The sequence below is a fragment of the Ammospiza caudacuta genome, chromosome 1, assembly GCF_027887145.1.
Source record: "Ammospiza caudacuta isolate bAmmCau1 chromosome 1, bAmmCau1.pri, whole genome shotgun sequence".
In the NCBI taxonomy this organism is placed as follows: domain Eukaryota; kingdom Metazoa; phylum Chordata; class Aves; order Passeriformes; family Passerellidae; genus Ammospiza; species Ammospiza caudacuta.
Genome location: NC_080593.1, coordinates 59,861,475 through 59,933,563, shown reverse-complemented (window position 1 = coordinate 59,933,563; position 72,089 = coordinate 59,861,475). Strand labels below are relative to the sequence as shown.

The 72,089-nt window shown below is 37.0% G+C and overlaps 1 protein-coding gene across 2 annotated transcripts; it reads left to right on the top strand.

Moving 5' to 3' along the window:
• Window positions 1–19,480: 19,480 nt before the first annotated feature.
• SLC9A3 (solute carrier family 9 member A3) lies at window positions 19,481–69,238 on the top strand. 2 transcript variants are annotated; one of them, XM_058811467.1, is made up of 16 exons: window positions 19,481–19,670; window positions 44,116–44,418; window positions 49,130–49,290; window positions 51,245–51,323; window positions 52,149–52,326; window positions 53,194–53,414; window positions 55,513–55,715; window positions 56,518–56,607; window positions 58,426–58,496; window positions 60,680–60,809; window positions 63,955–64,070; window positions 64,679–64,808; window positions 65,325–65,501; window positions 66,073–66,148; window positions 67,539–67,652; window positions 68,991–69,238. In XM_058811467.1, the coding sequence occupies exons 1-16, from the start codon at window positions 19,481–19,483 to the stop codon at window positions 69,236–69,238; spliced, it is 2,487 nt and encodes an 828-aa protein (XP_058667450.1). The 2 variants fall into 2 exon arrangements, with proteins under 2 accessions (XP_058667450.1, XP_058667459.1); XM_058811476.1 differs by having other exon boundaries at window positions 19,484–19,670; window positions 56,545–56,607.
• The last annotated feature ends 2,851 nt before the right edge of the window (window positions 69,239–72,089 follow it).

Here is a 72,089-nt window from a genome sequence, read left to right as displayed (position 1 = left end):
GTTTCTACAAAATGGGAGTAATTTTTAGAAGTGATTCACTCCACACAAGCCTTAGTAACAGATAAACGTGGTTTAACAACAAAGACACTATGGTTTAATGTCCTCCTTTGGCAAGTTACTAACTTACTGACCAGTTACTAATGGGTACTGAAAGAACACATTGCATCTGCTGATCTTTATTCAAGGGTCTGGGTACTAGCTTTAAGAAATGCAGTAATGTGTTTTGTCTGGTGTATGTGTACTTCTGTTCCTGTAGAAATAGTGCACTGAAGTGTTTTCCTCCTGGGCACAGTATAAAGACAACCATAGATGTTCATAAGTAGTTCTCACTTGTTTGTTAATGAGTGGTTCATAGGAGTAGGATACATGGGCACTAGAGATGAAATACAGCACAGGACCCAAATAAATAGACTCTGCTTGTTCTGGAGTACAGTTCTGTCTGCACCCAACATTGCTGGAAGCAGATGTGTTGAGCAGCATTGTGCAGGGATACAGTGAGTGTTCTGAGGAGCATTAGCTCATCCAGTTTGTTCAGCCTTGGAAGCCAGAAAGTGACAGCAGCAGCCCTGGAGCAGTGCAGGGTGAAGGTTCACTTCAGGAAGCTGAACCCAGTGAGATGCAGAACACTGGCAGTTGCTTTCATATTCCACAAACAGATTCAGAAACTACAGTCTGAAACTCTGCTGGTGTTAAATGGTGATGTTATAAATGATCAAATTATTGATAGTCAAATTTATGAAAAATTTAACAACAATTTATTGGGTCAATTAAAAAAAATAGAATTTCGAGCAACCACCACAATCAAGACAGCGTCAGTCCCGGGTACGGGTGCTGGCTGAGACCAGAGGTTCGTCTGACAGAGTGACAGCATCCCCTCAAAGGTTCACACTGAGTGTTTCCAGCGTCTAGTTTATATACAGTTTATTCTGCCTGAGGCATAGATGACCGCATATTTCTATTCACTTCTTCGAATGCAAATCTATTTCTATACATATGTTGAAATAGACAAAGATGGGTCCCAGTTTGTAGACAGAAGTCTGAGCACACAGGAGAAGTTTGAATAAGTTGGTATCAGTTCCTGAGTGCCCAGATGCAATCAGGGAGAGACTGAATCTTGTGAAATTCTTGGGACACAACAATTAATCATGGGCCAGGAAGGCCCCTCATGTTATCTCCCAGGTGCAGGAGACAAGGAAATCATCTCTGATGGTCCAGGAAGGTTCCATTCAGACCTTAAACAGGTCTGATGCTATCTCAATGCTGCCAGGAATTAGTTACAATTTGAATAGAGCTTTGTTCCTGGCTGGGGAGGTTAAAACATGATTCCTACAATATTGTATACTCACACATATCTGTTTATACAGCATGAATTAATTATATTACATATCACAGTGTTCTAAAGCAAGCGTGTGGCTTGTCTCTCTGACAGTAACCATGTTTTTCCTTTTTCTTTTTGCAAATGTAAAAGCACTTGTCAGTATTTTGCTGTTCTGCAATTTGAAAAAAAATTTCTCCTCCTCAGTTGCAGATTCTCCCAGCACACCTGCAATAGATCAACACACTCTTACACATTATTTTTAAGTAAAGGTTTAAGTGTACATGAATACCAACATCAAAGTGCTTTTATTTGTCTAGGCTTATTGGAGCCAAAAGATTTTATTTGAAGTAATTCACGCAAAATCTCAGTCCAGTTAGATTACTTCCATAATATTAATCTAAAGTTATTTTAAAAGATAGATTGACTTAAATTGTGGTTATTTGATCTCTTAATCTGTTATGGCCACAGGTGGGAAACATTACCACTGAAAAAGGTTTAAGTGAACTGCTCTTAGTGCTATTTCATTTTTCTTGTAGCAGACTATGTACATGCCTCTCTTTCTTCAGTGACAGTAATTTCTTTATCTACTGCTATTTTTCAAAATTCCGACTTGACTATGATGAACATGTAATATATGGTAGGGATAATTCATACTATTAATGTATGGTATAAAATATTGTGAAATCCAAAAGCATGACTTTTGACCATCCCCAGCCAGGAGCAGCTGTCTATTTAGATTCAACTAGTTCCAGGACACAAGTTAAGATAAGGATCCATGCCTTCTAGTAAGAATAGAAGCTTCCAGGGTGATAATCACCAGTTTCTCGAGTTGTCTGGAGCCACCCAAGAGCAATTATCACCTTGCCTATTGCATCTATCAAGATTGTCAGCAGCGCCAAACTGATACATCTGAATACATGGCTTCCTGGAGCCTATTGTCGCTGACTACACACCTGAACCCAGCTTTTGTCCAGCTCTGCACATGGAAACAAACATCGATGCATGTGAAGAGGCACAAAGGAAATTCGGTCATCTTTGCCTTGGGCAAAATAAACTGTATAAAACCTAGCTGCAAGAAGCAGCATTTGTGAACGGAGGGGGAGACTGACACTCTGGAGGTCAGATCTAGGTTCACCCGATGTCGACCCCAGGCTCGACACTGTATCTTTGGCTGTGGTGGTTTCAAAGACCAAAATTCAGTCTCGCAGACAAATTAATAAATCTTTGCTAAATTTTTTATAATTTTGGCTCACGATTTGATAATTTATAACAAATAGGAGATGTCAGATGAATAGGAGGAATTTCAGGAGCATCAAAGTTTGTTTCTGGAAAAGCAAAAACGTAGTGCAGGCTTTGCCTAAGAGAATTTAAGCTAGTTTTAAAGAGAAAAAACATTAGACTGAAATGGATGGGTGAACAGTGACCAGCAAATATCTGTACTTGGTATTCTTTATGCTGTAAGACACCTTTTTATTTGATCAGTGAGTAGTAGAAGAAAAAATAATTTAAATTTTCTAATGCTTTTTTTGTAATTTAATTTATCAGTTTTACAATTTTTAATAATAATACAAAATTCATTCTTTCATTGTTGCTTTACATTTGATGCTGTCCTGGTTTTGTTTTGTTTTGTTCTTGTCTAGAAATTCTTTACTCAGGTAATTTTTTCTGTCCAAAAAATGTCTACCTGTCAAGACCAGACTGTTGGATAGCTGTTGTACTCAGATATGCAGTTTGAACTATTCTGGGAGTGGCAGGTAAAAGGAGTTTAAACAACAATTCTTGCTAAAGATGTGTTCTCATGGCTATGACTAAACCAGCTGAGAAATCTCAAATGCAAGTAAACCATTCACAAAATACAATGTGTGTGAATGGGATGGCTGAACTCTCTTGCTTTCCTTAATAGCTCTTAATGGGCTCCTGAGCTATGGTAGATAAGAACCACAGCAGTAAAAGAAACAGTCAGCAAAGCCTGCTTGTGTAGCTCAAACAGAAGCATAAAACAGCATGTTGATCCACCCTCTTGAAAATAATGAAGTTACAGTAGGTTGAAATAAATATAAAAAGAATCAAATATGTATGTATTGACTTTTGAAGAAGAGTTTTCTTCCTGTAGAGTATCAGAGGTAGTATACAACTTTTCCTAGTAGAAGACTAGTTTTGGATTACTGAATCCTGCTTACACCTTTAAAAGTATTTCTTGTGTTTGAAGAGAGTTTGCATGGATAGCAGGATTCATCAAATCTGCCGAGATATTCACCTCCTCATTTACATTAATGACAAATAAAGTAAAAGAAAAAGAACCAAAGAAAGTAAAAATCTACCAAAAAATAAAGAGTTTTTTTGTTTTATCCCCCATCAGAGTTTGATAATGTGATATATTCCTTCAGCTGTAATAACTGGACAACACTATCACAAACCTTACAGTGAAAGGAAGAGAATGGCAAAAACCATTTCTTCCTGTTGTGTCTGCCTCTGTTCTCAGCTTCAGCGTCTAACACTGCAAAGTTTACCATCAATGACCTACTGAGAGGCCAGAGAGCCATTCCAGGTACAAGAATCAGTACAAAGCTGCTTCCCAGTGAGGTCAAATTATGGACAGTCATCAAGACATGAAGTGTGTGCCAGAACCATGGTCCCTAGGCCACCACACACACCTCTTCCTATTTCAGGCCATTTTCCTGCTGTCCCAAGCAAATGTTTTTCTTTTGCTCTGTGTTCATCATGTCCCTGTTTTTCATCTCAGGTTTTTCCAATTTTCTTCTCTACTCACGCTGCATATACTGTACCTTCCCTTAATACCTGAAAACCAGGTTTCTGACTTTCTCTCATTTGTATCTCCTCTCACTCTTAAAATTTTGTAAATGAGCATCTTGTGGCTACATCTTGACAGCAAAAGCTGGGGTCATTCATGCTAAGAACTACTCTAAAACCTGGGATGTATGAAAGAGAGGATAATTATATTCAGTCAATCCCATATATGCAGGCTGACAAAACCTGAAACGCCAGTAAAGCTCTTACTGTACCGTAGTTATTGAATCGTTAAATAATGACACTGTAATCATTTCTGCATCCCTATCTCATAGAGATATCTCACTATTCATAGGTGATGTGCTGTGGTTTTTCAGTGTGTGAGGAGGTGCAAAAGAATAAACTTAGATCTCAGCTTTCCTTAGTAGAGAGGAACATGCAGTGTTCTCTTTTCCTGGGATTTCTTCACGAAGTTTCATAGGCACTTCTCACTCGCTGATAAATCCTCTTTATATTACAGTTAGTAATAAACCTTACAGTGAAACAAAAATTTGTCAGAAAATATTGATTTCTTAATGAAGAACGTCAGTGGGCTTTTTTCCCTTTGGCACTGAAGGTTCTGGGAGTCTAATCTCCCTCTGCACTCTGGGGATCATGAAGTGTTAGTGTAGGTTTCATTGGTCTGAGCCTTCTGGGCAGCCTGCAGATGGGGTCTAACCTGAGGACAGGTTTTGATACCCACACAGGTTGCCTAGAGAAATTGTTATTCCTGTCAATTCTGATTATTAATTTGTTTGAAGAAAACAGAAAGCTACCGGACTTTAAATTCTTTGGGTGGCTGCAAGGCACCTGGGGCATTTTCCTTACAGCTTCAGGTTCTGAGAATACATGTAAATGAAGAGAATGTCAGACCTTTTCCAGCCAAATGTAAACAAGAGTAAGCAAACTCTGCTTTTCAAGGAACTTGACAACTCCTTGTACTTCACACCTGCTTCAGAATGGACTGTTTTAATAGTCTGGACTGCAACATTTTGAAATTAACTTATTCTGTATTATGCTAAATCTTAGCTCGCTTATTTCTTCATATACAACTGTACCAGAATAACGAGTTGTACTTAATTAGAGGCCTATCATAAATTGTAAGAATTAAGTGATATGTGTTGGGGGATCAACATTTGGAATTAATATAACAGAAGTGTGTTTTCCAAACATTACTGTTCCTATTGATCAGTGAAATTTCATTTATTTTCCTGTGTATTACAATCAATTACAGGAGAACTTAATTTTCAACTATATCCAATGGAATAACACTGGAACACTTTGATTCTTAATCAATTTTAATTGCCAAAAATGAACTCAGTACAGAGCAAATCAGCTTCTGACCAATATTTACAAACAGCTGGTGAAAATTAAAATGGAATCTGGGTCCTACTCAGGTATAAGTTTGTAATCAGAATCTATCTTATAAATAGATACCAAAAAGCTAAGAGTCATGGCAGGAAAAGAATAAAAAACAATTCTGTTTTAAAAAAAATTCTAGGGCAATTCAATAGAATGATTACTTTATATATGCTGACCATTTGCATCTTTGTTATTTATAGTTAAATATGACATGGGTTATTTTTTAATGGAAATTCAAAGGTAACCACTAGAGAAAAGCCCTAATTTCTAGATGCATTTAAGATCCCAAGCAAAAGATTGCCAAAGGCTACAAGCAAAAATACTGCTGTCTGCCTTCACAGAGTCCCAAGTGCAGAATTTTCTTTCCTGCCACGAGCTATCAATCTGCTTTCAAACGTATTTTCTATTAAAAGTATTTTAATGGTTATGATGGAATATATGTGTATGTGTGTATATATACAGTATAAAATTAAGTGCAATAAAACACTTTTTCTGAGGAAATGTCATAACAGTAAAGTGTGAATTTTCTTTTGATTGGGAGCTTTCAATTTCTTCTAAAACATTTCAAATATGCTAGGTAACAATATAGCTTCAAAGGGATAACATGTAGGAGGAAAAAGAAGTCCCACAGGTAAACAGATCTTTTTGCTTAGTGTGTATTTCCCACTCCTCTGTGATATCTTTGGTGGGGTAGTTACTGTATTCAGTTTCCTAAAGCAATACAATTTACAAAGACCCCCAAGAGGGAGAAGAATGACCAAGATTATATTAGGCTTTGTGTTTGATATATGGGAAGTTAATCAAAGCTGCAAGGAAGAACAAGAAGTGGCTTTGTTGTTGTTGCACTTGTTACATTGCCAAAATTTGAGTTTACTGACGACTACAATTTAGTTTGCAAACTAAAGCAATATCTTATTTGATCTAAAATAGGATCATACTCTCATCAGTTCAAAAGAAAATACAAGTAATTTTTATATAACTATGAAAATGCAAAGATATTTTAGCTTTGCAAATAGTGCTTTCTATTTCAAGTTTTCAACTGATATGGTTTTCTTTGTAGCAATTGGTTAAGAACTTTTGTAACAGTAGAAATTAAGCCTATTGAAATCAATCACTCCTTGGTTAAAGATGCTTTAAGTTCAAAAACACTTAAATTGTAGTAACTTCCAATTTAATACACTTTAAAATATCCAAGTGACATTATGTTACAGAAACTAGTCGGGGAAAGACATAACTGTGAGGAACCACTCAGAAAATTCTGAAGTAAATCTTATAATCTTCTGGACAGGCTTTATGTAATCATTTCTTGGCAACTCAAGAAACACCCCCCAAACCAACAAATTAAACAACCCTGGCAAGCATGTAAAAGAAATTAGAATTGTTTTAAAAAATAGGAAAAGGAGAAGAAAAAGAGAAATTGCAATCTTATTTGGAATATTTTGTTCACTATCTTTCACTTCAATCCACATTTTTCTCACGTAATAGGAGATCATCAAGATAGCTGAATTACGAAAATAGACCACTTAACCCTACTTTTAGACATTAAGAGGCATCTCCAGAAATAAGTGATTTTTTATTTTGGAGTATCCTGAGTTTCCCTATGGACTGCCTGTGTCTTTCCATTGATTAGGGAATGCTGAACTGAGTATGGTCCTAACTTTAGTGAGGTATGTAACATAAGGCTAAATTAAATTGTATCCCACTCCAAAATATTGGTGTAGTAATTCACAATGAAGCCACACTGAGGAATCTGGGAAGCATGGCAAAAATACTCACATCTAAAGAAAAGGTTCAAAGCATTATATGGTTTAAGAGAAAAGTGAGTAAGAGTGTATATGCTAAAGACACGTGGTAGAATAACACAGGAAACAAGACAGCAGAATCTTTTGTTCTTCCTATCAATAACAGGAACAAGGAAATATTCTGTGAAATTGTAGAATAATAAACTCAAAACTCATGAACAGGAAAAAATCATTCAGTCTGTTACTCCGATTCTAATAATTAGAGATAGGAGTGGCACAGAGGTTAATCAGTTCTTGTAGGCATGAGTCACATTATTTCAAGTAAATAATAAAATCACTGAATGCTCTAGTCTGTAAATATAAATCCTGTCTCTTAATTTTTTTTACAACTCTCCAGGTTTTAATGCCTATTAAAACCTATTTTTATTAAAAATTCATCTTGCTTGCATCCTATTTTTATTAAAAATTCATCTTGCTTATGTAATGTTTAATAATTCAAAACATTTTCTAGACTCAACCCCTACTGATGATTTACATTTTTTTTTAACTGTATAGCTCATACACTACTGCTTTCTATTTCAGAAACTTTCTGACCTTTCAGAAACCTCCCCTGTAATGAGAAACTGACACTGTTTAGCTTCTTTTTCCTTTGTTAGATTATTTTCTAGGTCATGAAGCTTCATGTTAAATGTTACTGATAAGCACCACTGCTAGAGCTAAATGAGATATGAAGAAGAATATAAGAAGAATATAAGAATATAAGAATATAAGAATATAAGAATATAAGAATATAAGAATATAAGAATATAAGAATATAAGAAAGGTCACCCTGACTCAAACCAGTCACCTAGTTCTCTTATAGTGGCAAGTTCCTGTTGCTTAGTAAGGACTTCAAGAATGGGATAATGGTGCCCCTGGTATTTCTTGTTGGAAGGAAACTGTGTGTTTATTCCTGGAGTTTTGTTTGACCGTTGTTTTCCACTTCTTATTACAATTTTGAGCAGCCAGCAGGTTTTGAAGCTGCTTTGATAGTAGGGATTGACTTCTTTCTCTGTAGCTTGTAGTCTAGAGAATATTAAAAGAATTTTAATGATGTAGTTCCATTGAAATACATTTGGGCCTCTTCCTCTTTCCTCTCTCCCACAGCCTACAAATCCTTACAAACATATTTCCATTCATATAACTGAAAAAGAAATATGATTTTAGGAATAGTGTCCCATATTAATATCAGCTAAATTATGATAAAACTATTTATATATAAAGATAGCAAAATTTAATCTACCACAATTTATTATGTGAGAGAAAGAAAACACATTTGTTCAAGAGAAAAATAGGAAACAGAGATGTTTACTAATATTTCTTGTAGATCTACCATCATTGATAATCCCAAGTATTCAATCTTATCTAAAGACTGTATATACCAGAATAAAGAGATTATATGATAAGTAGTTTCATTCATCCTTAGATTTGGTGATCAGCCCATAGTAGTCAAGGATGCAGTGCCCTTATCCACTGTTTTGTAACTAGTAATTAATCCAAATTAATTAACACATATGCTTTGATGTAGAAGAGAGATACGTTTTTATCTTACACTACTTACATATTGATATCTGCATTTTAATGCCACTAAGGTTGTATATAAGGACATTCCCAAAGGAACACAACATGCACATTGGGACATCATAATTTCTCTTAGCAATTTGAGATGTCTGTGTGTGTAGGGCCAGAAAATCAAATAGTGTCCTTTGATTAACAAATATGTGATCCTTGAGGTTTCAAAGAGATTAGCTGAAGACTGAGAACTTTAATATGCAGCTGGTATTCACATCTATATGGGACAACAGTTTATGGTGCATTAAAGATCCTGATCTTGCTTACTGGATTACTTTAGAAGGTACCTTGTTGCCTCAACATGACCATGGTTATTTTCATCCCTGCTCTGGCATGGAGGAGTGGGATAAGGATTGTTGTTGCAACATTAGTGGCACAGAATATGATGATGCAAGGTGATGCAAATTGATTTAGAATAAACCCAGATTTATTGCCTGACCTAATAGATGGAATGTCATAGTTGTACAAGGCAATAGGGAAGTAAAAACTTGTAGCTTGTGTGGTTTCTTCAGATACAGAATGCTGCACTGTTGAAGTGGCATTCTCCCTGTCTCTTTGCCTCTCTCAAACAAGCAGTTTAAAAAGAAGGTAAAATTGGGCATGTAAAAATAGATTATGGAAATTTTAAATTTGTTTAAGAGGAGAAATAAGTAAAGCGCATAGAATATTGAGATCATAGTTCCAAATGTTTTAAAATTATTTTACTGAATCTCAATAAGGGACATTAGCTGTACTTCTCAGTGATTCCTCTTTTCACAGTAAAATTTAAGTGAAACATAAATAAGCAGAAGCAAAAATGAAAAGTTTAATTATGCACTGTTTCCTACTCTGTCATTGTGACTGTGGTCACAAGGGTTTGCAGGATGAGAGAGAGACGAAAATGTTGACTCCATGATCAGAAGGCTTGATTTATTATTTTATGATATATATATATTACATTATGACTATACTAAAAAGAAATAGAAGGAAAAGTTCTCAGAAGGCTAGCTAAGAATAGAATAGAAAAGGATGATTACAAAGATCTGTCTCTTGGCAGAGAGCGAGACCCAGCTTTGCCGTGAGTGGCCATAAATCCAAACATCCACAGGAGACCAACTACAGATCCACTCGTTGCATTCCACAGCAGCAGATAGCCATTGTTTGCTCTTTGTCGCTGAAACTTCTCAGCTTCAGCAGGAAAAATCCTAATGAAAGGATTTTCATGAAAAGATGTCTGCGACATGTATTAATATTCATATTAATATCAAGAACAGTAAGTCTATAAATTTATCTGGATCTCTGAAATAATGTTTGATGCTTGCTTTGATAGACACTTAAGAGCTCTAGGATTCAGAGAAGGAAAAATTAAGCGATATTTATGAGAAAAGAGGCACAGGGAAAAGTAGAATTTTGTTGATGCCCAGGTGTGATCCTGGTTTCCCACTCATGCAGAGAATATGCTTAGGACATGTCAATATTTACCTCAGCTTGATGGAGGTACACCACATTCTCAGTGTTCATCTTGTCAAGGTGCTAAGCTATTTTTTGTAGACTGCAAGGATCTGTGGGGGCAACAACTATTGAAAAAGCAGAAGGATAATCAGGCTGGAGGAAGGCCCAAAGAGGAATACTTCAACCCTACAATTTGTGGCCCATCTTGTTTCCTATTTTCATTAGTGCTTTTGGCATCCACAACTGATTGCTGATAATGCAAAGTTTGGAGTGCCCATCCATATAGAAGAAGGCTGTATTGAAAGGACATGGTGATACTGAGGACTCAGGTAATTTTAATATAATGAAAAGAAAGATATACAGTAGCAATACAATAATCAGCTAGCTATAGATTCATTCATTGGAATCCATCAAAAAGAGTAGAACTTGCCTATATTATTGGATTTCAGGGTGAGAATTGTGAAAAAATTCTGGGATGTAGCAATTGAAAACAAATACCATTCACTTGTGGTTCAGGCCATATTTTTGTGATGAGGAAGTATTGCTGCCAGCCTATAAAGCTTAGCAAAACTTCATTTGTGTGTGTCCTGGTTGGCTCTGTTCAAGAAGGATTAATTAATACTTCTTTTCAAGTGTATTTTTACTCTTTAAAGGGTAAAAAAACAACAGAAGAAGAAACAGTGTTAAAGGACAATACTCAAGAATAAATAAGTTATGAACTTTCTGATTAAGTTTATGCTAGAAATTATACTAATATGCTTAGCCAGCAGAAATTATTTGAGATTAGGTTTCCAAGGCAATGTGTGACAAATGTATGCAGGAAATACGCAACGTGGTGCCTGTAGTCCCAGGAGACTGGATTTAGTGACCAGGGCAGTCCTCATAGTCTCATCCTGTATCTCTCTTCATAGCATCATCATGTATCTCTCTTCAGTATTACCCACATTTCTATGAGGTTTCTTCTCAAATTTTAAGATGAGAGTAAGGTCCCTAAAACTTGATGATGTCCTGAACCAAGATTAAGCTAGTGAGGGCCTTTGAGAACAATTACCTCTGATTTTAGTGTCACCTCACTTCAGCACTGCAGTGAGAAATGGCTTATCAAAAGGTCCAAAAAGGAAATAGAAGGAAAACTGTATGAATGTGCACCCAGGGGCCAAGTGATAGGATTGAATTCTTGGTCCCAGGAACAAAGTTTCCAGCAGCTCCCAAAACTGGATACATGCCAGTGTCATCATATCAAACAGAGTCAATGAGGTGGTACAACAGTTAAAATTTAAAAAGATTTCCCAAAGTATGCTTTTACTACATGGATTCTTATTTTCATCTAGGAGATGAAACTAATACTACTTCTCTGCAACTGTTCAGCTTATTTTTCTGTATTTTCAATAGTAAGACTTTGTAGGAAACAGCAGTTTAAAATACATTAGTCTGACAAGGCCTAGATCCACTGTCTAATTTTTTGTGCAGCTTCATGAGAGTAACAGTCTCATCATTTCCTTTCTTGTTTTCATTTTAAAGTTATCATGTTTTGATTCTAAATAGTATTCTTGAAAATTCACTAATAATATTTCCAATCAAGGCTTCCAGAGGCCAAAAAATTAGTCATAGCAGAGTGATGTAGTTAGTTATACAATATAATATTGTCAAATTATTTTGCATATTTGGACAACATCCCTTTTCCTGTTTGATTACTTATCCATTTACTGCCTTAGTCAGTTAGTTTATGACTGCTATTTTGGTAATGTGGAAGTACATGCTAAGTATACTCTGCACCTTGTGGCCTTTGGAACTTCAGTGAGATAACCAGCAATCCATTTCAGATTCCCTCAATTCAAACTGGAGTGCCCTTTGACTTCAAAGAATTTCTGTCACTTTTTACACCAGTAGTGACAGACTGACCATCTCTTCTCATTCTGCTCCACTACTGTCCAGTGGACTGCAAAACAAGTACAGAATTCCCTCAAAATTGATATTTGAAATAACTCCTGCAAACTTCTCCAAATTGATTATAACTTTCAGTGATTATTTGTGTAATATTATAAAAAAATTTTATTAACCCAAACTGGAGGAATAGTATACTCTTTTTTTTTGTTTTGTTCCTCAAACATTGAAGTTTCAGCAATTGTTTTTGTTTTGTTGCAGAATAAAATAAAATCAGAGCCATGTTAAAATCTTCTGAGTCATGATCAGGGCATTCACCTGAAATATATGAAATTCAAGGTTGTCTTTGCACTAAACTAGGCAGATTCTTGATGTTGTCAGTTCTGAAGTTTCTCCTTCCTCTGTGACTTTAGCCAGGAATACCATTCTGATCATGTGAAGACTTCCAAAGGAAAGATTCATAAAAATATATGTGTTCCACTTAAATATTTGGATTTTAGTAAACTGGAATTAACTAACAAAAATACATCTACTACATCTAATGCATCGTTTTTAAATAGCAACAGGTTTTAAAGAACACGTCAACAACAAGTATTATCACGTGCCATTTATGTCTTTTTGTGTTGATAAAACTGCCATAATCAATACCTTAAGCCATAAATTGTGTTGGCAGATTTTTTTTTGGCATTGTAATTAATTTAGTTATTTGACTCTTCGATTTATGTGATTTAAGTTCAAAGGAATTGCTAATTATTACAAGATTATTGCTGCTCCTCAGCCAAGGTTCACTTTTCCCTTTATCCCCTTAGATAAGGAAAAAACATGAAATTTTGCGCTCACAAAATCTCAACTGCCTTGAGAGTTAGAAAAATTTTACTGGAAAATTCCTTTATGTGCAATGAAAGAGGGGAGGCTTATGGTGGGCATATTGACATTGGGAAGCATCCTAAAGGTAGGAGTAGCTTTAAACTATCATCAGATCCAAGATGCTGAAGTCCTGTCCTCACAGGTTACTGAGTGCCCTCAAGCCCAGTGCTCTCAAGACCACCTTCTGCTGGAATTAGCTTTGGATTGCAATAAGGAGGTAAGTTTATTCATGTGGCTGGTTTTCACATACTGGTTAAACTGCCCATGTCCACTCCATGGCCTAGCAGTTGAAACAAGCATGAATCACTGCAGGGCAGTGGCTGCTGCCAGATAGTGGACCTCAGCACACAATTAATGGTGGGCAGGCACAGCAGGACACACTTTGGTGAGGCTGGTGGGGTGTCTCCACCTGCAGGAGTCACAGGTGATTTTGAACAATCAGTCTATGCGCCTGCCAAAACAGGAGCACTGGGGATGGTGTATTGAATCTGGAGCAGCCTTAGGTGAAAGCAGTTGAGCTTTTTCATGTGAACATGCACACATTTAGCTAGGCAGGGGAGGCATGCTAAATGGAGAATCAAGAAAAGGAAAGATTCCCTCTCCATAGATCAGACAAAAATGAAGACCAAGAAACATCAGAACCGACTTATAAACCTAAGAAATAAGTGTAAAATTATCATGTTAGCAATTGAAATTATCTACTTAGCTGCTTTTGTTATTTAAGAGTCTTCCTAGTTTTCCTAAGAAATCAATCTGTTTTGCTTTTCCTCTCAGGTTAAGCTACAGGAAGCTGAATACCTGTACACAGAAACAATGCCAAAGGGCACCTTTATTTTCCTTTTTCCCCCCCCTGGATCTCTGAAATCTGTGGTTATAATTTCTGTTCCAGTCTTCACCCAGCTTTTTTAGCAGAAAGCAAAAGGATGATTTTTAAAGATAGCAAAGACAACCTCACTATAGCTAGAGGAATCACTTGTGTCTTGTGTCTAGTATAAACATTTGCCTTGGTCAGGCTGATGTGAGTACCTGGAAGGGGTATTTGTGGTGAAAAATTACAAAGCTGAATTGGATGGGATAGAGAGACAATCATATCTTAAGTATTGGGTTGAAACATCATACACAAATTGCATTTTGAGTGTTCCTTAAATCTCCCTAGTAGGGATTCTTGGTAAGTACTAACAGTAAATGTGCATGAAAAGGAAAGACAGCAGAGACACGGAGAACAAAGAACAGAGAAATATACGAGTGGCATGCCAATAACATGGGAATGAAGTGAGTACAAGACAGAAGGTGTGGAAGATGCAGACTATTACAGGTGGAAATCTCTGTGGCCATCTTTGACTAATAGCAAGCCTACAAGAGTCCTAATAAACAACAGAAGAATATTTGTGGCATCTCAGCACCTCAGGATGGAGGTGCAGAGAGGCCGAGACCACCCTTGGGGGGCTCGGGAATCCTGGAATGTTGCCAGAAGTGTCTGGTGGTAGGATTTTGATCCTACACAGGAGATGAGACCTGTATGAGGACTGGGAGGAATTCACTGGGTGAATGGTGAAGGGATAAGTTAGTTAAAGTGTAAAACACAGGGTTTAGGATTTTGGTACAGGGGGGTCTAAAGAAGTAAGATGGAGGAATTGGGGCGTGTCCTGTCCTTCTTCTTCTTCTTCTTCTTGGCCTCCATCTTCTGTGGTGGTGGTGGCACTTTGGGATTGGTCATTACTAAAAGTGCACCGGTTAATAAGGGTAGAGGGTATTGGGGAAAAATGATAAATATTGTACACGTAACTTAGGGTATAAAGATAAGTGACCGCCCAGGGGCTTGGGGAGTGTGCCCATGGCTGACTTGCTGTGCAGACCTCTGTCGGGCTGAAAGAAAATCTTTTAGATAAACAATTAATAAACACCAAGACCGAGACAAGATCAGAAGTCTCTCCTCGTCCTTTGAAGCGTCGGCTCTCCAAGGCCATCCCTGGGCCTTTCCAGGCCACCTAAACAGCAACACAGAAAACCCTACAAATATTCCTTGAAACTGGAACTGAAATAAAGAGTACTTTTAATACACATGGCATTTTATAAAAATACATGGAGTTTTTTCCTAAACATAGATGATAAAAAGTATCAGTTGTCTGGTTATATGTAAGAACTTTTTCTGTCCCATTTCCTTTTCACTGTACATGGCACTGAGAGCTCACACAGATATAATCTCTTATGGGGAGGACTCTCCTCAATGAAGGTTCTAGGCTGTGTCAGTTTGTCATTCGTACTGTCCTACTCCTACTAGATTAGCTTCTAATCTAAGTGTTGAGGTTCATTAAAAACAGTAAGAGCAACAACAATACACCAAAAAAATCTCACAATCTGCCTAAAATATTTTCCAATTTCAAAAAATATTTAGGCTAAAAATGAAGGTTCTGGTAAGAATCCTTGCTATCCTTAAAGTGAGTCTTGTCTTGAAATGAGTCATGAAGAATTCAGCTAATTTCCTCTTCCACCCTACTTCCCAGCCAAATCTATTTCCAACTACCTGTCTAATTAATTTGTTCTCATGTTCTCACACTAGTCTTCATCTTATCCACCTTAACTGGTAATAATTGTGTGGGTTCATATATATATATATATATATATATATAAATATATAAATACTTTCTAATGTAATTTCAGAGGTTCATATTTATAATGTTGTAACACAGTGCTATGCAACATCACTTAGTCCAACAGTATTTGTCCAACTCCTTGCAGCATACACTTGCACAGCGGCACTCATTTCACTTGGAGAGTGGTTGGCAAAATGTCAGCTGTTGAATCAAGTACATTCACTATAAATTTGTGTGGTTCTCCATTCATCTACATTAATTTTCACCAAATTGTGCTGTTTTATTGATGCAATTCCATTCACAATAATTATTGTTCTATTTAACTTTGTATACAGTTGGCATTATGGCATAAAATTATATACTGGAACTGTATTCCATTCAAATCTTTACCTGCTTACATAGTAATAGATATTCATATTAAAAAAAGTGCATTTCCTTGAGGAAAGACGGGAGTGATAATAAGTGATTTATGATAGTTTATGTTGCATCAGGAGATTTTTCACACTTCACTTGCCAAATATTTGCTATTTATTAATTTAGTTTTCGTTTCATGAGATTTCTCAGTTTGACAGAGATGTGCTTCTCAATTTCATATCACCTTAAGTAGATTTTTGGCAAATGTTAATATTAAAAGTTAATTGTAGCTTTTACATCAAAATTAGCATAACTGAAATACTATGTGTGCTTTTTGGAGAAAACTGATACAATTTTAGAGTTTTTTTAACTGAAATCATCTTTTACCTCAGCTTTGAAAAAATTGCCGAGAAGTAATCTTTACAGGACACAGGTCATGTGAAGGTTATATAAGATACTTGTATAACAATTATACTAAGATACTCATAATTATTTTGTTTAAGCCATTGTGTACATGATATTTCCAGAAATTACAATGCTGGAGTTCAGTCAATTGCCAAAAAAAAAAAAAGAAGGCTCAGGACACAACATCATTATTTCTTCCGTAAGTAGAAATTTTCCTTCTGCAGTCTTTCTGGAAGTCAGGAAGCATCAGCTGTTGTGTGATATGATATCTTTATTGCAAGCAGGATACTCAACCAATGGTTTTTGTTACTGATACAGAGTCGGTTATTGGAAACAATGTAAGGGCTTCCATAAAGAACATACAGGAAAATGGACTCTGATAATAAATGCATATATGCAACTGTATTCTTGTACAAATACATATTTTGTACATGAACTCATGTATACTCAGTGGATTCTTGGTTTATTGTACATGTATTTGTGTACCTATAGGAAATTCACGATTGTCAGTCCCTTCTTCTGTCCTCTCTGTGTCCTGCTGAAATATTAATGAATCACACCACAATTCCCTGATATCTACAGTCATTTGATACCCTGTCAACTTAAAAAAATTCCAAGCAGTCACAAGTGCACTTTGAACTATTAACTTCTTGTTGTTAAAAGAAATACAGTGTTGGCATTTTAACAGTGTTTTAAACCTTGTTTTTACAAGATGGTACTGACAACTTTTTTTCCTTAATACTGTTTTCTTCCACCAGCAAACTCAGAATTGGCATGTAACTTTGGTTACTGTTGCCATGGGCAGAACATTGTCTACAGGCAATCAGAGGTGTGATCTTAACTGGTGCTCCTCCAAGCCTTTGCTTATATCTAGAAAGGATCTACTGGAGAAGGCTTTCCCATTTTTCTAGCCCTGCTGCAGGTATTCTTGATCTAAGACACATTTAATAATAACCATCTGGACAACATGGTTCTTTCTAATCAGTCAGCATTTTTTGGAATTAGATTTGGGAAAAATCATGAATATAAGATGGAACACTGGCAGCACTGGTACCCTTTCATTAGCTGCAGCTGAAATGTTTAATTGTGGTATGAGCATACTTGGAATAAGTTGTGACAGTGAAAACACTGCTGACATCTTGTCTCCACTGAAGTTCGTGGTTCTCCTAATAGTAGCAAACAGAATTCATGTTCATGGCTAGGAACTAATACTCTCCACGGGGCTCAGCAACAGTTTACATGGATGATCAGCAGCTACCTAATTCCAGCTACAGTTTTCTCTCTCAACTGGCTATCCACAAAAATGTTACTTAGGCATTGGCTACAGCCACCTGTAGAACATTCACAGAACTTAGGAGCAAATTCTAAACAACATTTGAGTGCCCAAGTCATGCTCTGAAAAAGATAAAAAATGTAGATAGAATTTGTTGTTAGATACTGAAGAATTCTTCAGGTCTTTGTCTACAACATTTACTGAATGTGGACATATTTTGCTGTCTGTCATGCTTCCAAAAAAGAGTTGCCAATTCTGTCTTCAGATTTGCTCCCTCTTAAAAAACTTCCCACATAATTCCCTTTCACTTAAATAATGAAGAAGGAAAGAAAGTCTGCAAGATGTTTCATTGTTTGAAGACAGTTGGTCCAATTTGGGGCCTGCACTTGCTTTGAGGTAATAATGACAATAACATGCCATGGAAATTTATAGATTTAATTAACCAGCTAATTTATTTATGGAGTGTCTGTGCAGGACAGATGACTATGAAAAAGTGTGTGGGTTTTCTCCTTAGTGATTGAAATAATAAAAAATAATTTCTTTGTCTTCCAATAATTTTAAAGGAGTCCTGTTCATTTTTTACCTCTAATAAAACCAGCTGTTATGTTAGGAAAACAAAAAGGTAGTGTTTTTCTGCAGAAAATCACAGAAGGAGCGGACTGCACACAGATTGTTTTGGAGCACACAAGAGTGGAGTTGCTGCTGCTGTTGCTGAGGCGTGTGGAAGGGCGCCCTCAGCTCTGCCCATCGGGAACAGGATGCTTTGCTGTCCTTTTACTGCAAGGTGATGATTATCATGGGTCCGCCTGCCTGCAGCACCATGGTCCCGTGATATCATGAACCACGCAAGATAGCAAACAGGCTAACAGGCTTTAGGGAGAGAGTAGAATCTCCTAAAAGCTCTCACGGTGTAAGCAAAAAAAAAAAAAAAAAAAAAAAAAAAAAAAAAAAAAAAAAAGTAAACCAAGCCACATAGCTTTTTTAATACAGTACATCTTAACAAGCAGCTATAAGCAGACCTAAGTGGAAAGCCGAATGTTGCACGCTGCTGTCCTTTCCCGGAGCACCGTGGGAAGAGGTGCTCTCTGGTGGACAGAAGGAAAAGCTGGTCTGAGGAACGTGCTGCTGTGCCCTCGATGAGCTCGATCGAGCTCAGAAGGGGACTCGAGGCTGAGAAGCGCAAAAGAGTGCGTTTCCTCTGTGACAACCTGTCGGGAGAGCGAGGCTGAGGGTGGGAGGCCGATACAAAAGCATCCAGAGCGCCCGAACGGAGACCTGTGGATGTCCCGCGCACACGGCTCCGGTGCGGGCACGGACGCCGGACTCCCCTAGGACATTACCCGCGGGAGCGCTCCCAGCGCCGGCTCCGAGCGCCAGCAGCTCCGGGCCGCTGCTGTTCGCTGCCCAGCAGCCCAGGGCCGCACGGACACAGGCCAGAGCCTGCGGAGCTGCCCGCCGACCCCCGGGTGCTCCGTCAGTCAGGGCATCGCCGTCCCCATCCCCACACGGCAGCCTCTGCAGGAGCGGCGGGAGGCTCCGCCTCCGCCCGATCGGGAACAGCCTGATAAAGGCAGGTGCGGGCGAGCAGCGGGACCCCAGCTCGAAGCATCTGCGTGAGCGCGGAGCCTCTGACCCGTCCTTTGCCACCCCGCGCGAGGCGACGCCTGGGGCAGCCGGTGCGGGACGGGACAGGAGGGGACAGGAGGGGACCCTGCCGCCCTCGGCCGCGCGCGCCGCTGTCCCGCCGTCCTGAGCCGTCGGGCGCAGGGACAAGGACCTCGCCCCCAAGGACCTCCGGAGAGGCGGGATCTCTCCGGGAAGGGGAAGCAGGATTTTGTTGTGTGGCTTGAAGATGAGGCCGGTATCTGGAGTGGCGCTTCTCCTGGGGCTGATGGCTCTCCCAGCGGTGCTGGGACAGAGAAGCTCGGAAAGCCATAAAAATAGCAACGAAAGCTTTGCCATCGTCTCTTTCAAATGGGATCACGTCAAGGAGCCGTATATCATTGCACTCTGGATACTTGTGGCCAGCTTGGCCAAAATCGGTGAGTCTGGAGTTACATATTAATACATGTCCTCTGCCTTTCCCTCCCCCCTTGCCCTTCTCCCACCCAACGTAAATGAAGAAAGCTTATCATAGGTCCGCTGACCCGTTTTCAGGGGGTTTACTGCAGTCTGTCCTGATTTCATAATACTGCCCTACGCAGTGCTTAGCAGTGTGATTTTCACCAGCCTCGAAGGGTTACCTGGTTCATTTTCACCGACCACGACTGTGGCTTCTGCATCTGACTCCTTGAAAACCCTTTCAATTCCTTGAGACCTTGCATTCCCCTTGCTCCCAGGAAAAACTTTTTTGCAAAAGTGAAACAAAAATCGGGTCTTACTGCTTACACTCTATCTATCGCACTTTATGATATGCTCTTCTCCTGCCTATGATTGTTAACTAAATCAGCTCGTAATATCAAAACTAACCAGTGCAAACTGCACATATGAACTTAGCGTTTTCTGCTTTGAAGTGCATTGCTGGATTAGTGAAAGAGCATCGTTTATAGAGAAAGGCAACACATATTATCAGACCATCTCATGTAGCTGAAAAAAATACAAGCTTTAGACCACCCAGAATTTTCTTCAAGAAATTGGAACAAGTGAAAAGCCAGGACTTAGCCTAACTTCGGTGTAGTTTAAGTGAATTTATATGAATGCTCCAACTCTTGTGTTCTGAACTTTGTGACTTTTTCCAAAAGCGATCTTGTACCAATAATGCAGTTTGCGGAACGAGAAAAGTCAATGTTTAATTAGAATGCATTTTACTTTATTAAGGCTATTACTTTCAGACTTTTTGCCTAAAAACACACCTCCAGTTTGGCTGACACTGTAAATACCATTTTAATTTAAAATAAATATTTTCTATAATCAGTCTCCTCTCACAAGGTCAGCTGAAAATCCTACTGAAGATTTTCTGGACTTGTACTGTTAATACTAATTTGGTATACCAGAATCACATCCCATAGATTTTTCATGCCGCAGAGAATGAAAGATGTAAAAAGGTATACTTGAGTATATTCTGTCCAGCACATAAGAGAAGCATATTAAGACCTGGATGGAAAATGCTGTCTCCAAACTCCAATAAAGTATTTTAAAAAGGAGTGTGTTAGAGGTTGGGGTGATATTGTACATAATTTTCCAGCAGTATTTGCATCTTAGCTTTTACTTGATTAACCATATATATATATAACTAAATACCTTTCTTTGAACCTGTTTGACTACACTATGCAAATAGTTTGTCTTCAGAGAGTTGCTACATCACAGTTTACATAACAGACAATTTTGTTTTAATCTACTTTTATTGATGAGTTATAGCAATTAAAAAGCTGGGGAAACCATATACAGAAAATAACTGACAACACTGAGTACCTATAAAATTGTACTGAACAAAGTAATAAACAGGCTGCTTGTTTGAACCTTCTTTTTGAGATAGTCTTCTAAGTAAGTACAGTTATTAAGGCCTTGTGCTATTTAGGCTTTGCTGTTCTGTACATGTGGCCCAGTTGTACAGTGTAATATTAGTGGTGCACAACCATATCAGTTTGTGTCTAAAGCCACTGAACCCAAGAACAGGACAGTTAGATTGTACTATATTTAAATTGCAATTGCCTGGATTGAGATTAGTTGAGTTTAATATGAGCCATTTTACCATGAAGTCCTTGATATAAACTCTTGATAAAGCACTTACTGTCAGGAGCCGAGTGGTGCTGATTCTGTTTTTAAATTCTTTGTACTTCTTTCATAGCTGCACAGAGCATGTCACTTATTAGTAGATCATACCTATCATTGACTCCATCACTTTTCTTCCCCAGAGCTCTCAAGCTTTGTATGTTTCTCTCTTCACATTTGTATTTTTGATCCTATACTTCTCTGGACATAATTTCTGGAGAAGCAGTGGATAACTGCTGTAGTCCCCTGAGAGCCTGTGAGTGTCTCTGCTTTCTCCATCAGTTACAAATAACACAGACAAAAGCAAGAATGTACACTCACTGTTCAACACATGAAGAAATCTGTTCTTAATGAAGAAATTGTGAAGGTGTTCATATAAGTCTGTGAGAAAGGGAACGGAAAAAAAATAACTTTTCAGCCTTCTGTCTGCCTTTGTGTGTCAAGGGTTCTGGAAAACGGGTCAGAAATCTATGAGAAAATTTTGAATTGCAAAAGTCCTGTGCTGCATCAAAGAAAGTTTACATATTCAAAAAGCAGACAGAAAAGAACCGAGAAAGAAAATACAGAACATCTATCCTTAGGTTTCTTTGCTACCTGAAGCAGGTCAGTTGTAGTGGAGTGAAAGTGCTGGTTTTGCTGTGGGTTTTTCAGCAGGGAAGGAGCTGTTCTTACACATGCAAGCTCTCTTCTCCATGGCTACAGGGATTGGGAGTTATTTTACTGATGGGTGATAGACAATTGGGTCAGCAGAAAGTGTTCTAGGAATTGCAGTTGGTACCTGGGGATAAAGGTGTATGAGAATACTTCGCTTTCTTTTGGATTGGAATAGCATTACTGGTTTAGTGCTTATTTGGATTTTTGTTGCTTTCGGTGTTTTTTTAGATTTGTTTTGTTTTATTTGTGTGGAATTTCAGGGTTTTAGTAAAAAAACAAGTTTCAGTTCATGATATTATATGACTGGGGGAAGTATTTTGTATTAGGAGATTTTTGCAGATTTTCTGGGGCTTGATGTTCATATTGTGTACAAGGTATTCTGCAACATAAACTACTGTGTGTTAACTCTCATAAGTATCCCAATACATGAGGAAGTGACTAGTGCTTTGGGCTTTTGGAAAAGGAAACTGCTTTTTTAGTTTTAGTTTGGTCTAGTTACTGGTTAACTCTAAATATTGCTCCAAATGAAAATGTGGAAAAGAATCTTCATACAATTGGCTTTCATGCATTATAGAAAATAAAAAAATATGTGCCTTCCATGAAACTTCTGATGCATCTTGGTCTACTGCTTAACATATTCCAATTTATTTAGTTTGACCCTCTTCATCTGAGATACTCCAACTTTTCATTCTTCCACTTCACATGAAACATTCTTAAGGTTCACAATGTTCTGTTTTGGCTAATGATCTTTATTTCTTCTTTTGGTAGGCTGTCTTATCACTACAGAGGAGTATCTTTGTGGGATAGGGCCAATAAACTACTTACATTTGTAAATCTAAGCCAGAAAATCATCTTATCTACATGAAGAAGTACATGAGGTACAGCTGAGGACCCTCCTAGTGGATTTCAGGAGTCCACGTCCTGGTTATCTCAATGCTCCAGAAGAAATAATCAATACCACTGAAAAAGAATAACCTCCAAATGCACACATGTGTGCATTTTTAGCTACAGACAGTACAAATATTTCCTGCTGTAGGTAAAGGATGTACCATTTTTAAACAACATACTCACACAGTATAGTTCTAGTTTAAGATAGAAGACACTGTACGCTGACCAGACTCTCACATTCTTTCCAAGCTCACTTGGCCATGTGCTCTTCTTCTTATATGTCTGTCATTGATAACTCTTGGAAATAAACTTTGAATAAATAGATGCATAGAAGACACAAAATATTTCAGCAGGAAAGTCTCCACAGAAAGAGGTAGGAACAGGTGGAAGATTAGAAAACTTTGGAAGTAGAAGAAGGGAAGGAATAATGAGCTCAGAAGTTAAAAATGGCTGAGAAGAATTTTTTTAACACTGAACATTGTATACAATTTTGTGATGGTATTTCTCAGACCATGTCAATGCAAAAAAAAAAGTATGCTTTCTACTTGAGGGATATGCAATACATGTTTCTACCTTGTTCAGAATCCTAGGAAACACAGAGAGATTGTATTTATATCTTCACTGGAGTTTATATTGGGGAAATCGTGAAATTCCTTCTTGCAGTTTAAATTCCTTTCTGTACTCTAATATTTTTATAACATTTTTTCAACATTTTTACAGAAGATTAGGTAATTGTTCCAAAGTAAAAAAAAAAGCCCTTCAAAGCAGCCTTTCTGTCTGTCTGGCCCCCTGGGTTTGCTCAGTGTATGCAGATAAGCAACTGGAAGAAATAGTGGGAGAGTAAGTGACTATGAACAGGAATGAGGAAGGATACACAGCCTTTTCATTATCTTAGTCAAACCTCTTGCCAACCATTTTTGTTGGTATAGGTTATGCTGAGTCTAAGAATGCCACAAAAGCTGTTTTTTCCCCCTTAATTTCTGTGTAGTTGCATACAAATTCTGAAGGCTTTTATATAAGAAATTAAAAAGTGGGAGTGAAATTTGAATCCAGGGCAGCTGGTAAATCTGTCCTCAGGAATGCCACAGTGCTTTGTAGGAGGGGGAAGAAATGATTCAATAACAGTGAGCAAACACATAGGAGAAGGCTGGTGAAGACACTGTGTCAGATGGACTTGTTGAGTCCATCAGCTCTTGAGACCCCAGGAGAACCTCGAGCTTTAGAGCACAATGCATCTCTAAGCTTAGAGATATGGCTCCCCACAAACAGTCTAGTTGCTGCATGCCTGGGCTCCTTCACATTGTCTCAAACTACCCTGAGAAAGGAGCACTTTAGAATATTTTGTTAACACAAACAATTGCTGTGGAGAATTTTAAGCATGTTAGGGATGGGCTGGGGAAGGAACAGTGAAAGGCAGGTCTAACCACCCATCTAACTTAGACTCCTGAGGCAATATTTTCTTTGAAGAAATCAATAACCCTCCTTCCAAAGCAAACTGTCATAACAAAAGCCCATTTGACTCCAAAGTTTCTCCTCCTGGCACTCTAGCTACTGAAAAGTGTCAGTTATGTAGAGAAAGTGATTTAGGGTATTGTTTTAATAAAATAAAAACAATGTGAGACTAGCTCTTCTGTTGGCAGTTCTTCAGTAAATGACATAGTTGGAAAAAATGTTGAAGGGTGCTTAGCAGAATTTTACTGAGTGTATTTGACTGAAAATGGAGTCAGAGATTCAAAGGTGATGATATCACCAGATCCTGCAAAGTTTAAAACCTCCTCATGATTGTAGATCTTGTTAAAAGTTGCCTTCATTAGCAAATGATAATATGGAAAAAGTCTTTACATTGTGACTTAAGAAGTCTGGAGTTAGCTGTCTTCCCCCATGTTCTGACAAAGATAAGAAGGGGAAAATGCTTCTTTTACCTTTATTGTGAAGTCAGTAGAAGCTGAAACATGTTAGCACACTTAGAACAGAGGCATATGCATTTTCTCCCCAGATAGTCACAGAAACACTATAAAATTGTGCTGGCAATTGTTTCATATCTGCAGTGTCTTCATTTTTGTATGATGCTGTATTTTCTTTTCCAACGTGCTGTTTAAAATACCTGTGAACTAAGAATGTTAAGTACTGTAAAATCTCTTATCTTTTAAAAGAATTACCTTTTATATCTAACATTTTATAAGTTTTAGGCATCTGAAAAGAATATTTCCAAAACTGAATAATTGCTTTGCCTTTCCAATGCTAGGAACAATCGTGTGAGCCATATATTTAAGTGATAATGTGTGAGCCATATTTTTAACTGACTGCCTATTCCCACATTTAAATTCCATTTTAGTCTTGTGCCTTATTCATAATTTTCCTCTACTTCCTGTCTCCCTGTAACACACATCTATCTTCTTCCCCCTCCCCCTCCAAGTCTCACAAGTCTCAAGTCTTAATTATTTAGAGCAGGGAAGAAGATATCAGGATAGTATAATTTGACAAGATTCAGATTACATGCCCAGGCAAATAGCAAATGTACAATGGCAACTTGTGTGAATTACATAAGAAAACAATGGCATTTTGAGAATGGCCCTGAATTGAATACAGTTCAGGCATGCATACCTAAGGAAGGATCTCTGCCATCAATTACTTTCAGGCACCTGTGTGCAAAGTGCTCAGCGTTCTCTGCAGAACAATGGAATCCTTTTAATACTGTGGTCTTAGGTTTGTTGAAACCATTGATTTACTGTCTTCGGAGCTCAAGCCACTTATTACCAAGAGTGATCTACAAACCCCCGAAGCAACTGTAAATCTCTTCTGTGGTAATGCAGCAGACCACAGCCCCACAAGGAATAAGACCAAGCAGAAAAACCTTCTGGGTGTATAGAGGAGGTGTACACTTGTTCTTCAAGGGAAAGGTTCTGAGGTCCCCCTTTGTTTCTTGTGGACCTTTGTGTGTTAACGATGCTTAGTAGGGAAGCTGGTACTGGAAATCCTGAATTATTACTTTGTTTGACACGTACAACCAGAAGCCTGTCAAAATCAGTAGTTTTACCACAAGTTTACTTTAAGAAATGTTTGGAATCCAACTGAAAGAGTTCCCACTCCTATTTACCTGAGATTTAATTGCTCTGAATTAACGGGCTAGTGTATTATTTAGTTCTTCTGTATCATATGTCTCACTCTGTTCCAAGATGAAATGTTGAGTCCCAAGTAAAAAAAGAATATTTCTTATCTGAGTATTCTTTTTTCTTTCAGCAAAATGTCTCTGATTTTTCTCTCCTCCCTGCAGCAATGAAGTTAGGCTAATGGCCTGAACAACTAGAGTCTTTAATTGTTATTTGGTTTGTTGACAAGTGGCAAGCCTTTAAAACTAGACACCATTAAAAATGTCTTGGTAAACCACAGAGCATGGTGGATTTGCTGTGTTGCAATACTTTGTTTCCTTTTGTAAAGCAATTTGCAGAGTATTTACCCCTGTGGAAGGAATGACTTGATACCCAATTGGCTGCTATGTAAAGCACTGTGAAGTCATAAATACTGAAACTACAGGCTGACAAGGAAGAGCTGACCAAGATGGAATGCAGGACATGAAGTGGAAACACTTAATTAAGACACGAATATTTTAAGTTCATTCATGGAAGAAGAAAACTGGAAGGTATTCTGAAAGACCTGCACAATAACAGGGGTTTTAAGTAGCTGGATCTGGAGGGTTTTCTCCTTCCATTAAACGAAAATAGAAGCAGTAATTCTGGATTCATTAAAATGTGTCTAGGAGAGAAGTTCTACGTTTATCTGTTGAAAGAAAAAATGCCTTGGTTTTTGCCAAAGCCAATTGTAAAATAGCAGTAGTCACATACCAGGGAAGAAAAATTTCAGTGTAGATTGTAGACTGATTTTTCAAAAACATATGGTTATGGTTATTTCTGCTTTTTAAAAATGGGGGGGGGGAAGTTTGAACTAGTATCTTTATGGATTCAGCCAGTTTCATAAGTTAAGCTTTGAGGAAAATATTAAATATTAAGAAACCGATAAAGGTCTTGAGACAGTGAGATTCCACAATGAAAATCTCCCAGGTGCAAATAGATTGTAAACTGATGGTTTGGTGATATAATAATATTCCAGGGACTAGGTGATACCAGTTATTATAAGATAGCTTTATGTTAATGTTATGTTAATGATACATTAACAGTTGTACTGTTAATGGAGGTAGAGTTGTTATGTGATCTTACATAAAACTAAATATAGATATAGTTTGGCGATATTACAATCCTACTTCAGTGAAATACCAAACTGGTGAATATCTAGATGTAAATTTTCAGACCTTGGCAGCTTAGATATATGCTTAGGAAATTCAGTTAATAAATGCTACTTAGTGGCTTAAGTGGTTAAAATATTCATTCTAGAATGACTGAAGCAGTTTTTGAATTCTTGCTCTTCTGTCTGTGCACAGTCTAGAGTTTAAAGTGCTCTAAGACCTGGTTTGAATTAAATACCCAGATTTTCTGTTGAAATAATTCTGCCTCTAAGCTATTCCATCCTATTTAGCCCTCGGAATGAATTCGGGACAGTAGTGAACTGGGGGAAAACCGTTTGATACTGAGTCTCCTATGGAGTTCACAGAATCATAAAATAATAGTGTCATAGGCTTGTTGAGGTTGGAAGGTGCAACCTGGTCCTATGCTCCAGCTCACCCAGGGTGACCTACAGCTCATTGCCATGATCATGTCCAGACAGCTTTTGATTATTTACAACAACCCTTCAGGGCAGCCTCTGCCAGTATTTGGCCACCCTCACACCTCTGCCAAGCTGCTCTGCAGCTGGGTGGCCCCCGACATATACTGGTGTGGAGGGTTGCTCCTCATCAGTTACAGGACTGCACTTCTCTTTGCCAAACTCTATACAAGGTTCCTGTCAGCTCATTTCTCCAGCCTGTCAAGGTCCCTCTGGCCTATCAGCTACTCCTCCAAATTTGTGTCGTCAGCCAAATAGCTGAATTGCTCTCTGCCACATCGTTCAGACCATTAATGAAGATGTTAAACAGGACTGGACTCAGTTCAGACCCCCCGGGGTTCACTGGTAGTTACCAGCCTCCGACTATACTTTGCACCACTGATCACCACCCTCAAGGTCTGTCCATTCATCCAGTTTTCAATCCATCCCAGAGCGGCCCATCCAACCCCTACAGCAACAGCCTGAGGCTGTTCTGGGAGGCAGCGTCAAAGGCCTTAGTGACGGCTCATTAGAAACTCGTCAGGCACTTCTCTCCCCTCATCTTCCATGTGCATCACTTTAACAGGTTGGTCAAGCACTTTCATGTAGTGAGCCATGCTGACTCCTGGGAAATTTCTTGTCCCTCATGAGTCTGTTTGCCGAATTAGTTACTCTGTCAGATCTGCAGAACCTTGGATTTGCAATGGTCATACATGGATAGGCCTTCATCTGCATCTTACCTGGTCAAAGAAAGCAACATTTGTGTATGCAGTTGGTACACTTTGGTTAGCACAAAATTGCACACTACAGAGAAGAGAGGAATACAATGTGGTCATATAGTAGCCACATGATCATGCCATCATGAATTCAATAAAGGAATGACAAAGTACCAGAATAGTTTATCTCTCCTCTAAGATAGGTGCTCTCTGATTAGAGTGGCTTCAATTTTCTGTTATGAATGGCTTTCATTCATATATCACTCACCCTTCTGCCTTCTCTTACCTGAAACACTGTGAGTTTCATCTCTTGTTTTAGCCAAGCCTTTCCCCAGGATAAATTTATATTCTAATGAGAATTATCATTATTACTTGATGGGAACGTGCAGTGAGATCTGTTCACCGGTAGTACCAAGCTCTAGCAGCAGCTAAATGAGTCAGCAGGAACATGTGTAAACTCAGAGGTGGTGTTTGTAGCGTACCGTTTCCTACTAATCCCTTTCCTGCACACAAGCTGTATGCCAGAAAAGCACACCTCTGTGGCTCTCCGTACTTATGCAGCTATTACTTCTGCATCTTCGACTTGGAGCACTGGCAGTTTGCAACTTTGTCTCAGTTTGTCCATTTATAATGGGCTTTTCTCAAGAAGACTGCCTTTGTCCTTCTAAAAAAAGGACCCTAAATTATGGCCATAATGGTCTTCTATTCCTTCCAGAAATTATACTCATTTAGCTAACTTCATTTAACTTCACAAAGCACTGTGAAAACTCTGACTCTGGATAGGAGGACATTGCAACTATTGAACTGGTATTTTGTCGAGAAGCATTATTGAATCGTAGATAAAGATATTTTGGACTCAGTTGGTCAGATAAGCTGCTGTGGATGACCATTAGTGGAGAATAGTGTGGAGAATACTTTTTTTCTAAGTAGAACTACTGCTTAAATGCTGTGTTTATTCTCATGCTTCTCCATTGTTTCACTTGCTACCATAGAAGTCATGTAGAAAAGAAATCACAAATAACTTTATAGGCAAAAAAGTATTTGAAGTTGCATGCACAATCTTTCTGGTGTAATGAACTGAGAAAGATAGTCTATGTCTAAAAAAATGAACACTTTTGAACTGAGCAGTGCCCTAATCAAGAATGAAAAAGTACGATAAAAGGTATGAGATGAAGGGCAGAATGGAAGCTACAGATGAGGGTGCTGTTACATAAGCATAAAAACATTGGAATTAGATTGTGAAAGAACAAGAAAAACTGCAGAAGGAATCTCCATATTTACATTCAAAGCCTAACAAACAAATAAATGTATTAATTAATTTCTCAATTTCTGTTGCTTTGGTATCACAAAGAAAAGCATTTGGCTGTCATTAAAGGCTTTCTGTTAAAATATTTTCTATTCATTGAAAGGATTTTGTCATAAACTACTGCCTGACAGATTCTATCAAGACTTCTGTTAATCATAATGTCTTATCATGAGTTAGCAATGTAAGATTTTTGGAACTTTGCTCTACAGAGCTTCAAGGAGATTGCTTTTGCTCTTGGGCAATCTATCCTCAAGAGGACTCATCCAGTAGCTCTCCATGTTATCCTATGGAATACAGTGTATCTACTGTACAGGCAACATTTCTTAGAGAAGATGAATAGGCATCAAATTACTGAATATAATTTTTTTTTCAGTTCGCTGTCATGCTAAGTATTCTTTCAAATGAGGGAGCCACTTTTCCACCTGCTCCCTGAAATTCTATAAATCTTCTGGGATATTTGAAGCTGGATCTGCCAATTGCTGCATGGAGCAAAGTCTTATGATCCAAAGCAAGAATAAAAGATAGGTTAGTGTCCCACTCAGGCCAGATATCTAAGTGGCTGTGTAGCATCTTTAATAGAGTCTGAAACTTGTACCAGTGAAAACTTACACTTTGTTATGCAATAGAAATGCCTGGAAAAGGAAGGCGGGTTTTATTACTTTCTCTGTGACAAAATTTAGAAAAAAAGTCAATCCTCCAAAATTTTTTGTTAGAAATGAAGAATATAAATTAAGAAAATTCAATTTTTTTTTTAGTATGATAGATATATCACTGAAGTCAGTGAAAAGTAAGATTTTGTAATTCACTTTCCCCCTCCTCTGCTCAAATTAATTCAATTTTCAGACATTCTCTGATTTAAGGGTGAGGTTATTACAATTTACATGAGGTTAAAAAAAAGGACTCACATTTACCGTGGACTTAAGGAGAGCAGCAATTCCTTAGTGCACAATACATTAATCTTATTTGAACCTTATGTACCCTAGCCTTTCAGTAAACAGAAGAATATGTTGTTCTCATGTCTTGAATACTTGTACTGAAGAAAATTATAATTAAGGGATAAGCTAAATTTTTTTTGAACCAAAATTATTACTTTCGAGCACTCAATAAGGCATCTTAATTCTTTAGCCGTTCTTAAGGAACACTGCACAGTTGATCTTACTAAAAATCATAATTTTTAAGGCATGTTCACTTGAATAATGCTGTTTGGTGTTTGAAAGTATGAGGATGTAAAAACGGCAGGAGGAAGTATGAAGTTTCCTTCTGTTTATTGTGATTTATGAGTAAAGATTAAAAGCAGTCCAAGATAAATCTGCCACTGCAAGTGGAAATTCAACTTCTGTGGCGGTACTGAAGTGCTTGTGTCAGGAAAGATCCATGCAAATGTAAAGGAGAATGGTCTTACATTTTCCTCTTGCTGCCTGCTCCAGCATGTGTTATCTGTTGCATTTTGGAGGACCCCAATGTGTTGAAAGTCAGTAGAATCTTGTCGATATGCCATCATGTGATAAATGCTTTCTGATTATAGGGAGATGAAGAAGTACTACTGCCAATGGTAAGGTTTCTGTTTTAGTGCCTAAAACACAGAATCCTAGATCCAGCCAGGACAGGATTAATTTTTGCAGCAGCCAGGAGAGGCATAGCAAGGAGGTGATTCTGTATCCCTTAAGTCATTTTCTGGGGAGGTTGGGAGGGTTCCCACTCTGGGCTGGGTTGTGAGGCAGAGGGGAGTCAGGGTATTGACAAGGGCTTTCTGTGAGGAGTGGACGATAATGTAAGAATCAATGACTGTTTTTCTTTTACTGCTCTGGCATTGGTATTGCTCCTTGCTTTATTTTATTGTTGCTTCCTGGGCTGCATCAAAAGCTGCCTGGCCAGCCAGGTCAAAGTGGGGCAATTCTCCCTCTGCTGCTTTGCTCTGGTGAGAGCCTGCCTGGAGTACTGTGTCCAGCTCTGGGGTCCTCAGCACAGGAAGGAAAGGGACCTGTTGGAGCAGGTCCTGAGGAAGACACCCAGAAGACCAGAAGGTGAGAGCACCTCTCCTATTAAGACAAGCTGAGAGCATTCAGGTTGTTTGAGAAGAGAAGGCTCTGGGGACACCTCATTGTTGTCTCTCGGTACTTAAAGGGTGCCTAAAACAAAGACTGGGGCAGAATTTTTAGCAGGGCCTGCTGGGATAGGACTAGGACTAGTGGTTATTAACTAAAAGATTCAGGATACATAGAAGGAAGAAATTACTAGGGTGGTGAAACAGTGGAGTAGATTACCCAGAGAGGTGATAGATGCTCAGTCTCTGGAAATATTCAAAGCCAGGTTGGATGGGTCTTTGAGCAATCTGGTCTAGTTGAAGATGTCTTTGCTCATTGCAGGGGGATTGGAGTAGATGACCTTCAAATGTCTCTTCAAATTGTAACTACTTTAGGATTCAACTGAAGTTTAATTCTTATATATGTGGTAATAAAAGTAAAAAAGAGGCACTACTGTGGATAGTTTAGTAATATTTGTTTCATACTGAATTCTTACTGCTCCCAAAGTTTAATTTCTGCACAGACATTTTTGGGAATATATGCAAAATCTTTCCCATGTTGGAAGGGATCTAACTATATTTTACAATGAAACTATATTTTACAATGTTGATATGACTTTTTACTATATATCATACAATAGAATCATGCTTAGTCTAGGTATGTGGCATTCTGGGATTTTTTTTACTAAGGAAGGGATTTGTCTCTGGTTTCTACCTTTCTTTTTCCTTGTAATACACAGTCATCTTAAGTACCCAAAATATTTGAGTTGTGAGCTAGCTTTCAAATACAGCTTTAGCCAGTTGTTTTGTTCCTTTCCTTTTTATTTCTCAAATGTGGAAAGTAATGTTAAACTAATCGCCTTGCGAACTTCTTTTTGCACACTGTCCTTTCTCATTTTGCCTGCACATGCACTACAAAACACAAATGCATGGTTGAAAAAACCAGCTGTCTTACCACCTTCCTACTGCATTTCAAAGCATCAAAGCTTATTTTCCAGGTACTAAATTTTGCAGTACAAGGACCCTAATTAAACTACAGTTCCTTCTTCTGCTACCATCACGTACATCACCTCTTAAATGAGATAATGAAGGTATGAAAGTTAACGTGTTACTTAACTGGAGAAACTGTAGGGACAAAAATCAAAAGTCAAGCTAAAGCATATTGAATGATAGCAATATCTCAGAGCCATTTGCAGGATAAAATCAGAGTGATATAAATTAAAATGCATCTTGCTCTTAAGTCCAAGGGAAAATAAATCACATATCTGGATTTCTGAGCAAATTTACTTCCTTACGGGCAGGAATGAGTGCATTCAATAACAAAGCAGGTCAGATTTTCTGTTTTCTGTTGACTAACCCAGAAACTTACAGACTTGATTGGTGAAAATGGTGTTTTCTTAATAGACAGAGTACTGTGTAACTCTTGTAACATGAGAATTGTTTCCTCTTTCTTTCCCACTGATCACCTTGCTCAGTTATCTACCATATTCTTTCTGACTAGTGCTAGTAATGTTAAAAGAGCTATTTGGTCATGAAGTAAATTCCATCATGTATTCTCCATAATAGTACATGGAGAAACAGGTAAGTGACACATTATGTCTAGAGCATTCTTAAAGACTAAAGTTTTTACTTGCTTCTCCATTTTCTGAAAAAGCTCTGGGATCATAAACCATTTCAAAGCTCTACAAAGATATTTCCAAAGCCCTAATAAATTAGAGAATCGTGGAATCATAGAATAGTTTGGGTTGGAAGGGACCTTAAAGATCATCTTGTCCCAGGTCTCCTGTGTGGGCAAACACATCTTCCCCTAGACCAGGTTGCCCACAACTGCATCCAGCCTGGTCTTGAACACCTCCAGGCATTGGGAGTCCACAACCTCTCTGGAAACCTGTTCCAGTGCCTCCCCATCCTTACACCAAAGAGTTTCTTCCTAGTATCTACCCTCCTTTGGTTTAAGGCCATTTTCCCCTTGGCCTTTCACTGTGTGTCCATGGGAAAAGTCCCTCTCCAGCCTTCTTGCAGTCCCCCTTTAGCTACTGTAAGGTTGCTATGAGGTCTTCCTGGAGCCTTCTCTTCTCCAGGCTGAACAACTCCAAGTGTCCCATTCTGTCTTCATAGCAGAGGTTCTCCAGTCCTGTGATCAACTTTGTTGCCTGCTCTGAACTTGTTACAGCAGATCCATGCCCTTTCCTCTGCCAGGGACCTCACAGCTGGATGCAGAACTCCAGGTGGGGTCTCACCATAGCAGAGTGGAGGGGCAGAATGTCCTCCCTTGTCCTGCTGTCCACGCTGCTCTGGATGCAGCCTGGGATACAAGTGGATTTCTAGGCTGTGAGTGCGCACTGCTGAATTGTGTTGAGCTTGGGAAGAGACTTCATCTGTTGTCATTCTGGACAACTTATGTCAATAGGGAGTGTTTATCTTAAAAGTATTTCTAACTTTTTGGTTAAAAATCTCACCTAGAAAATCTGAAATGACCAAATTTCTGGTGCATATAAACAGTATATTTGAGTTTCTGAAGTTATGTATAGGAGTTGTAGTCCACCATGAAACTTTTCTCTTATCAAGCTGCTGGAGACTCTCCTCCAACATATGACTGGCAAAACTTTGAAGCTTTTCAGGGCGTGCAGTAGTATTTAATTTCAATGGAAAATAGCCTGGCATGTTTTGTTAATTCTCTCAAACCATATTTTCAGTTTTAAGCAAGAGCTACTTGACATATGTGTTTGCTTCATTGTTTTTTTTTTTTTTATTTTGTCTGTGGGCATCACTAGGGAATTTGAATACCATAATGCTCATTTAATTTACTGCTGTAATCAGGAATACTTCCACTGTAATTCCATGCCATTCCACTTGTATTAATTAAAATCTTGCTGGGGTGGAATGTAAGGGGCAGGAAGCAAGCCAGTCTGCCATTGCCTGAAAAAAAGTACTTTCCTACCCCATGACTTGCATCAGCCTTCATAGCTATTTGCTCTAGCCCTTAGGGTTTAATTATGTCCCTCATGCCCTTCCTAGCAGCAACAATCCTTACTATGCCTTGCTGGAAGCAGTACAGGGGAAGACAAAGTCCCTACCATATAAGGACATTTACAGAGTTTCAGCCTACTATTGGTATTCATTAAATGATTTCTTCCTCATCTTCTTTTTCTTCATTTACTGTAGACCTCAATCAGGGAGAACTAATTCTGGTTTTTATTCAGGCTTTGGTACATCCTTACACAATTTATTATACAACAGAACAACTGGTTCCTATATTACTAGTAACCCATTTCCGTGCAGTTTTTTATCTTTATGAGCGGATGCCAAAACATTCCCATGAGGATGTCTTAGTTTCAATTAATTTATCATATTAAAATGAAGGTTGAAAGGAAAAAAAAATCAAAATTCATAGTGTGAAACTCAGCTCTTGGCATTTCTTTATTTAACCCATGTTGCTGGAAAATAGTTTGGTATTTTAAAACTAAAACAATGCTTCCACTGTCTGTCAATAACTTTCAGTGAAGCTTTGAAGACTATTTTAAAGCTGGAGCAGCTGCAATGTATTGCAGTTTAATTATAATACCTTTACATAGCAAGTGAAGCAGTTTTATGATTCTTTTACTGTCCTGTTTTATATCCTCTACTATACTTCAAGGTGTTTCTAATGTGTACTTTGCTCTCATTTTGAAATATTATTTTTGACTGTTCCCATTTTTTTTCAGTGTGATTCAGTTCCATAAGGGCCAAATGCTACCACACTTGCACTGCAGTGGGACTGCCCCTTCAAATAAGAACTATTTAGCATAATTATGATAAATTGTGCCTGGCTGCTTAAACTTCATTATGTTCTAAGTGCTTATAGAGGTAATAGTTGCTTACTCACACACTTCTTTGAGTTTAGCTTAAGGCTATCTTACTATGTTATGACCTATCACCTGGGAACCTTGACCTGTATGTTGGTTACATTTTTAATTGCTAGGATATTTTGTTAATTGTTCACCTACAGAGACCAGCTACCTAAAATTTCCTCCTTAATTAGCTCATTACAATGCTGTGCACTTTGTAAATGGTGACCATTACATGTGCGACAAATAAAACAAGGTTTCTTGAGCTGGATTAAACCAAACTCAAATGAGTCCTTCCATATGAAGGACTTTTGTGCCTTGCTTAGGAAAAATATGTCCAAGATTAAGTATAAATCATATTAATAGACATGCTCATGTACTATATTTTAAGGCAGTACCAAGATCCAATACTAAAAGTGGATTTTACCTCTTGTACAATATAAGTATATTACATCTCTGAGTTTCTTCAGATATAAAATAGCTTGAATTTTTTTTCAATAAATCTCTCATTTTTTTCTAGATTGGGTAAAAGCATAAAGTATTGATTAATAAAATAATTTCATGTCTGTCTATGGACTGTTGATACAAGAAATCCTTAAAATCTGTTTTCTTAAGAGATTTTTGTCTGTTGTATATAAACAATTCAAAATGGCAACATCAATTCACAACACTTGCTTTGTTATTGCAAGGTCCACAGAACAGAATCCAAAAGACTATAAAATAGGCTATCAGTCCTTTGAGCAGGGAAAAAAGAACTGAGCACACTTTGTTGATAAAGATTAGAAAGGCAAATATAGAATAATAATGATCAGCTTCAGTTCTGACAAGTCTGCCCAAACACTTCCTGGACAAACTAGAAACGCAATTCCCTAATGCTTTGAATCTTTACTTCCACTGAACCACTCTTAAAACACAATGAAAGATATTTTTTCTTTAATTTAAATCTAAATTCATCTACAAATAAAACAGGGTAAAATAGTTTTCGTGTAGATAAAGAAAAGATGAGATAAAAGTATGAAACTACAAGAGGATTATTTTTCAGCCACAGGAAGTCACTAGAATTTAGTTTTTGGACAGTTGTTATGCAGGGCATTGGTTTTGCTCTTTTTTAGATTTACCACTACACAGATGTGGGCGTTCCTACTGAAGCTTTCTGATTACTCATTTCTGCAGACATTATCAGTATTCATGTAGATCTGACTATTGTACAGGGAAAAAATATATAGTTCGGATACTAGGGGAAGGTATGCAATACAGTAATAGAAAGGGCAGTTTGACTCAGAGGCCATGACAGGAATTGACATGAGAATGGGAAGAGAGGTACATCTGTACAAAGTGAATACAAGGTGACTGTGAGTCACCAGTGTCATAAAGAACCCAGGATGTAACTGAACTATAGATTGTAATAGGAAATTATTAATGCTGTTTGACCCGCTTCTACTATGACTCATGCAGAAGGCAATCTATATTTCTGATGGCTCTGAATCCACAGAGGTGAACTCAGATTGAAATAGACAGAACTGAAGACTGAAAAGCAGTGGTTTACTTTCAAAAATCAAAGACAAGCAACAAAACATGGGTTTTTCTCTGCTTATATAAGAGGAAATTAAGGAATTAATATTAGGGAAAACCAGCCAGTTAAGAAAATTGATATCACTTCTGCAAAAGAAAAGGAACATAAAATACCTGTGAACAAGTTCAGGCTAGAAATCAGAATGAAGTCTCATCAGAATGTGATAAGGGCTGGTGGTATACCTTCACGCAGACTTAGCTGGGGCAATAATCCTCTGAGATGAGGATCAATAAATATGATGGTGTGGCAATGAAGGTCTGGATGAACAGCCAAATAGCCCTTCTAGTATTTGGTTCTTAATGAGAATTCCCAGATACTCTGTGCAGGCTACATAAGCAGCTGTGATTACTTGAAAGGTGTGCCTATGACTATGTAGGTAATAAATGCTATGTTTGCTAAAGTAGGAAACTCGGGAAGTCAAGTTTAGGATCGTGTAGGATATGTTAACAAAAAGATCCAGTACAACTGAGGTCAATGCACTGAAGGATGCAAAACTGTGAAAAGAACAAAAATTACAAGGATAGAACAGAAAATTGAAGACCTGAGATTATAAAGAAATCATGTATAGCATGTGCAGGAAGTTTATTGCGGAACTAGTAGGTGGGTATGACTCTTGAGAAGTAAAGGGAGTCATAATAAAAGATAGGAGAATTATAAACAAGTAAAACTTCTTAAACAGGAAATGGTACCAAAAACCTTCTCTTAGTAAAGAGTAGAGTAAGTAGAGATTAGATTTATCAGCAAAACTTCTGGAGAAATTTGAGATTAAATTGGTAGTATAAATAAAATTGCCCAATAAACAGAAACGAAAGTAGTATTGACGAGAACTACTTTTAGAAACTGCCAACATGATTAAAAATGAAACCAAAAATGGTCATTATTGTTAAGCAATTTTCTAAACTGTTGCTATGGGGAAGTTTGCTAAGGATTTTGTGCTGTCCATTTATAAGAAAAATTCACTATTAGACTGGATGAGGTGATGTGCATGACATACACTGCCCTCAGTGTCATGAGAGGACCACAGCACACACCAGAGGAAGCTAATTAAACTCAGTGATTATATGAGATTCTTGGTAAACCAAGAGTGAGAAGTAATTTTAGAACAGTGAGTGCTCAGCTGCTTTTTAGATGTCAGGGCTCCTACTTTAATGAGAACCAATCTCCAAACAATCTAATCTAATCTAATCTAATCTAATCTAATCTAATCTAATCTAATCTAATCTAATCTAATCTAATCTAATCTAATCTAATCTACATTAGTCTGTTAAAGGAGTTTGCAGACTAAAAAAAACAAAAAAAACCAAACAAACATAGAAAATACACAATTGTCGCTATCCCAGCATCTACACACAGTTCCTACACCATGAATGCTGCAATCTCTTGCAGGGGTGTGTATTGGCTGTATGTATTTCTACAGCACTGCTGCTTCTTTCTTGGTGCGGCAGATGCAGCTGGTCGGTCTGAGCTGTGACCCACTATGTGGCTGCAACTAAAGTGTGGGGCTAGGGAGCAAGAGCATGCCCAGGGATCCATGACTTTTAGACATGGGAGAAGCAAAATGGTCCTTTCTTGAAAAGGTATACTGTATATTATATTTTAGAGGGTTTGGCCATGTCTTAGTCTGGTGGACCAACATAATAGCAATGGATTCTTTTGAACTATATTATGACCAGCTAGAGTTGATACAATTTAGGTCACAAACTGGTATTTGACTATACTTTAAGCTATTATACAGGCAAGATAAACCAGATTTTTCTCCAGGTATGCTATAGGAGTTTTTTAAATATTTTTTGGGATTTTTTTTTTTGTTTGTTTTTTTGGGTTTTTTTGGTGTTAAATAATAACATATATCTGCAGAAGGCACCACTGAAAAATTGCAAAAATGGTAGAACTTAAAAGTTTTTGAATTGAATTCCTTTATAATGCTAAGGAGAATGTGAACAGGTACATAAGGTAAGATACAAAAATTTCATGCTTGCCGGTCAGTTTCCAACTACTGGAAGATATTTAGAGGGAAGAGTTCTCTTTGGGCAGAATATTCTTCTGTGTAAATTATTATGCCATGTCTTAAGAAGTTTCTTGTGCTATTAAGAAAAATCTTATTGTGTGCTGCCTTGGAGATCCAGTTATTTGCATCTCTGAAAAGTAAAGAAGTGCTAAGGAGCTTGCTGTGTTTTGCTCTCACTTTGGTCAATGGCAAGGGTTTTCACCAGCTGCAGAGAATCAAGTCTTGGAGCTCGAATTAGAAGCACCCATGGCTTGATGAAGTATGTTAACTTCAACTTAATAAGTGAAAATAAAGAGTCAAAACTGGAAAACAGGCTAATAAGGGAGTGTCAGTGCATATTTGAACCACTACTAAAAATGCATATGGGAGACCTCATGCCTGCCACTAACCCTGATAGGAGGAGCTTAGAAATGTTTGTGGATTCATATCTATGCTTTCACAGAAACTATGGAAACTATGAGAGGCTGATCATATTTTAATTTTCTGAATTATTTTATGTGTCCTTGGATTTTATCCGAAGATACATGGAAAAAAATAATCAGAGAATTATCATCACTATTATAGGTCAGTTCTTGATTTCTCTGGATGACACATAGTGTACTGTACACGTGTGGTAGGTTTGTGATTCACTGGAACAGTAATACTAGCTGCAAAAATAATTTCACTATTTTCAGAGACTTGAATTTACACTATCAAATTTAATAGAAATGTAATTATTCATTTGAAATGACTGCATAAATCCTGAAATTGATCAGTATTTTAAATAGGTACTTTTAGATTTTTGTTTTTGCAGTGGTGTATTTTCAAAAGGTTGCAAATCTATCTTGAATTTTTAATTTTGGCTGGCAATAATACAAAAAACATCCTAGCTCTAGCTAAATTAAAACATTTCCTTTGATAAGAAAAAATCAGTATTGATTAAAAATAGGTTTTGTTAGAGATAATTTAAAAAAAGAAGTGAAAACCCTACTTCAGAAAACTTTTTACGTGTCTACAAACATTACAACTTGAAGATGAGTTGTACGGTATCTCTTCTTTATTTTGTTTAAATTAATTTTTTCTTTCTTTTAACCAGTCTTCCTGACTTCATTTCTTTAAGGGAGAAAAAGCTTATTCTGTTAGATCACATCTTCCAAACCAGTCACAGATGGCCTTAGAAAGCAAGAGATAATTCACTGAATGCTATAAATTCCACTGAAGGATTTAATCTAAGTTAATGCATTTATAAAAGGCAATAAATGTCAATTTGCTTCTTTAACTATGTTTTATTCTTTGTGTCAAAAGAAAGTGGTTCCAGCCACCACATAACAGATTGCTAATTTGTTTTGTCTTTCTCATCAGATAGCTTAAATGCCACAGGCCCTTTTCCTGGATCTCAAAGGAAGCATCTGAAAAAAAATCACAGGATGTTTATACTGTGCAACTGTTTCTTAATTTTGTAGAAAGCTTCTAATTTGATGACACTCAGCTTGAATTTAAACCCAGTTTACCCAGTAGCCAGTCCAACTCACTTTCAAACCAGGTGTAGCATGTACTGGAAGTGAGGCAGTTGTTTAACTTTTTCTTTAATGCTGTATCTAGACATAGGTAGAAGAATTCCAGATGCTAAATGTTAAAAAGTTAAATGTTAAAATTTGTTGATCACAAAATTGTCTTGTGCACAGTTATTTCTTTTATGCCATGAACTGTCTACAGGTGTTCTTCCTTTACCCTTTCCCTCATTAAAATATATTAACAGCGGTGAAAGTAGACAATTTCATCTCTGGGTCTGTAACAGAGCACTTTATTTGAGCAGCACTGCATGCTATTCTCCTTCCTGATAGCTGAAACTTCTTTCACATCAGAATCAAACTAAACTCTTTGTCCATTAGGAGTTTACAAACCTTGCCAGATTATATTTTCCTCCTCAGCCAGGTGAAACACCTAGTCATTCTAGACATTTAGGTGTAATTAAAGCTTCCAGTTCTACTTTGTCATAGGGACACTATTAATTTTTTGGGACAGTTTTTGGATCTCTTTTAGACAAGTAAAGGCAAACTTTATAAAACAGAAGTGCTATCACTGTGTGAGTTTGTAATACTCTCAGAATATATCAGAGAAGTTGCTTCAGAATAATGAATTACAAAAATAAACGTTAAGGAATGAATTTGGAATTAACCTATCTCTATCAAATTCCACAAATGGAATAACTACTCATAATGTACAAGCTTGATTAAATATATTTTTTACACATAGCCAGAAAAAAAATATCAATCTGTGTAGGTGCAAATATGAGCTCAAACGTTAATCTAAGTTCCAATTGCATCTCAGTCCAAAGCTATTTTATTGAATTTCATCAGTTGTGGTATTTTCTTTTTATTTATTTCTATGCTTATAGACATATTTCTGTTAATCATATAGTATGCTATCTGCCTGAAGAGTTAGCTAGGCAATTATCTTAAACCAAATACAGTCTGATTTTTCAGATTTTGCTTGGGCCATATACAAAAATGAAAAGAGGCTTCTCTAGACCCCATTCATGCAATAACTTTCCTGCCCATGGCCTGCATTCTTAAAATAACAGAGTAGAAGAATTTATTGCTGATAGTATTAAAATCTGGCACAGATAGTCAGTGAATTGGAGTTAAAGGGGACCAAGACAGATAAGACAGAGCTGATTCACTGGGAAAATGCAACTTTTAGGAGGAGACAATGTTATAACCAAAATCAGATTGGCTTCCCAGCATTCAAAACTGGTTTTGGTTGTAAAGGGGAGAATTCTACAAAATGCGAAATTTTAGCTGGATATTGTTTTTGTTTTTTTTCCAAATGCCTAGTTTTGAAAATTCTTCACAGGTTCCTTTTAAATTTTTAACTTTAACTTCTCGTAGTCATGGCTTATCTGCTAATGTAAGAGTAGGAAAAACAGACTTTGGTTAGTAAGACTAGCTCAGCAACATTCATTTTCAGGGATAAGGGGATAATCCCTCTCTGTGAGGTGATAAATTAGTTGATAATTCACTGACTGGAAATTCAAGGAATCAAGAATGACTAGTGGGAAGGACTTTTGAGAAGCTAAATGCCTCAATTTGTATTCATGGAATAGTAGCTAGTTTATTTTTCTTCATTTAATTTCCTCTCTCTCCTTCTTTTCTAGTGTAAACCCAAGGGATTTTATAACAAAGAGAGGAAACTTGACAGAAAAAACAGTGTTTGTTTCTGTGAAGTGTCATTCATCTCTTCATTACAGGACACCAATGACATAGAAATCTGGCATGGTTAAGTCAGCTTCACTAAATGCAGTTTGCTTTCATGTCTGATTGCATTTGTATTAATCCCACTTTTTAGCTGTGTTCCAACATGTTTTCAAGTCTTGTCTGCAAACACTCAGGAACATCTACATTCATGCTCATTACTGGCATAGGGAGGCTGTGGTCACTTTTATGTTTTCTATTCTGATGAGACCATGAAGGTTCTATAGCTTAAGGAAGCACATTATTGTGGGGCTGCTGTAATGATGGATGGTGCCTGTGTAGATGGAGCCAAGGCAAAAGCTGCCAGTTTAGCAGTGAGGCCCTTAAAACACTCTAAAAGGTAACTAGTAAATGTTTGACAAGGACAAATACTTGGATGGGAAGAAAAACAATGCTCTCTCAGTAAAGTAACCTGGTCTAAGATCTCTGCGTGGTCATTGGAAAGATTCTTCCACTATGGCTTAAGAGTCTGGAATTCATAATGATGGATTTTTGTCCACGCTAGTTCTTAGCTAAATTGTGTTAGCATAGTAACATCTTCAACACAGTTGATGTTCAAACCAGGAGAAACTTGGTGGATTTTGCTAAAATTTTTTTCCTGAAGTGTAACTCACATTTTCAACACAAAGCTATGTAAGTAAAGCCATATTTATTGGGTCAGTTTCACAAAGTACCAGGGTTCAGGCCATCTGATGCACATCATTACTTAAGATAAACTGAAGGACAAGCTTACAGAAATCCCAAGAAAGTAAATTAAACCACTCGTCCTTACTTATTATCAAACACTTCTGCCTCTTCCTCCTATTTTATGTTCCATCTTTCTTTGTAGACTTGACTTCTCTCTGTTCTTCTCTCTGCTTTTTTATTTTCTTTTTATCTGATACCTATCAAATGCACTCTAAATATATGTTGCCACATGTATTTGCAGTCTTAGTTGTGTTTCTGTCACCTTGAACAGTTTGTTTTTTTCTGTCTGGTTGTGCCATCTCTCTGTCTCTTTAGATTTGTTCATGAAGCTCAGTAATTTTCCCTCCTTCTAATCATTGGCTAGTTTATACAGTTTGACCACACCATGCTGTTACATGTTTTGCTGTAATAGATACTGTATATTCTTTGTCTTGCAGACTATTGTAATATACAAATTTTGTGACGCCTTATACAAAAGAAAGCAGCCTACTGCAGAACCATTTAGCACAAATACATATTTGAAGGAACCACCAAAGCCTCAATTCCTTCAGAAAACTTCTGAATTATAAGAAATCCTTATTAGGGATGTCTTGAGGAAAAGGCTCAAAAGGGATCTCCCATCATAAGCTTCAATTTTTTCCTGCTGCAGGTGACATTATCAGAATATTTATACATTTAAAAAGAGTTGTCTTGAAACTAGTTCTTGCAGCCTTCGTATCATATCTTCCAATAAGCCTGTTAATAAACTGATAATTTTTAAAGATAATAATTAGGAGGCTGGATGTTTATTTTTAGTTACAGAAATAAACCATAGTAACATTTCCAGGACTTCTCCATTGCTTTTCAGCCTTTCACTTACTGCTTTGCACGACCATCATCTTTCCCTAAACAGATCTAGTTAAGAGAAAATAATTCAATGAAGGATATAATGTCATGGAATATTGGCTTCATGTAAGTTAAAATAGGCTGGATAAAATCTGAAGATCGACTCCTTTTTTTTTATTCTATAAGTGTCTGTTTCCCAAACATTCCATGCACGCTTTTGCGTCTAATGACAGTGAAAGCAAAAAGATTGTGTGTATTCAAAATTGCCAGCTAACAATGTTAGTTGCTCAAATTGTTCCTCCATTTCATTTCTGACTCACTGTTTTTGTGTTTCCTTGCAGTTTTCCACTTGTCCCACAAAGTCACTCGGGTGGTTCCAGAAAGTGCTCTGCTGATTGTCCTTGGTCTTTTCCTTGGTGGCATTGTATGGGCAGCAGATCACCTTGCCTCCTTCTCCCTGACACCAACTGTATTTTTCTTCTATTTGCTGCCCCCCATTGTTTTGGATGCTGGATATTTTATGCCAAATAGATTGTTTTTTGGAAATCTTGGCTCCATCCTTTTGTATGCTGTCATTGGGACAGTCTGGAATGCTGCCACAACTGGTTTATCTCTCTACGGTGTCTATCTGACTGGCATAATGGGTGAGTTTGATCTGTGAAGACACAATTATGAATGCCATTGTATATACTGTTAGGTGGGTGATAAGTTACAATGTAACAACTCTTTCTAGCAGAAAAAATTATTTTAATGGGAGCAATTTGTAATATCTTTATCAAATTTTAAAACGACCTTTTAGGGAAAAATCTTCCCTAACAAAAGTATAAAAACTACTTTAAGCCATGTCTCTTGTGATGTCCTGCTCCAAATGTGTGTGCACACTCTCAGGATAAAGCTCAGGATTCTTTCTCTAATGGACGTCTGGAAAAAATACACAATAAAGGGCTTGTTTCTTTCTGCTGTTATAGAAACCTTAAAAGTTACTCTGAAATAAAAGTGTCTTCCTGAAGTCAGCCTTAGTATTATGTGTTATTTTTACTGCTATTTAATATTGAATGTTATTATTGTATTTAATATTATTCATGCAATTAAGTGCTATTTATAGTAAGTGTTATCCAATATTAAGTGGCTACTGAATGGATATATATGCCTGACCCATCTACACATCTCTTTTGCATTTTCTGAGTCTGGAAATTGTAACAAGATATAGAAGTTTTACAGAATGAAGTAGCAGATGTCTTTCTAAAAAAAAAAGAATAAAAGGAAACCATTTTAATGGGAGCAGTTCAAAGGGGCTTGAAAGGGTGGCTGACGCACAGTTTCCTAGACCACAAATCCAAAAAGTGAGGGTGGTCACTGTGGTCACTGGAAAGCTGTGGATGGGCCATCCACAGCTTTCCCCGGAGAAGCTGTGGATGGCCCATCCCTGGCAGTGTTCAAGGCCAGGTTGGATGGGGCTCTGAGCAACCTGGTCTAGTGAAAGGTGCCCCAGAACTGGAGGGTGTAAGAAGTTCCTTCCAGCACAAACCATTCTGTGATTCCAAGATACCTTTGGTTTAATTACACTGTGATGTAAGGGCACAGGGCTGTTAGAGGAGGCACAGAACAGCAGTATTTAATCTCTACTTTCATTTAAGACTCATGTTATGTAATTGCAGATGTTTGTAATATAGACAGCTATGATGGATACATTTTAGATATCTACCTTATTATAACTCTTATTTTAGAAGCAGTAATATTTTCTTAAGAAGATACAGAGGAGACAGCTCAGATGCAAAAATATTTGACATTTTTTTGGTAGATAAGAGGTTTACTGTGCTTTAAGCAACATATTTAATCCACAATATCACGTTTATAATTAAAATCAGATGTTCAGAAAGAAAATGTATGACAGGGATATTTCTACTGCAAATTGGAAAAGGATTTCTTTATTAAATATCCAAGATGCTTGGAACAATTTAAAAATAGGACCAAAATATTTTCTTAAAAAAACTGTTCTCAGAAATATAATGTATGATAATTACTTTAAAAATATGTTGCTATAAGTCATTAAAGGGAAAGGATTGATTTCCTTACAACGTGTGAAATGGAAAAGTTGACTCTTTTCCCAAAAGAACTATTTTAGCAGGAAAATTCACTTAAATTATTCTTCTCCTCCCAATCTGTAAACAACTCATGACTAACTGCAAAAGCTGGGTTTTATAGTTATATGTTCTGCTTCATCAGTATGAGAATCTTTTAGTGACAATGCATACTAGAACTCTGAGCTTACATCTACACAGGGCAATCAGCCCCTACCACAGGTGACAGCTAAAGCTCTACAAGATAAATATGGGGATGTTAATAAAAAAGGAGAACGATAAATTGACATGTCTGGCAAACTTTAATGTTTAGAAAGAGCACTATTTGTGTACTGTGGGGACCTGTGTTTGCCATGAAGACCTACGAGGGTTCTAATTCCAGCTGTGAAAAAGGCCAGACAAGGCTGTCCCTGATTCAAACAATGTCATTCTCCAGCAAAGCTGAGTAGGAGTGTAAAATATCAACATGACACAGACTTACTAATCTACTAAATCAATTGTGTTAACCTCCAAGAGGTCAACAAGATCTAAGCACCACACTCTGAAAAACCTTTATGTTGTTACTTGCTGAAGATAGGAGAATGCTGAGTTGCTCAGTTTCTAGAAGAGTTCATAGTACCTTCTGGTTGAAGCTCCATGGCTCCATATTTATTTCTATCCCATTTGTTCTACAGTTGAAGTGAATAATGATAGAAGTAATATCATTAAAATGTAAAAATGTAAATCTGCTACAAACTAAGATAAACTAAAACCAAATGACTTCTAGCTTTGACATTTAGTGGGCTTGTAGTACTGTCCATCAATATAAGAATGCATAATCCAAACTGGATTGCATAGATTTCCTACATAAATGAACATAAAATCAGCTCTTTGTTGGCATTCAATACCCTTGAGATATAATAATTTGCAGGAGGAAAATGGAGAAGGTGATAATGATGAAGAAATCCTTATTTGGAACTGAAATAAAAAGATTAGCACATTAATTGTTAACCATTCAGTCTGCTTCCACAGAATAGGAAGAATTACATAATTGCTGATTGCAGTGAACTGTTCACTGTCCACTGGAGAATTAACACTTGCAGTATTGTGGTTGTGACTAGTTCTTAGAACAGTTTTTCCTGTACAATCTAGAGTCATAGCTGCAATATGCTGAGTGTGTCTAGAAGTCTTAAACTGGGCCCAGTGAACATATCTTAGGTGTCACTGATAAGCTAGAGGAAGCCATGGTCATGTACCAATTGAAAATAACTGCTGTTATTACTCTAAATGAAAGACTGATTTAGAAACTACAGGCCTCTTGGCAGTGCTTTGTAGAATTTATAGATGTGTCCTAATCTCCTCATAAATGTTTGCTTACTAGATTTGCAAGTCTTCAAAGAATGTACCAATGATTATAATTGGTAACACATAAAAAAGATAAGCAATCTCAGTGAGCCAATTTATTTTCAAACCTTATGTTCTATTATACCCTGATATCTGATATTTATTGTCATTGGGCTTGTTCCTTCCTTAAGCCTGCTTGAGGAGGACAACATTTGGTGGAACCATTGCTTAGATTTAGGTTCAAGGCAGTTTTCAGAATTTTTGGCACAGTCGTAAGGTCACTGCCTCAACCCCACTCGCACACTAAAACTGATAGGTTCAGTCCTTGTTCACAGCCCCATAAGTCCAAGTGTGAACAAGACTATTTATCTTCTTGAAAAAATAAGGTAGTTATACATCTGTGCAAGCTATGAATTTCTGTTTTCAGGGCCATACCAAGATCCCTACAAACTGTACAGAAATCTTGTAGATATTCTGATTGGCAGATAGTAGCTAAGAGAATATATACATCTGCAGCTCCACCAGAAATATTGGGCATTGTCACATATAACAGGATGTTGTTTACTCCTGCCTCTGACTGCCCATACAAGTATTCTTTTCTTGAGTAAATAAGCCTATGACATTTTGTATCAAAACTATTTGGAATCTGGTTTCTGTTTCATTTACATTCTAAGCCCAAACCATTTTGAATTTGAAAAATTACTTTTCAGTGTTCTTTCTAGAGGGGTAGCCATGTTGTTCTGGAAGTACTTTACAGGCACTATTGATTCTGTGGCTATGGCTACTGACTGTCATTGGCTGACTCATGTTTCAAAACCATTTAATTAGATGAATTTATTCTTTACCTGTAGAAATCATGCCTGATAATTTTGGGCATGGGCCTCTGCATTGTGTTTTAATGGATGAATTCTCAACCCATTCCTTCCTTGCTGTTCCTTAAATAATTTTTGGCAACATCACTTCTTCATGAACCTTGCTTCCTCCATCCATTGATGAATGCAAGGGGAATTTTACTGCTCAGAAATCTTTTCTCTAGAAAACAATGACTAGGTTTCCACTTTTGATTTCATGAGGAGGGTAGATTTTGCTAGGTATTTAGGAAGCTGAGCAAAGCATTTTTTGTGGCTATGCTACTTTTCTTTTTCTGCTACTTTTAAAATGAGAGTGAATGCTTGCCTTTGTGTCTTTGCATAACTGAACAAAATAACATTAATAACTAAAAGCAGGTTAAAAAAAATACTAGGTTACACAGTCACCAGAGTTTTGTACCTTCAACACTTTTGAAATCATTGCCAAAATTCCTTAGGGGCTACATGTACCTCAACACAAATATGTTGAGGTACATTTTGGTCCTTCATCTATTTTTATGGTCTATTTGCAGACAATTTAACAGCCGCATGAATCCTAATTTGGGAACAAGTAGCTTAACCACAACTACCAGTGAGTAAGGAGGCCACAATTGGTGTTCAGTTGTACTGAGTGCAGTTAATCACCACTGTAGCAGTTCTTAGTAACCAAAACTCAAATTTGACCTGTGACATGAAATATTTTGGGACATTTACTTTAAAAGTGCTGGTATGGTCCTCTTAACATCTTGTGAGTTCTCAGTTATCTTGGGGTAATTCAGTCAAGTTAGACAAACCATGCCACACACAAATAGAAAGCTGGTTTAGATCTGGAACTGTCTTGTAACAAGAACTGACCAGTACTGGTCCTGCTCCCAGAAGTAACTTTGATCCACATGGGTCAATGCTGAATCCAACAAAACTTGCAGGATAAAACATGACTCAGTGCAGAACTTTTTAAGGAATCACTGTAACATGCTTTCAAGTTGATACCTTGGCATCTCTATTTTCCAGTATTTGGCATTATGTGTAACATCCCAGTCTGTCATTGCTAATGATAATACAGAGATTATTCTGCTTATAATTTGTTTGCTTTGTTTTTGAAGGTGAACTGCAGTCTGGGCTGCTGGACTTCCTCCTTTTTGGCAGCTTAATTGCTGCTGTGGATCCTGTAGCTGTTCTGGCAGTGTTTGAAGAAGTCCATGTCAATGAAGTTCTATTCATCATTGTTTTTGGAGAATCACTTCTGAATGATGCTGTAACTGTGGTAAGTAAATCATATATCCCAAATTCAACGTAACTCAAGGGGATTTCTTCTGAAGTGCATTTTCCCCTTTAAAGAAACACTGTACTCTCTATGTGTATCTACTCATGGGCTACTGCAATGCAGCTCATGGTGTTTTCTGTCTTGCTTACAAATATCAGATATTTGAGCAGGAAAGTTATTTGGAGATGGTAAGTGACATAAAACACACAGTCCTGGGTTAGACACTCCAAATGAAGTTTCAAGGGTGCATGTTTTATTTTCCTTTGCTGTTTAAGTAGGGCTTTCATGACTTAATGAAATCAGTTCCAGGGATTTTAAACCTTCCTTTGCTCTTATTTTTTAATGCACATACATTTATATGCATACCTCAGCCAGTGAGAGAGAGAATACTCTCCAAAGTGTTTATTCCTGCTCCCTTAGTTTTACTTTGATCAGATGTTTATCAAACACATATATAACAAAGAGCCAATTTGGGAAAAAAAAGTGTGACATTTTAGAAAGTTTCTAATGGTTTTTTTTTGCAAACATTTTTTTAAATTTAGAAAAGCTTTAATAGATGTAGCAGAATCCCAGACTTCTACTGATTTTTATTTTGATTGAAACACCTTATCACACAATTTTTTTTCCCCCTGAATAAAATTGTAGTTTTCCCTGAATAATTTTGTAGTGGAGTACTAGTGGTCAGGGACCAGGAAGTCCTAAGGCAGAAAGATGCTATGCAACCAGGTTGCTGTGCAGCTTCAGTTCACTTTTGAATCATTTACAATTCCTGCTCCTGCCTATCTGCAAGAGAGGGTAAGAGATGTTCATGAGGCTCAGTGACTTAACTTTTTGCAGCCAAGGAGATAAAGCATTCCAAGTTCATTGGCAGCAGTCTAACTGTTCACATGAGTTTGAAGATGACAGTATGGCTTCCAGAGAAACCTAATTGCCCTTGGATATTGGTATCATTAGTATACTTCTGAGGTATTGCCAAAATTCAAATAAACCTCTGATGAACTCAAGTATCAACATCGCTGGCTTTCAAAAGGAAAGGAGATTTTGTTACTGTGAAATGAACACAAACAGCATACAAATAAAAAAAAAGTTTGATTGTTCATTGATGAAAAAACAGAAGAGCAAGTATGATCCAGAGGTAGAAAGCATAGCCTATGAGGAAATTTGAAACAGTGGAGTTGCTACTTTGAAAATGAAAGACTGGAAGACAGAAGAAAGTGGATGGTATAGCTTTCTTTAAACATAAATATGTAAAAGACTACTGTTACAGAAGAAAAGTAACCTGTATCCCGTGACTGGGTGAACATGATAAGAATTATCAAGTTTAGCTGCAAGAAGAAAAGCTGAGAAAGCCATAGTAAAGTCCTCATTCACCACTGGAGGAACTAAGCACAGATAAAATTGATATGTCTCAAAAATGATACTCATAAATCTCCTTAGGCACAGGTATGGATAAGGTGAATTCATTTCTTTCAGCTCAATCACTGTTAGTCAATTATTTTAAAAGTTTTAGCACAATCATTATATTCTCTTTTTTGTTCAACTTATTCATCATATTTCAATTCAGTATCTTATTATTAGCATCTTATTATTGTCTTATTTAATATCTTATTTATCTTATACATGTGAGTAAATGAGTCTTTCAAATACCTGGATTTTACAGTGAGAAGTACTTTAGAAAATACATCTACATGTAACAATGCTTCTTATTCATAGGGGACATATTGAAGGGAGAAATGTATTGCTGTGAGGTGTTATTTTTTAATTTTAAAAAATTTGTTTTTTCTTGGCCTACTGCATTTCTTTTATTTTGAGAAAATATAAAATTCTTCTTTGAGACAGGATTTCCTTCAGTCAAACTCAATTTCAGGCTTCATAATGTTGAGGCTCCTAAGGAGATTATTTTAATAGGCTCAATTCAGGAGCAATTATTAAATTAGTCTACTTTTCTTTCCAGGTGCTGTACAATGTGTTTGACTCTTTTGTTGCGATAGGTGAAACAAATGTGACGGGGATTGAATGTCTCAAAGGCATAGGTGCGTAGAAGTGAATTCCGTATCACACAATTGGTGTATGTATGCAGTACTTTAAACAAAATATTACTATTATGCTATTGGTAACTTATTTTTCAGCCCTTTTCATTATTACTCATATTCACACACTCTTATGGCATATTATGGCATAGGCAAATGTCTTAAGAAAATAAATAAATAAACATTCCTGAATATTTGGGAAACTTAATCAGATCTGTTTTCTTTTGAGGAGACTGATGCGGAGTTCAGTTGTTGAGAACACCAAACCTGACAGATATACAGCTTTTCTTTGTATTTAATAGTGTTTCCCAGATTTCAGCCTATACTCTCCCTGCATTCCAGGAAAGTCCATACTGCATACAGGCATTGCCGCTCCCTATCACTGATCACCATCAAGCAATGTTTGCCAGTAACTATCAAGAAATTTTCCCTGAAAAATGAGTCACTATTTCCTATTCCAAGCATTGCATGAAACGAAATTGAATTATCTCATGAATAAATGTTTTGATAGTGACTTTGTCATATTCTACAATATGTTTTTTGTAAAAAACAATTGTTTACAGAACATGGAAAAAATAGTATACAGAAATGCAGTGGGTTTAAATAAAAGTAAAATGGTGAGGATTAACAGAAGTAGCCTTGTTTTTCTACAGAATTCTACATTCATGTACCAAGTGCTCAAAAGCCTTGAGCCTAGAAATGAATTTGACATATCCTCCAAATTTTTCTGTGATTTACTGGTCATTTGCTGTCCTGTCTCTGGAAGAGAACTAGTTCAAACCATTCTATTTCTATGGTTTAAGTTGTGTTAGGTGTTTTGTTTTTCAGTGTCATTCTTTGTGGTGAGCCTCGGTGGGACACTGGTTGGTATTATCTTTGCATTCCTGCTCTCATTGGTCAGTCGTTTCACCAAGCACGTGAGGATCATTGAACCTGGATTTGTGTTTATCATTTCCTACCTGTCCTACCTCACAGCAGAGATGCTTTCTCTCTCTGCCATCTTAGCGTAAGTCTCTTTTTATTACTGCCTATGAAGGGGATGAGAAGGGAATATGGTTTTTAAAACATTGAAAGGAAAAAACCTAAATTATATGGGACAACTGTAGAATATGACATTAAGTTTATGCTGGATAATACTATGTTCACACTGCACTAGATTGTAATTTGCCAATCCTGTCATTCAGCCTTGAAAAGGAATGCAAGTTTTTCAGTATCTGCTGAGGAAAACACAAGAACTCTTTTGCAAAATACAGACATGACTCTTTCCTCTCTGTTATTAATGGTATTTCAGACTTAACAGTTGTCCGTTTGTGCTGAGATCTTTCCTGATAACTTGAGACTAAAGCAATATTTTTCTAAGCCACTGTGTAAATGTCACTATGTCCTCTCTCTCTGTCTTGGCTGGACATTAAGATTTGCCTAAATGTTGCCTGTTTTGGCTTGAGTACTTCTGTGGTCTTTCTTCTCTTAGTCTCCATTGATTCCCAGCATGCCTTTCTTCTCAGTTTTGTCATGTTTGTAGATAATATAGTAAGTGTATTCAAGTTCTGAAAATCTTTCTGCAAACAGATCATTAGTTTAAGATTATATCTAATGTAAACAAGGTTTAGAAATTTGCATTGAAAGCAGTATGGTAATCTGAAGAGAATTGCATTCTATTATGTTCTAATATGTGCTGTCTTCAGGCCACTTGAGGTTACATCAGCATGTGTGTTGGTGATATGCTTTTTACCAAGGGTAGACTCCACAAGTGTTCATGAATATATCTTTTCTTAGGAATTAATAGTGGGTTTTTATCACTATGTGACAGACAGATGGAAATAATATTAAATATTGCAACACATATTTTCTGAACAATTGCTTCTTTTTCTAGGATAACCTTCTGTGGCATTTGCTGTCAGAAATATGTCAAAGCTAACATATCTGAACAGTCTTCTACAACTGTAAGATATACTATGAAAATGCTAGCCAGTGGAGCAGAAACTATTATCTTCATGTTCCTGGGTATTTCAGCTGTGGATCCAGAAATCTGGACTTGGAATACGGCTTTTATTCTGTTGACTCTGGTCTTCATCTCAGTATATAGAGTTATTGGTAAGAGAGTGACCTTCCTGTTCTTGCATTGTACTGCTGATGCAATCACATATTCTTTAGCCCTCTCCCCAAAAAATATTTGGAGTTCTAGCTTTGCTCCTTTTAAAACATTCCATTTATTTTAGTTGAATTTATTGTTGGAATTTATTCTGTTGACTCTGGTCTTCATCTCGGTATATAGAGTTATTGGTAAGAGAGTGACCTTCCTGTTCTTGCATTGTTCTGCTGATGCAATCACATATTCTTTAGCCCTCTCCCCAAAAAATATTTGGAGTTCTAGCTTTGCTCCTTTTAAAACATTCCATTTATTTTAGTTGAATTTATTGTTGGAATTGGATTAGAGTAGTAGAGTAAGCTCTACGGTAAGTTCTGTCATATGCTGAAAATATAGCAGGATTTAATTTCTGATGATGTTTGAGAACATGAGTAGCCCAGCAGTTAACACGAATCACTCAGTGGCTAACCTTTGTTGACTCAGCAAATGGTACTGGCAAAATCTCCCAGTAAAACGGACTTTGTTCTTTAATTTGCAGCCTAACAAAAGATGTGACTCTTGTCAACCATATCTTTCTTCCAGCTCTTTCAATTTGGCACTAAAGAGATTGTCTTAAACTAATGTTATGGTTGACTTCAGGTTTTGGGCACACAGTGATATCAGACCATACATAATAACATTGCAGGTTCTCTGGCTTAAGAAATAATTCTCAGGGACTGATGAAAAACTGAATAAATAAGGCTGTGGTAGGCAGAGATTACCTACTGTCAATTTACTGGGTTTATATAAGTTTGCAAACATTTCAAAATACCAATGATGATTTGCCCATCTACATAGTTCTGCTGTAATTTTGCTAAAATCCCCAAAGAGATGTAGAATGAAATACTTGTAGAGAGTAACACACATGGCAATTTGATGTATGTACTTACGCCTGGGAAAAATTAAACCAGCTTATTTGCCTCTTTGCCTTGACTTAAATTCAAATGACAGGTCACACATCCATCTAGCAGGCGATTTTCCTAGATTCTGTGCTCTTACTCTCTCTAGAAGCTCCTGAGCTGAATGAAGTGCCTACCTCCTTGCCCTCCTTTTCTAAATATTCTGCAAGTATTGTTCGTTTAGCTGCCTCTCAGTAACTGCAAATGTGCCTGAGGTGTTTTAAAAGAGTTTTCTGGGTCTTTGACACTTTTTGTATTCGTCAAATGAGTGGTTAACAATCCTGTAACAGATGTGATGATAAGTAAATAGTAAATATTCAGCAATAAGCACCCACTAAAGTAATTATCTTGGACATTGACAAATTATTAAATACTGGATGATATCGGGCCTTACATAGTTGCAGTTCTCATTCCCTGGAGGAGTCAGATTGGCAGAATTTCCAAGGTCCCCTCCTCCGGAGGCCCCTCCTTACAGTGACAAGACACTTCTCTTGGCACAAGTTCAAAGTTCTCTAAAAAGAGAAGAAACTGTTTTGCACTGGTTAACAGCCCTGGCCTGCTGCAGTGGGAATCACATGTCATGCCAATCACAGGAGTGGTGAAACTGTTTTCCCTATGTATGGAGGGAGTTCTGGGATACACTGAGATAGCTTGAGCCTTAGGTCTCCTGCAGCAGGCAGCATCTCACCTGCAGGTGTGGAGACAGTGTTAGCATAACTAAACAACCCTTCATAAGACTATGACTTGTCTTACAAAATGTAAATTTCAGTGACTTGCAAACGGTACGACACTTACTCCGTAAATCAGTGCTGTTTTAACCTGCTTCTGTTAACTGACCCTGTGCATATCATTGGTTACACTGCTAGAAAACCTAAAATTGAATTTCTAAAGGCCAGCACATGTCAGAACTTTCCCTGGAGTGCCTGTGCCAGAAGGCAGCACTCTCAGAAGAGCTAGCTGCTGGCTCACAGAAGCATGTTCACCTAATTCCTTCGGCTGGATGTAATGAGAAGGCACTAAGTGGACAACACAGTGATAAGAGGGGGAATTAGATGGTGAAGATTGTTATAAAGGCAGTCTGGTGGCACCATTTCTGTTACTCACAGCTGGGATATTGATGTTCCATAAGGGTATTTCTAGACATGCTGAAATTTGTTTGCTACAGGCGTGGTTATACAGACGTGGATTCTTAACCGCTACAGAACCGTCCAGCTGGAGATAATAGACCAAGTGGTGATGTCCTACGGTGGGCTACGAGGAGCAGTTGCTTTTGCTCTTGTTGCACTTCTGGATGGGGATAAAGTGAAAGACAGAAAGCTGTTTGTCAGCACAACTATCATTGTTGTGTTTTTTACTGTTATATTCCAGGTAATTTAACTTCTTAAACATGCTTCTTGCAAGGAGAAGGAGTCCCCCAAAATGTACTGAATGCTTAAGGCAGTTCTCAGCTGAAGGTTGCAGATTGTTTCACTGAACTGAAAACATAATTGAAGTTGTAATTTTAGTAACAAAGATCCTATTTTATGTTTTTATGTGGGACCACATGGGGCAAAACACAATTTCCTCTGTGCTAAAAATTGTTCAGTCTTGCCTGCTTGGTATTAATAGTACCAAGTTAATATCTGATTAAACATCCTTCACCTCATGTGAATAACTATAGGGAACAGTGCTTTTAATGGGCAGATACAATCATTGAGCTGATCTAGCTGAGCCTCAGCCCTTGTTTTAAAATATAGAAGCAAGCAGTGGGACAAGAAACTATTTAACATCCAAACAAAATAGTACTTTCTGGATGAAAAAAAAAGTAATTTAAATGAAAATAAGTCAGTAGATAGCAGCTTACAATATATTTTGAAGTGTATTTCAGAAAATTTACTTGTGTTCACAAACTCCTGATTTGTGGAGAAAAGACCACATTCAGTGGCATAGGAAACACTTCTACTAGCATATTTTTCTTATAGATGATATATTTTTCCACTGTTGTCTTTTCAAATCTTTGTAATAGGAACTAAGGGTACTGTATTATTTTATCTTCTAGAAGGAATAGAAATCAACTGAGAAAGTATGAGAACCACCAAATAAAACACATATGTGCTTTATTTCTGTTTAACCAGCTGGAGGAAAGTCTAAGAGGACTTCAAAGCATTTATTGTCATGTTTCAATCCTTAGGGACTGACTATCAAACCTTTGGTACAGTGGCTGAAAGTGAAGAAAACTGAACACAGAGAACCAAAACTGAATGAGAAACTTCATGGCAGAGTAAGATGTTTAAAAAAGACCTCATGGTATCTTTTTCATTTTTACAGAGCACCTTAACACCTTAAGAGAAAAAAAAATGTTATTAAAAATATCTTTTTTGGTAAGGGAGTGGGTTGTCAAATACCAAGAAAAAATCCTTCAAACATTTCAAAACTTATTTGTACATTGCTGTTTCTCTATGGTTAAATCCTGTGAAAGGATATTAATATGAAAGTTCTGGTCTTTCACTTGAGAATTCAATGGGGCTGGGAGTACTTGGGAAACAGCACAGATGGAATATGTTTCTTTGTCTTCATCTAAAAGAGGAGAATGATTGATAATTGCTAGGGCAAAGCATGTCCAAAAAAATTTATTTTTCCTTCTCAAAAGTTTAATTTTTGGAAAAGGTATGAAAGCAGGCTATTTTGTTTGCATATTACATAGAAAAATATTCTGCTGCCCAGTACAGAATAATTATATACTGAAATTCCAGACTAATGACAACAGTTTTAATTCAGAGTGAATGTTGTGTCCCAGGATTTCTTTACCCTTTTAGAATATTTTGAAACACAAACTCTTCCAATTGACTTTCACACCACATTATAAAGTTTTCTTTAAGTAAAAGAAAACATAACTTTTCAATATAAATATAGGTTAAAGGATGGGAGACTATAAGACATCACAGAATCATCAAGGTTGGAAGAGATCTTCAAGAACATCCCGTCCAACCATCAACACATTACCACCATAGTCACCTCTAAATCATATCCCCCAGTACCACACCCAGACAGCTCTTGAACACTTCCAGAGACAGTGACTCCACCACCTCCCTGGGCAAATTATTCCAGTGCTTACCACTGTATCAGGGAAAACTTTCTTTTCTGAAATCTAATCTGAACTTCCCCTGGCACAACTGAGGGCCATTTCCTCTTGTCCTTTCACTTGAGACATGGCAGAAGAGGCCAACACCCACCTGCCTACAACATCCTTCCAGGTAGTTTTAGAGAGTGAGCCTCCTTTTCTCCAGGTTTAACAACCTCATCTCCCCCGGCTGCTCCCCACAGGACTTGTGTCCCAGACCTTTCCCCAGCTTCGTTGCCCTTCTCTGGACATGCTCCAGCACCTCAATGTCCTTTCTGAAGTGAGGGGCCCAGAACTGGACACAGGACTAGAGATACAGCCTCACCAGTGCCAAATGTCAATCCTGCTGTTCCAAACCTAGCACCTGTATAATTCTGCAGTAATCATTCCAATGTTCAGAGTGAAATGTTATAACCATACACAGAAAAAGGCCAAATTGTACCTGCAGCTGCCTTCATTTGACTCAAGAGTTTTAAGCCTCCAGATTTCTATCAGCCAGATAATATACTCAGTATGAAATTTTACCCTGGATATTAAAAGAATATTGCCTACTTCTACTCTGAGAGGAATATCAACTCCTGAAACATCTAAAAAGAATTACTGTGGAAACTGCTCAACTGAAATAATCACCTACACTAATAGTGGCAGATGTACTTAATAGGGCAGAAATGGAGATGGTAAAATGAGTCCATAAAAGTTTTAAAATTGAATGTTAAAATGGGGGTTTAAGTACCTTCTCGTTGAGACCTCTGTAATTCAAGAATACTTAGTAAATTTGTGAAGAACTGGTTAGAAAATTTAGGACCTTTGAAGAAAAGCTTATAGTAGTTAGTACTTCTCTCAATGGGGAAAAAGTTTTATAACAGCCATAAAATTATTCTGCATAGTCACCTGGTACAACTTGAAATAAATAGAGATATTTTCTAATTATGCGTTTTTATTTCTGTAAAGATATTAATTCCACTCTCACTTTCCTAGGCCTTTGATCACATTCTTTCTGCTATAGAAGACATTTCTGGACAAATAGGGCATCATTATCTGAGAGACAAGTAAGTAGTAACCAATTTGGAACCTGGAAATACTGCTAGGAAATATTATCTGTACATTATAACTTTTTAAGCCTGTGAGCTTAGCGAAAGCAAGGATGCTAAATGTTAAAGAGGCAGCATACTGAAAATACTGGAAATATAGCAAAAGTCAAAACAGTGTATTTTTGTCCCCTTACAACTAAAATCTTTCCTTTCTCTTCCACATTTCAGGTTATGCCTTTGTAGGTGCCTCAGTCCACATACGGGGTTCATTCTCTCAAGATTAGAGAACTGACTATTTGCAGAAGTTTTCACCTAGAATGTTAATGTTGGTCTTTCTTTGTATTACTACATTTCATGAACACTATTTATGTGTGGAGGCACTAAAAAGCTCAGCTACAACTGTGCTAGCTGTTTATCCTATCTCTAAAAGGATGCGTTCAACACCTGTGAAAGTTATGGCAGAGGGTGCTCTGAAATTGCTCTGACAGTTTCAGCCTATTAGTCTGAAACCAATAGTGAACCATCTCCTCTGTTTATAGCTGATTCATCTAGAGAGAAGCAGAATGACTCAGCTGAAAGACCATTTCCTTTAAAGTACATGCGAAGATTTACCCTTGTGATGGACACGCTTCCATACCTGGATGAATAAAAGTGGAAAAAAGGGCATTAAATCTGGAAATCCTTAAGACTGTTATTTCAAGTTAGGCCATTCTGTCCCTGGAGTCAGGTCATTTAATAGGTGCAGTCACAATTTTGAGCTGCTAACCTCTTGCTGAGTCAACATGCCAATTCCAATCCAAAAGCTATGTGGTTGTGTTAGCTTTCTGCAGAGCACTAATGCTTTCTGAGAAGCTGAGTCTATTAGCTTAGGTTTAACATTATCATGCAAAACAATAAAATTCTTAGGCTGAAGCTAGCTTGTACTGGAACTCAAAGAGAATTTCTCACCTGCATCCAGTTATAGAGACATTCTCCTTTTTCTTTTGCTCTTCATTTGTTTATGCAATAAAAAAATTTCATGAGGCACTACAGAGAGAAAATCATCTTTATTTTGGTCTAAGTTTGTAGTTTACTTTTTGGGAATAAATTTCAGTAGGCTATATATAATATAGGCAAATATGTCTCCAGTTTTGATATATTGCCTCAAAGATAAAGCTACATTTTTAAAGTGGCAGATTAGCATGTGACCTTTTGCATGTCAGAAAGCAATCCCCTTGAGTAAGAACGGAAGGAATAGCTTAATGTAGATTAATCGTTGAGTATGTAGCTTGATGACGATTGTGACCATCTTAAGCCTGCCTTTTGGACTCTTATGTACATGAGAGTGCTGCTTCCATAAAGAAATGGCAACCCCTAGCATCCTCACCAATGGGTCCAGGTGTGGAAACCTGAATTAGAGCCTTTAGGTCAGATGTTCTGGCCAGAGAAGAGGAATAGTTATCAATTATGTGAATAATATTTAACAAAAAATGGTTTAAGCAATCTGAATCAAAAGCTGTAAACTCCAAATGGCCATTGGGCAAGATGGATAGAGTAATTCTGAGCAGTAGTCTCCAAAGCTGCCTCATGCCCTTTCGATGCAATGTTGAGGAAGCTAGAAGAAAGTACAACAGCCTTTAATCTTTTGGACCCTAAACATGACAGGGCAGATATTCTACTACCAGACAATCTTGGAAGTGTAAATAGTTGAAAATACACATGGCTACTATCCCCAGAGCAGAGCACATCAGTGGCATGAGTAAGGGCCTCTGGTAGAGCTTCTGGAAGGGCACTGTCATTTTGAACTGATTTTCTGGTCTGGTTGTCTTACAATACACCTGGGAAAAAGCAGATTACTTTCTCAACAAGGGAAGAAAATTAAACATAATCAGAAGTAGAAAAATAAGGTAGCATAATATCCCAAGGTATAAAATGTGTTACTGACTCTGAAATGGGATACTGTAATCATAGCACTCTTGTAGTAGTGTTGGGTAAGTGAACTGATTAAATGCTTTGTGACAGCTGCATAAGTCTGTAGCAGGTTTTTCCTTAACTTTCTTTACACTCTAATTGAAGAGCTTCAAGACACAAATCCCTCACATTCCACTGTTCACCCTTTTTCTCAAAGTGTTTAGCTAAAAAAATATAATTTATACTAAATTAAAAATACTTTGAAACTAAAATTGCTTGTTGCCATTAACACAGTTTGTTTAAATTATCAGGTGGTCCAATTTTGATAGGAAATACCTCAGAAAAATACTGATGAGAAGGTCTGCTCAAAAATCAAGGGACCAAATCCTTAATGTTTTCCATGAGCTCAACTTGAAGGATGCAATTAGCTATGTGGCTGAGGTACTTATGAACACTTGTTGACATATTATAGCGTCACTTGGAATTTGTTTTTTTAAAATTTGTACTATAACCAAAAGTTGATCTATTGCAGGAGATGCCTAAAGGAAAACGATTTCCATCTCAGCTCTGCTGAGATGGATATTTATTTTTTTAATGTGTTTTGAGTGTCAGTATTGCTGCTTTGAGAAACTGTAGTTCTCAATATTGCGCCTGATCACCAAATGCTAGTATATTGTACTTACTTCAATGTATGTTTCTGTGGCATTTTACTGAATATCTTTGTTTTTATATTCATTACATGAAAAAAATACTGTAATTCTGGAGAGTTGTTGTCTTTCTAAATGCATCAACAGGGTTGGTGACAGGACACTGGCTCCTGCAGGATAGTGGGTCTATGTGATGACAAATCTGATTTGAAGAAACTCACTTCTCACATCACAAATGATGTGCATATATGGCCAAAGTGTGGGACTGCTAATCTCAATCTGCCAGATCACTGTAACACAAAAGAAAAAAAAAAAAAAAAAAGAAAAGAGTAACTTTATTCAACGGAATCATAACCCCCAGGATCCAGTAATTAGGGTAAAATATACTACAAATATCAATTGCAATCAAAGAGTTGTGAAACTGGGAAACTTAAGACTTGCAACAGGAGAAGTCTTTAAAGGAGATTTGAAGAAAGTTTCTGACTTTCTGCAGGAGTAGTGCAGCAATGTTGCCCACTTGTGTAAGTGTTCCTAATCATCAGTATGAAACTAGTCACCTCAGTTCAAACAGCCATGAATGTGCAGTACTGATGAAGTATCAAGGATAGTTTTAAATGGAATGTCTTTAAAAGTGGTCTTTGAAATTATAATTTATCCATACTCATAATCTCCAATTGAATTAACTTTCACAGTTAGGTGATATATCAGTTAATTTTTTAATTTAAATAAAAACTATTAAACTATTACTATCGTTGATACTACTTGTACTGCTAAGCTTCTTTTTTTTCAATGAGCTACAGCCAGGCAGTCTTCTTCAAATGAAACATATCATTTTGGAGATTGAATTCAGAAAACAAGTTGAAATTCAGAAATTATGTTAGTATGAAAGATGGAGAATAGTTCAACAAGACAAGCAAATTCTTCCTTTTGAGATTTTGAAAATTATCCATATAGGTTTCAGACCATCTGAACTCAAGAACTAATTTTCTTTCTTGTGATTCTTTCTGGGTCACACCTCAGAGGAAGAAAGCTGGATAATGACTTGAAGGTGGATGACCATGAAACTCATGTTCAAATTCATTGCAGAATCTGTTCAGTAGATTCATTACAGTGTTTCTTATCTTTAAGAAACAGATGTGAAGGCCTTTATAGATCACTAATACATGCAGATTTAGAGTCAGAATTTTTATCCAGTAATGTCTTTGATTCCATATAGTAAAGACAAATGTCTAAAAGTTAGTTTAATAATTTTTTAGGAGATGAAACACAAGGGAACTGGTTTTTGTTACCTTAGTCCAAATCCTATTTGTGTGTATTGTTTCTTGCAGATAAATTCTGTTGGGCAAATGTCTACTGATCTGATATAAATAGAAAAAGAAATTGAAAATTCTCCAAGTTTTCCAAGTTTTGCAACATATTTTCTTCCAGTAGAAATTAATTATGAGCTGTGAATCCTAAAGTAATTTCACCTTTCTCACTTTAATATTTTCTTCAATGATACATTGCTTTAACAACTAAAAAATTGTTAAAGCAATGTATCAAAAGAATGTATTAAAAGAAAACTTCACTTTGCAAATATATATTTGAACTAAATATCTGTGAATTACAAGCTGACATTGAAATTGAAGCTATTTCTTCCAGGACAAGTAAAGACCTGCCTCCCCCAGCTACTCACTCTCTTCTTACTTGCAAGAAACTGAGAAGCTTAAAAATTATTTTATATCTTTTTCTTTGTTCAACTCTGCTGCTGTGGTGCATCTGTATAATAAATAAGAATTGAGAGAGTTCAGTCTCTATTTAAGTATATCCTTACAGTTGAGAGGGGAGAACATAAGCCAAGAAAAATGAAAATAACCCAGATTAACTGAAGGCAAGTGACTTAAAATACTCATGGTTCATAACTTGTTCTGGCTAAAATACCTTCACTGCTGATATGGTATGATGTATGTATGAAACATTAAACTTGATTTGAAAAGAAAGTCAGATTCACTTCAGAAAATGGATGGGACAATGTTCTCCCAGAATTTAATTGTATTAACCTCAAGTTTTCTGCCTGCAGAGGCCACAGTGTATTTCTTAATGCCATTGGTAACTCACATGCTGTGATATGTATATGGGTTAGCACATCAAAAGAAAACATGTTTTTGGTTTGCTCCATGAATATCAAAATGTAAAGGGAACACAGTACAGTTAAAAATGGAGAAATTTAGATAAAATCTCTGTTCTGCAAGGGAGGTGATTTTTCTTGATTATTACTGCTTAAAATCTAGAGACCTGCTATGTGATTTCACTCCACTGATTCAAAACCATAGATGTTTTCAGCCTGTGTAACCACAATGATACAGATACCTATTAGCTAAGCAAGAGATTACTTAAGGTGTAGGGAAAAGTATGAAGACATAAAACTGAGCTTTTCCAGCAGTTCACTTCAATGACACCAATTTTAAAACTGAAAGAAAATCTTATCTTGTCATGCCATAACCTCTTTTTAATTGACTTGTAGGCTTCTATCACCACTTAATATTTGCTGCTTCCAGTCTAGTAGAGAACAGAAAACTTAAGGTTTTTCCTTTGAAAATGCTACTAATAATGTGTTGAAACATAAACAACTTTATGTATGTTCCTATGCTCTTGGCTTGCAGCATTGTACAAAGTAAAATTGCAAATCTATTGAGGCACAGGAAATCATTCACTTCTTCAAAAGCAATTTCTAAGACTGGAGTAGATTTTCTCTTTGCTTTGTTTGTTGGGATAATGTCACTCAACGTAAAGAAACCATAAAATCTAAAAATGGTTTTTATTTGTTACTTAAATATAACTCCTCCCATGCTTCTTTTTCCATTTGCATAAATACAATCTCACAAATTATCTGTATTCTGATATGCATTTTGTCCTAGGTTTTTACAGCTGTAATATGTCTTGTTTCTTTCCCTGGCCAGGGAGAACGTAGAGGTTCACTGGCATTTATACGTTCTCCAAGTACAGACAACATGGTAAATGTGGATTTCAGTACTCCACTCCCAAGCGCTGTGGAAAGCTCTGTCTCTTATTTATTGTAAGTAATGTGGACTGATGGGGTGGTGTATGAGAGGGAATTGAAACACTGCTAAAAAAATGGAAAAATACAAATTACAGGGGTTTCAATCACAATATTTTTTGAAATTTAATTAATATTTTCTCCCACAGAAAATGGGTATATATGGATTTATAATGTCATATTTTGCACACAGCTTTTTTTGGTAAAGGCTGGTAAGATAAAGCAGACATCCACATTAGAGTTGTTTCATTTGCCTTTGGTTCACCAACTGTTATATATAGGGCTAGATATTATTTCTGTGTTTGCTCCAGAAAAAGTAAAGAGAGAGGCAAGGAAAAAAAGTGCCCCTTCCTTAACTTTTTCGATCAATCTGTTATTGAACAAACCATATGTCATGTGAACTGTGAAATTAATTAATGCCACCTCCCCCTGAAAGACAAAAACCAATGGTCTTCTCACATTTCCCATTAGGCTTTTACTCATTGTCATTTAGCCAGTTCTTACTCTTCCTTTTTTTTTTTTTTTAACTTCTTCTTGTTTTTTCATTTTCATTCCTCATCTTCCTGTTTTTTCTTCCTTTTCAGCAATTACTGATTTTAAAAACTGCTGTTTGTGTTTTTCTTCAGGAGAGAAAAAGCTGGACCAGTTTGCCTTGACATGCAAGCTTTAGAGCAGAGAAGAAAAAGTATACGGGACACAGAGGACACCCTTGCTCATCACACCTTACAGCAGTACCTGTATAAACCCAGGCAGGAGGTGAGAGCCAGAGGCTAGCATTGGACTCTTTTCCAATCTAAAACTAAGAGGAAATAGGAACCAAAACTTGCGAGTGACACTCAAAAGGAGAGAACCCACTGCAAAATCTGCACCCTTGAGGAAGATAGGCTCTTTGTGTGATTTCTCATTTAAGAACATGGCATTTTAAAAGAACTAGTGCCTTTGAAATCACTGGGGCCAGTGGTATGCAGAAATGAGTCCAGCAAAAGTTCTGATCAGGATTTAATGAAGTGCATCAACTGAAGGGATTCAGACACTTAGAGGGGAGAAGCTTACTTTGAATGACAGTCCACTCTTACACACTTAAAAATCCTGGACTTGTTTCATGAAGAAAAAAGAAAAATGGGAATTTCATTAATGCCTTCAGGCTAATCTTTAGTTCACTCTTTCTTATGGAGTTGTTTACACTTTTGTGACATTGATTGAATGCATTGATTCAGGGCTTTCACCTGTATTTCTCAGTAAATGAATATTGTCTTCCCTTCCTGGCCACAGCACAAACACCTGTACAGTCGACATGAGATCATGCACAGTGAAGATGACAAACAAGACAAGGAGATTTTCCATAGGACAATGAGGAAGCGCTTAGAATCTTTCAAGAGTACCAAACTAGGAATAAACCATTCCAAGAAGCTCAATAAAATCCACAAACGAGACCGGGGCCAAAAAAGGGTAAAAATACTTTCACAAGGACCTAGATGTAGCCACCTATTATACAAACTAATGGGTGGGAAGGGTAGAGAAGACTCTGATGGATCCTATGTCCTGCACTTATCTCTGTCCTGTAGAACTTAATGAATTTAGAGGACCTAAGCAAGAAGAGATAAAACTAGGAGATAACTCAAGGGGCTTCTTCTCACATTCTGCACTTCTCTATGCTTTGGGACTCTTCTTCTGGGTGAAAGATTTCTGATCACTTGAAAAACAACAGACCATGAACCATGCTACTACACTGTGGGGAGATTTTGCAGGATAGAGATAGCAGGATAGCATGGAGCATTCAACCAAATTTGTGCGAAACTGAGAGAACACACAGTATAAAAAGAGCAAAAGGTTCTTTTTATACTCTGTCTGTACACACTTCAGGTGCAGATGGGAAATTAGTGGCCTCCACATTGAGCTTCAAACAAAGATTACAATGGATTTTAGGCTTATTCTGCTGAACTCATCATTTCAAAGGGTATCGCTGCCATTGTTATCTGATGACATTAGCATTTTTGGTCACTTTTTGCTTTCTTTTCAGAGAAATAGCAGTGTCATACTAAATGGAAACATTCCTCCAGAAAATCCAGTACAAGATTTTGCTTTGAAGGAAAAAGGTAAAAAGACACTTAGACTGTTTTTACTTACTGAATTTTACCAGCTACCTTGCCAGTAAAGCATTGCTAAAGGATTTTGTGATATGCCATAGCAAATCTGGCATTAAATAGGGACTTCTAGTCATAGCTCAGAACTTGAGTCATAGCTCAGAACTTGGAGTGGAGATCTGCTTCATGCTAAAATGTAGTCTTTAGAAGTTGTTTTTTTAGGAATCTGGATGACAAGCAAAATTTTAGTTGGCCTTTTTGCTCACATTTTAAAAGTATCACATTTATATTCTGTAAACCAAACAATGCAGTGGCTACAATATAAATGAAATTTCAGCTTCTGTTTGGATAAGGCACATAGAGCTGCTAATTTTTTTTTCATCACAGCAGGATATGTCTAAATAGGATATCAGCCATATAAAATTCAGTAGCTGAGATTACATTCTTATCTGAGTTAAAGTCCACTGTTTTAGAAGGGTCTGAATCAGAGTTGAGGCTAAGCAAGCATGATATAATTTAAGGAAGGTGTAGCTTTGGAAGGAACATGTGGTCAGAGGTCAGTTCCAGTACTGCTTCACCCTCCATGAACAGATCTGTCGCATGGATCAGGCTTGGAAGTCTAACTGGAAGCTGATCAGCCTGAAGACTATTCCTAGCAAAAGCTGATTTTGCATATAAAGCCCAAAATTCTTTCCTGTTTTAGCCATTTTTTTTTGGCACTGGTGTCAGGCATTGCCAGATGCCGTGGTTGCTAACATGTTTGTTATAAAATTTTAAATTATATGTGTCACTTCAAAACTGCAATGTGGTTAAAAGCTTCTGGACTAACTTTGATTTGTGTTCTTTCCTCTGTTTATGCCTGTAACTCCTTGATCTCAAAGATAACTCAAGTAAAATAGAGAGGGGTTTATCTTTTCTCAGTAACTCCAAGTAAATATATTTTTCCTTATGTACCTCTGAATCCTTTACTAAGTATTATTTTTGTTTGACTGAGAGAAGCAGTACAGGTTGGCTCCCCAAGTGTAATATTCTAGAACTACGTTGCTTTGGAAGAGCCTTCTGAATACTCATTATTAGGTCATTCAATATTGTCTTATTAAAGAACTCTGCATAGAGATGTCATCATCTACTTAACACCAAAAAAATTTAATTGGAAGGCAGACTTAGCAAGTGGTTTAGCAGCTATTGCAAAACTTATTCTACTGCAGTAAAGCAGCAATGACCTCATTAGGTTTGAAACTAGTCATTATACTAATGCTCACCTGTGTCACATGATGAAAATCCTTGTTAAAGATGTATTTTTAATAACCATGACAGCATCAAACCAGCAGGAAATAGCATTTTCTATCAGAACTGATACAAATATCTAATGAAATTGCATTTTTTTTTCTTTTCCCCCTAGATTTGGAGTTTTCTGAATCAGAAGAAAATAATGATTATGAGACTTTGCATCTAGGCAAAGGAGTTGATTTCCTGGCTAATGTGACAAAACAAAATTTCACAGATGCTCCTGCTGGTAAAAATATTTATTACCTACAAAGATTTTTTTTCCCCCCTCAAATATAACAAAATGTACTATAAATGCTGATGAGTTAGCCTGGTTTTTTGTTTGTTTGTTTGGTTTTAATTGAGTGATTTTATGTGTTCAATCTCAAAATACATTTGCTTAATATTAATGTCAACATACATATTTTTGGATATTTGGAGGTATGGAGAGCGCCACACTTGAAACTGACAGCAGTTGTGAATATGACTACCCAAACCAGTTTTAAAGCCACTAATTATTTCTAGCAGCAGAAAATGTTATTTTAGAATTGTCTTACCTCACAAGACCAGTCAATACTAGTCCTCTGGAATTGTTTTTCATTTGCATTGGAACTTCGTTGTGATAAATTTTGTTCTTCTTATTTCAGACAAGATTTCTACTTTTATGTTCACAATCCCATCAGATCCTTACAGGCTTACAGAAGTCACTGAAAAGGGCAGATTGCAGCATTTCTGGAGCACTCAATGCTCTTGATTTCCAGCCTTGAAAGACTCCAAAATATTACATTGAAAGCTTATAACTATATGTAACAAGAACCACATCATATGATTGGAGTTATAAAATTTGGTATTTCTCTTTAGCCCTTCTGTGTTTAAGTTTTTACAGCATGCCACTGTTTTCTCCATGTGTAATTGGTATCTACAGTGAAGAAAAACACTTGTGTCCATACTCTTGTGGCAGACACCCTTAAATGCAGTTTATGCATGACACTGTCTCTTAAATGGAGTTTATGCATGACAAATTCTATGTTTGAGTATGTATAAATACACCTAGAAATAAGTGGATGGTAAGATGCAAAATGCTTATGTAAAAGCTTGTCAAACTTCATAACTGTATGAACAGGCTCCTATATCTTACTTTTGACTGTTTCATGGCCTGCCATAGCTATTTCACACTCATCTGTTTATGGATTGGTGAAGTTGGGGTTTTTTAACATTTTTTTATGTATTTGATTTGAATTTTCTGCACTTATTTTATGCTGTGCTATTTTTTTTCTTCCTCTTGCTCAACACTTGTGGACTGATGGATTCTTTTATGGATTTTATTTTTTGTGTCAAAATACCCCTAACAAAATTGCAAATTTGATGTGGTAACCAATTTTTTTTCTCTTTATTGGAATCCAGTATATGTCTAGCTATAAGCAAGATATATATGTGTGTAATGGTCTGTATATTGACTTAGTCACACACATACCAGTATATCAGCCCATTTTTTCCAACAGCCTTTCTCCTTTTATAAAGCATCTTGCTGTATTATGAAGAAATTATTTTGATTACTTTTATTTGTCACTTATGATTTTTTTTTTAGGAATTGATAACCCAGTATTTTCAGCTGATGATGACCAAAGTATCTACATGAAGTTCTCACCATGGTTATCCAGTGAAGACACTGTGGTACCCTCACAAAGGGCCCGAGTGCAGATCCCGTATTCTCCAGACAACTTCAAACGGCTCACTCCAATCCGGCTCAGCAATAAATCAACAGATTCCTTCCTGCTAGCAGATGGCCCAGAGGACCGACCCAGATCTTTTCTCCCAGAATCAACACATATGTAATATTTTAAAAGATATTATCACCTTTATTTTTTAACCAGACTTCTTATCAATCCTGAGAAGTAAACTAATTCTTCTGTTTTTCTTCTTTCAGAAAATGTCTTTCTTTCCTGATTTCTTTGTACAACTAAACATCTTTTATTTCCCTCTGACTTAATTAACAAAGCACTTCTCTATTTTCCTTCTGCAGAAGAGCTGTTCAACTATTTGCGGTCCAATGCCTTGCTACTTTTACAGCAGATAAGGGTCCTTCTCTCTGTTTTCACTTGAATATTTTAAATGCTAAGAAAATACTATTCCAAGTACCAGAATATTTGGCATACATTTTCAAGTGGCTTCAGGTTTCCCGGTTAGTCAGTCCTAGATGATAAAATTGGTAACAGAATTCCCTAAAAGGAATAAAATTGTTTTACTCTGTTGCTAAGAAGCTTGAGTTAGCTGTGAACATTTTTCCAGATTATTTATCCAGTGTCCAGGAAGAAAAAATGCCCCACTGCTACAGTGCAACTATTCAGTGACACTACTGATGTACCATTAAGTTACATAAGAAAGGGGTTTAAAATGAATTGTATTTACTAAAATGCATCATATTCTCCTTGTGGGGATAATTACACAACAGAATTGTGGAGAAGCAAAATCTCATTTAGAGCTTTATCATTAAACTGTGAATTTACCTTAATCCATACCTTATTTTGAAACTAGAAAAAGGCTTAGCTTTTTGATGCATCAAATAACTTGTTGCTTCTAATGTGCTAGAGGCTTAAAATTAAATTGACTCTGGGTTTAAATTAATATCTCAGTTGCCCTTTAACTTCTGCTGTGTGGAAATTTTCCACATCATAAAATCAGCTTTCATTTTCATAATCAAGTCATGATTATGAGGTGGGTCAGGTCCACAGTTCAGATGTAATTGAATTGAACACAGGGCACTTCAGGGATTGTGCAATGAAACACAAAAGTCAGTGTCATCGTGAATACACTTTTGTGGAATCCATGGTCACAAATATGTCTTAGTGTCCTCTTAGTGAGCATCAACAAAAAAAGTGAGTTGAAAGTATTCTGTGTCTGGTTGATGAACCTTTGTTCAGACAAACACCTCAGGCCAAGAGTGAATACTGCTCATTTTGACATAAGAAGAATTTCACACCTCTTAAGAAGAAGTAGAAAATGTAGTTCCATTTTTCTTCTGTTCTGGTTTCTGTCCCTTCAGAAGATGTGCTAGTTCAAGGTTAATTAGAGGAATTAACTTTTTTTACTGGAGTGGCCTGTGGGTCTGTGTTTGGTTTCAGTACTGAGTTTCTTAATGATGCATCTTTGTTTATTTTTTAAAATGATGTTTTAAAATAAACACTGGATTAGTTAAAGGACTGTGAATTACAGTCCAATATCCTGATTAAAAGTGTGAACAATGAGCAGCATTCCAAACGGAAAATTTCACCTTGACACTTATCCACATTGAAATTCTCTTCACTTTTTCTTCCCCACTGAGAACATAGTCACAGAATACTGACATATGAGCTGCAGAACATTTTCTTGCAAGCCTTTGTTCTTTTCCTCCATTCAATTGCTTTATTTATAATTAACTTTATTATTAGGAAGTGGTGTGTGTAAGTTCATTTGTGGGTATCTTTGATACGTCAAAATCACTGGATTTTTGACTACTGTGTTTCTTAGTAAGTGTTTTGCAAAATTAGATTTCCCAAGCTAATAAGCATACACACTGATTACTGTCTGAAACAGTCCTCTGAATGATCTCCTTAACAAAATTCTCCCAATAGGAGAATGATGCTAAAATTTCAATTAAAACGTTTTAAAAAACAATGGAAACTGGAAGCCAAGAGTAGAAATGTTAAGTTTCTCTACCTAGCTAATGTATACAGAAAACTGATCATAGGCTCTGATCAATAAGAAATTGATTCCCTGGAGTGAAACCCTCTGCTACTTGATTGAAAGAGTACAATTTGTTTCAAAAACTTCTGAAATATTTCTTTGCTGAGAATCAGGACTGTTTCAAGATATACTTTAGTGACCAGATGATGGCTCCATCTCCTAACTACCTGAAACAGGCAGTTGTTCTTCTAAACACTGAACTAAGTTTTGCCTGACATTCAGCAAGGATAAGAAGTTTAATTAACTCACTTCAGATTGTCCAAGATAGAATGGGATACAGAGTAGAGTTTTTCAGGAAAAAAAAACCTTTAACCACCCACATTCATAAGACTTTCATAAAAATAGCCAAAAGCAAAGCCCAATAGCCAGCATACTAACAGATAAACTGTGTACAAATAGAAAACAAATGTTTCTCTTTGATTATGCTTTCTAGGTGATATGGACCACGATGTTGAAATGACAGAATACTCCTCTTCAGATGATCAACTCAAACAAAATGGAAGTGTTTCAGTGAATCCCCTCCACTTCTTTCCCTCTTGTCTTCAAATGCCTTGGACACAAAACTATTCCTCATTGGAAAACAGAGGGAATATATCTCTTTCTGCTGTCTCTGAGTACATTGCTTCATGTGACCCAAATGTACCTGATCTCTTCTGGGAATCGGGTACAGATATGAAAAACAAAGACACAGTAAACTCAGGTTATTGTTCTGAAGTTAGCTTCAAATCAGAAAATTCTCAAGAAGAGAATACTCTGCTTATGTTTGAAGGGCTGGAAGACTCTTACATGAAGGAGCCCCAAGAGAAGAAAATGTTGCTTGATATAGAAGGGAATTACAGGTCTGCTGCAGCCAGACGTGTACAAAGCCGACGTTCTTTCCACAGGCCAAAACCTCTGCATCACCCGAAGCTTCAGAAGCTGGCATCTCTTCCAGCATCTTGCCATGTCCCTCCACATTCCTTGG

Bases quoted from the DNA above. Each gene is read 5' to 3' on its own strand.
- SLC9A3 (XM_058811467.1), top strand. From the start codon at position 19,481: ATGAGGCCGGTATCTGGAGTGGCGCTTCTCCTGGGGCTGATGGCTCTC. The intron at 55,716-56,517 runs GTAATTTAACTT...TTCAATCCTTAG, and splicing joins TTTTTACTGTTATATTCCAG to GGACTGACTATCAAACCTTT. The intron at 65,502-66,072 runs GTAAAAATACTT...CTTTCTTTTCAG, and splicing joins GAGACCGGGGCCAAAAAAGG to AGAAATAGCAGTGTCATACT.